Source organism: Ruditapes philippinarum, unplaced genomic scaffold (assembly GCF_026571515.1).
Source record: "Ruditapes philippinarum isolate M1 unplaced genomic scaffold, ASM2657151v2 ctg602_1_1_1_1, whole genome shotgun sequence".
Lineage (NCBI taxonomy): Eukaryota > Metazoa > Mollusca > Bivalvia > Venerida > Veneridae > Ruditapes > Ruditapes philippinarum.
This window is the reverse complement of record NW_026860197.1, coordinates 2,260-64,389: the sequence shown is the minus strand read 5'-3', so window position 1 is coordinate 64,389 and position 62,130 is coordinate 2,260. Positions and strand designations below refer to the sequence as shown.

Sequence of the window (62,130 nt, the reverse complement as noted above, 5' to 3'; positions counted from 1 at the left end):
TTGGTGCAAATGTTCACTACTATGAGACAATGTGCAGAATGCAAGAATTGGGTTGCTACCCCCAAGGTCAAAATCACACTTAAAGGTCAAGTGTTAAAAAGTCTACATTTATGTCTGCTTAATTACTTTTAAAATGCAGAATTTTTTTTTAAATAACTTGGCACAAGTGATCACCATTAAGAGACGATGTGCAGAGCGCAATAATTGGGTGGCTATATCCAAGGTCAAGGTCATACTTAAAGGTCAAGTGTAAAAAGTGTACATGTTGTGTCTGCTCCATAATATTTAAACTGCTGAAAAAAATTTGAAATAACTTGGTACAAGTGATCACCATTATGTGATGATATGCAGAGCACAATGATTGGGTTGCTACCTCGAAGGTCAAGGTCACACTTGAAGGTCAAGTGTTAAAAGTCATCACCATTATGACAAGATGTGCAGAACCCAACATCCAAGTTGCTACCCCCAAGGTCAAGGTTAAATGTTCTCCATAACATTTTGACTTTATGGAAAATTTTAAATAACTTGGCACAATAATTTCTTTCAAGGTTATGGTTTGTTAAAGGTCAAGAAGTACACATCATGTCTGCTTATTTAGCTGTCCTTCAGACTGCCTAAATGTTTTTATAAACATTGTTACCATTGAATTATAATGACAGGCAGTCATATCATTATAGACCAATAAAACTTTTTTTATTCCTTCAAAAATACAACTTCAGTTTTAATGAACCATGCCCTCACCCTGTTCAAATAGAAAAATGTCATGATCAAATGACCTTAATATATTTTTTATGCCCAATGCCATAATAGCAAGGGGGCATATAGTTACCTAGTCTGTGTTTGCTTGTGTTTGAAAACCTTGTTTGTCATGCATCAAAGGTTTTTAAAATTACTTGGCATAAATTTGAAGCATGATGAGACAGTGTGTCATGCCAAAGACCTAGTCACCTAGCTCCAAGGTTAAGGTCACACAAATGAGAGGACTAAGGTCAGCAGATAAAGTTAGGAACCCTGAAAGATGTGTACTAAATACTACACTTCCATAATTCTCGATACTAACAGCTGATCCAGATATAATGTGGAATAAGTAGTTGGCCACTTGCCAAGAATTTGGTAATAACTGACTAGTTATTCAGGGAAGCGGATAAGTTGGACTGGCCATCAAGATATGATCAAATATGTTATAATTGTCGTAAAAAGCAAGCAAACCAAGTTTAGTGAAGCTTGGGTCCATCCAAAAGTTTCTAAGAGGCTAAATATATTAAATTAGTCAAATATATTATGTGGCTCCCAAGTCCCTAAAAAAATAAGAGATAAATGAAAATAATTTCATAAGAAAAATGAAAGACAACCAAGCAGCAATGTTATAGGGAAGTTTAATGCAGTATAAGTAATAGAAAGAGCATCGAAACACGAGACTATCTGATTTGTACAAGGGGGCGTAGCCCCTGAGTATGAATCAGATTGCCGTGTGTTTTGATGTTCTTTCTCTTTTGTATCATAGTCCAACATAAAAACACCTTCCCTGATACCACAATATGAAACCCCAGAAAAAAGTAACCAATGAACAAGCATCAGAAGATGATATTTCTGTCGCTTTCCCTTTCTCTGTCGTCACAATACAAAAAAACCCAGCAAAAATGAACCAATCAATGGGCATGCTCTGGAGTGCGGGTAACTAATACCTGCACTCCAGTTAACACACTGTGCATGTATATGTACACGATTTAACTCTGACACATTTTCCACAGAAAGGTCCCCAAACTATGATACAATAATATTTTAAATTAGTTGTGCAGAAAGCACCGGCACGTCCTTAAAACTTATAACAGCCATTATTAATTAAGTCAAGATAAAAAACACAATAGTTTCTCTCAAGATTATAGTCAACTCCTTTGTGATAAAGATATTAATCAGCTTTCTTTAATGATCATAAGATTAAACTTCTTGTAGTTCATACATTTTGTTGTTATAAAGTTTTCACCTATTCAACAACTGCAGAAGTTTAACCCCCTACTGGGACTTGAACCCAGACCTCTTCATTTAACAAGAAGTGTTCTAGCATTAAACTATAGAGGGACATATTTTCTGCAGTTGATGTGTCAGATAAATAAGTTGAGAAAACAATTTGTAAAAAACAAAATGTCTGAACTACAATTGAATTACCTCCCTTGAAATATTGGGGAAAATATATATTATGTATTTGTTTGATTTTATTTAAATAACATTCTTTTAGTTATATATTCTCTTCATAACAGGGCCATGTGAATAAATGAACAAATGTTATATTCTAAAGCACTTCAATAAAGGGACAGCACTTGTGACACACAAATCAATGTTTCTTATTTCAGTTACTTCCCTTGCATTGTGACAGAAAAGAGTAATGATTTTTTTTTAGACTGCAAATGTTTACTATCTTTTCTAGTTTGGCATAAAGTGTAGAATTTTCCGGTCAACAAGTGAAAGCCCAGAATTGAATATATATTAAAATGTTATTATTACAGCCGTTGATAAAGATGTCATGATAAAAATGAAAAAAAAAATTCCTTAAATAGGGGTAAGGGTAGAACAGCAATAGATGGAAATGATTTTTTCTAGTGCATTGATGAAAAGTGAATATAAGAATGTTACAGATTTGTTGTCTTTCTGCAATTTCTAACCATCTATACATATCAAAATGCATCCCACACATTCCTTATCCAGGGGCAAAAAATTGGGAATGGAGGGGGTAAAAAAAGGTTTACCCCTCCCCCCGCTGGAGTAAAGTAGAATTCAGTCAATGAAAGATTTTAAGCATAGCTTTATAAATTGACCCTGGCAGGGTTTCCGCTGTCGCTCGCCAATGGTGCCAATGCTACAATATATTAATTCTGGCGCATAAAATCTTTATTTGGCAAATTTTACTGGTGCCAACGGAGGCTGGTTGTATTTTTGATTGTCTAACATTTGATAGGACTATATTTTTTTATTTGCTATTGTCAGCTGAGGACATTCAATAATGTATGTATATCTATTATATTAGCAATGGAGGTTGGGAGTTTGTAGGTTGCCTAACACTGGTCAAATATCTACATCTATTTGTGCTCACTGGTCAATTGTCACATACAACGGGTACACATAGTATGACAAAGACAAAATGGAACAAAAAGAATTGAAATTAATATATTATTCTTAAATCATGTCATTTTTAGCTCGACTATTCGATAAGAATAAGTAGAGCTATTGCAGTCACCCGAGCGTCGGCGTCCGCGTCGGCGTCGGCGTAACCACTTATGTTTTTGTAATAGTTCAAATATTTTCAAACTCTATCAAGCATTTTGACAGAATTATGCCCCTTTTTCGACTTAGAATTTACGTTAAAGTTTTTGTAATAGTTCAAATATTTTCAAAGTCCATTGACATATGGCTTTGAAACTTTGCACACTTGTTCACCATCATGACCCCAACCTGTCAACAGGAGGAGGTAACTCTATCAAGCATTTTAACAGAATTATGCCCCTTTTTCGACTTAGAATTTACGTTAAAGTTTTTGTAATAGTTCAAATATTTTCAAAGTCCATTGACATATGGCTTTGAAACTTTGCACACTTGTTCAACATCATAACCCCAACCTGTAAACAGGAGGAGGTAACTCTATCAAGCATTTTGACAGAATTATGCCCCTTTTTCGACTTAGAATTTACGTTAAAGTTTTTGTAATAGTTCAAATATTTTCAAAGTCCATTGACATATGGCTTTGAAACTTTGCACACTTGTTCACCATCATGACCCCAACCTGTAAACAGGAGGAGGTAACTGTATCAAGCATTTTTTTTACTATCAAGCACTAAGAATAGTCGAGCGTTGCTGTCCTACCGACAGCTCTTGTTGTACACAAAATAATGCAGGTATTACTAATTAATATGAAATGCAAACAAAATTTGTTGCAAAACATATTTCTGCCCACCCCAGAGGATAGTGCTAAGTTATCTTCATATATATATTTAAAGGGAGGGAACTGTAATATACTAAAATCATGACTGTCATAACAGTTGCCTCCCTTTTATTATAATTACTTAACTGACAGTACAGACGAAATAAGGGAGGCAACTGTAATGGGCAAGGTTGTGTGTATGGTATATTACATTCAGTTAAGTATAATATATTTGACAATTTCATCTAAAAGTATGAAAGTGGAAGTCACCATAATTAAAAATATCTACATATGTACATGTATACTGGCACAGAAAAACATTTCTGGTACAAGATTTTAACCACCCCCTATACTGATGTGCAAAAGTATGTCAAATGCTGATTGTACATGTATTCCATGCAATCTGCAAGAAGTTGCACCCACCCCAATCAATCACAAGGGCTGTAAAGGTGGCCATTTTATATAGGTTTCATTATATAAGAGGGACATAAGGTATTGAGAACTTGATGCTCACTACTTTGATGTATAGGACATATTTCATGAATAGACAAGTAACAGTCATATAATCCCTCCCCACTTGCATCACAAAAGGGGAAATTTTTCATGTTTACAAACACTATGCTTTCACTGCACAAGCAAAAAGGAAGAAATTCTTTAATGAAAATACATCTATGTACGATATAAAAAATACCGTATATCCTCGATTGTAAGGCACCCAGGCTTGTAAGTAGCCACTTCATGCTTACAAGAAATTTTTTCATTGGGTGGCAATATCTAATACATCTTTCTCTAAATTTGCTTAATTTCTTGAATGGACTTGTCCAATTTTGACCTGTCCATTAGCAATTTTGGTAAAAATTGATCAACTAACAGTATAGAGCCTGGTCAGACTGCACAGATTTGCAGATTATAGTCTGGTACTTTACCGGTGGCAAAGACTCTATACTGGTGGCAAAGGCTATATACTGGTGGCAAAGGCTATATACTGGTGGCAAAGGCTATATACTGATGGCAAAGGCTGTGTGCTGTAAGTTCAAGCACAGTAAGTGGTAAAACTGTTTTCACTAAGGGTATGCAATTAGCATAATCAACTCTTGATTTATTAAAGAATGAATTCTTACTTAATTGTTGACAAGCTGCTGAACAAAACAAATAGTATCCATGTATTAAAATTATACCTTTATTAACATTTCAGAACAAATATTTTAACTATTTAAAAACCCTTCTCATACCTCCCCCACTCCCCCCTCCAAATTATGCCTGCTTCCAAATAAACACAAATTCAACAACTATAACAACTTATAAGTTTTATTGAAATATATAACAATAATAAAATAGTGAATCATACACAAGTTACACAAGAAAATGTTATAAAACGAACAGTAAAAATATGATACATTCATAATCTATCTGATCGAAAATGTTTTAACAGAAAAAAAATTGTGCCAAATAACAAAAAAAAAAATGTATCATATTTTTGCAGAAAAGAAATGTAGGATAAGTATCCTATGATATTTTGCTGTTATCAATGCTAAGCTTATAGTAAATCAAATTTAATGTCATTAATGAAATCTGAAAAGATTTTTATCAAAGAGATAAATTTTATGGTAAATTTTTTACTTATTATTATTATTAATTATAAATAGGATTGTTAATTGAACTATTCAAAGTAACAAATTAGATCAAATATATAAGAGTATTAATATCTTTACGTATTCATTCAAGTAACATATTTTTAAATTAATAAATATTCCAACAATGTATTACAAAATGACATTTAGCATTTAGTAACAGCATAAGAATCTACGTTTCAAGACATTACTTAATATCTTTTTATTTTAGATATACACATGTACAATTTATAGCCACTTTTTGTGTCTTTTTTTGTTTTTTGTTAGATTTTCTTAGTTTTTTTTTTTTTTTTTTTTTTTTTTTTATGTGAAACCATACAATGACAAAGACAAAATGGAACAAAAAGAATAGATATTAATATATTATTCTTTAATCATGTCAGTTTTGTACACAAAATAATGCAGGTAATACTAATTTATATGAAATGCAAACATAATTTGTTGCAAAACATATTTTTGCCCACCCCAGAGGATAGTGCTAAGTTATCTTCATATATATTTTAAGGGAGGGAACTGTAATATACTAAAACCATGACTGTCCATAACAGTTGACTCCCTTTTATTATAATTACTTGACAGTACAGAGCACATAATAATTATGTTTCTAACTACTTCCTCATTAATCGTCTTCTTAAGTAATTATAATAAAAGGGAGGCAACTGTAATGGGCAAGGTCATATGTTTGGTATATTACATTCAGTAAGTTCCAAAGTACAATATAATTGTAGCACAAATTTGACAATTTCATCAAAAAGTATGAAAGTGGAAGTCACCTTATTCAAAGATATCTAGACATGTTTATGTATACTGGTACGGAAAAAAAAAACATTTCTAGTACAAGATTTTAACCACCCTCAATATTGATGTGCATAAAGGGAAATAATTATGTAAAATGCTGATTGTACATGTATTCCATGCAATCTGCAAGAAGTTTCACCCACCCCCATCAATCACAAAGGCTGTAAAGGTGGCCATTTTATACAGGTTTCATTAAATAAGAGGGACATAAGGTATTAGGAACTTGATGCTCACTACTTTGATGTATAGGACTTATATTTCATGAATAGACAAATAACAATCATATAAACCCTCCCCACTTGCATCACAAAAGGGGAAATTTGTCATGGTTTTCACTGCACAAGCAAAAAAGGGAAGAAATTCTTTAATGGAAACACTTCTATGTATGATATAAAAAATACCGTATATCCTCGATTGTAAGGCACCCAGGCTTGTAAGTAGCCATTTCATGCTTACTACAAGGAATTTTTTCATTGGATACATCTTTCTCTAAATTTGCTTAATTTTTTGAATGGACTTGTCCAATTTTGACCTGTCCATTAGCAATTTTGGAAATATCCAAGATAGAAAAATGCAAGTTGATCAACTAGTACAAGTATAGAGCCTGGTCAGACTGCACAGATGTGTAGACTATAGTCTGGTCCTATACTGGTGGCAAATGTTATTTGCTTTCAGTTCAAGCAGGGTAAGTGGTAAAACTGCTTTCATCAGGGGTAAGTATTCAGAATAATCATCACAGATTTATTAAAGAATAAATTCTTACTTAATTCTTGACAAGCTGCTGAACAAAACAAATGGTATCCATGTATTAAAACTATATTTTTATAAACATTTCAGAACAAATATTTTAACTATTTAAAACCCTTCCCATACCTTCCCACCCCCCCCCCCCCGGCCCCCCTTATCTATGCCTGCTTCGGTTCCAAATAACCCCAAATTCAACAACTACTACTACTAACAAGCTTTATTCAACTCAGTTTATTAAAATATATAACAAAAAATAATAACATAGTTAATCATACACATGAAAATGTTTTAAACAAATAGTAAAAATATGATACATTCATAATCTATCTGATCGAAAATGTTTACAGTAGAGGAAAAACTGTGCCAAATAATAAACAAAACTGTATCATATTTTTGCAGAAAAGAATTATAGAAAATGTTCGATAAGTATCCTATGATATTTTGCGGTTATCAAAGCTAAGCTTATAGTAAATCAAATTTAATGTCATTAATGAAATCTGAAAAGATTTTTATCAAAGAGATAAATTATATGGTAAATTTTTTACTTATTATTATTATTAATTATAAATAGAATTGTTAATTGAATTATTCAAAGTAACAAATTAGATCAAATTTATTAGAGTATTAATATCCTTACGTATTCATTCAAGTTACATATTTTAAAATTAATATTCCAACAATGTATTTATAAAATGATATTTAGCATTAAATAACAGCATAAGAATCTACATATCAAGACATTACTTAATATCTCTCTTTTTTTTTTTAGATATTAATTTTATAGTCATTTTTAAGTTTTTTTTAGGGTTTTTTTTGTTTTGTTTTTTTTAAGTTTTTTTTAACGTTTTTTCCCTTAAATGAATGAAATCATTTAAAGGAAAACATAATTATTAAATGCACAATTAAGTATCACAGAAGCTTTCAGACCTTGAACACGTCACTCGAGATCAAACAAGTCCATTTTCACGAAACAATATTGAGAAAATGTTTGACTAGATCGGTTTTTTTATTATTAGCATTAAAGCAGCATGCCTCCAGATTCATGCTAATTTTCATGAAATTTTGAAAATGTATTTCAAAGTAAAATATTGTGAAGTGAACAAATAAAGTAATTTACACATTGCAAACGGCACTTACAATCCACGTAAATTACCAAAAAGAGGCCAAAATATACAAAAATACCTCTTACTGCGTTAGTAACGCAGTAAAATTATAGTGATTGATACTGCAAAATCAGTCATTAATCACACATAACATGTAAATAATTAATCAGATATTGAATCTTTTAACTTTTCTTAAGATATTAATACATTTGTCTAAAGATTGAATTTCTTAAAATATTTTGGCTCATCTGGAGGCGTGCAGCTTTAACATCTGACCTTAATATTTGGCACATTTCCAAGACCAAATCTACGAAAATACAAAGTCATTGACACTTTTTTGTAATCATATAATCATGCTTACTTTGCCTTGTACTTTGCAAATGTTATTAGATTGCATATATGTAGTAATTTTCATATACTGCAATGTACTTCTCCTCCTTAGCATGAATAGTGCAAGCTTACAATATTCATGTCAAGAAGACATTGATGTAGAAATTTTCTTCAAGTTTGAACTTGGATTTCTACTACTTGCTTATGATATCTTTATAAGCCTTAACATTACAATTTGAGTCTAATTGTCATTTTAAATATTTTTTCTTTTTTTGTATTTCCACTACATAAAGGGTTGTGACTGACATAAGTCAAATTACTGTCATTTGCACTCACTTGAAGACGATACGCTATTGCTAGTCACAGCGAAAAAAGCTTTAATATGTCCATTAATAACTTTTCTGCAAATTGGGCATTTGGAAAGTGCTGGTGCACATTGGGGACAGCTCACCATATGTCCGCATGGCAGAAATATTACATCTGCCTTCTTGTCTAAACATATCTTACACATCTGGTTTTCTTTCAACTTCTGATTTTCTTCTTTCAATGTTTCAAAATCCTCTGAAAATACAAGAAAAGAAATTCATTTAAATAACCATGTTGAACTTGAGAATAAATATAGTTATTCATTTAGTATTTATGATATGCATTTTCAATTTGTGAAAATAGTTTCATATTTGATAACAATAAGTATAACTGTACAGTTTTAACAAACAAAATCAATAATTATTTTTTTTATGAAAAACAGTACATGTATACCTGTTGCTAGGTAACATACAAGCAGCTAAAGGGAAGCAAGGCACAATATCAATTGTTGTGTTGTTATATATTTTCTGGTCCTTTGGGATCATTGAACCCAGCACTTTTCAGTGTTGAAAATTGAGTACTGCTCAAGCCAGTTGCTAGGGGGCATTAGGGATGTTGCAATTTTTTATTATCCCTCATGTGCAGATTCAATCAAACTATGTTTTGCAATTTTCATGTAATTTTGTTGTGATTTATGCTTCCTAGGGATCACATTTTTTTTTCAAACTGTTTTTACCTGCTGATTGTAATTCTTCTGACTCCAGTTGTTCCTCTACTGTAGGTACATGATTTCTAGAATCTACAACATTGTGCGAGTCTGACACAGTTAATGAGAGTTGATCAACTTCGTCCTCAAGATCCATCAAAATTTCACACAAATGTACAGCTTTAAAGTCTGAATTACCTGTAAAATAAAAAATGTAACAATAGTATTAATGGGCAAGAAAAATGAAAGAAATAAACAGTTTTCAACTATTATTATCATATCATATAATCGTATTGAATTTCTAGTCACAGTTTTTTCTTGATCCTGTAACGCAAATTTATTCATGGTTTTATATCATAAATCTGATGATGAAATGGAAATTTATCAATATTGTAAGTTTCAAAATCAATTATTTGTAAAGATATTACAGAATTTAACATTTCATATAAATAATGGGAGGTAATTAGATTTTTTTTCGATAAGGTATATTAAACTTCACTTAAATTTTGTTACATTCTTATAAGTCTTAATTACCAAGTAAATAAAGAAAGCACTTACCGTGCCGATCAATATAAGTATTAATGGCTTTCTGAACCATTTCTTCAGAGTAACCATTTTCAATACAACTTAAAGCAGCAACAGAGTCAAGATGGTTTGGGGCTGCACAAGCAGAATCCGTCTGAATAAAAATAAAGCGCATGTAGATTTGAAATAATTATTTAATTCACATTCCAGTAGCCTCAGTTTATGACTAACCTCATTTGAATTCATTCATTAAGTGCACTATCTATTAAATGGCTATTTTCAAGTTTTTATTCAAGAAAAATGGTACATCGGAATTTAAGGATTTTTATTTTTACATTTTGTCCAATGATCATAACATTTTTAACTAAATCTGTAACAATTGTTGCTCAAAGCTTGCTTCCATATCATTGCTCAAAGCTTGCTTCCATATCATAATGATCAAATTTCTCCAAAATGATACAATTTCAAAGACAATTTTTCAATGTCATTCACTGGCAATGTTCCAAGTTGTAAATAAGTTTTATATACCTGTGCTGGCAATGGTTCCTCTGGTTTTTCTCCACGCTGAAGTCTCTCAATATATGCCTGACCTTTAACTAACATGACATGTGGACATTTTGGATACCATTTTCCATGTTCCTCCATTGGTACATCATCCTGTTCCCAATTCCTCAGCCCACCACCACAGAAGTAACATCTTACACTATCACCAACTCCTGTTGACAAAAATTTTTTAAGTTAAAAATTGATAAAACATTCTGACAATAATTGGTAATGTTTTTCCAACAAATGAAATGTAATTGAAACACCATAAGATTCCCTTTCTACACTCATCTACATGTATATCTGGGACATTTTTTTGTCCTGGTGTACATGTATATTAATTGTAATAATCAATTCTTTTGATTTATTAAAACTTGTTTAAACTTGTCAATAACTCAATTCTATTATATTTCTATTTATATACTGAGTTTTTTTTTAACTAATTCTTCCCAAATCTATAATTAGTAGCCTTATGTTTCCGTCATGACATGTTTCTATTTATATCACGAGAGAGTAGACTTCCAGATTCCCCTTATGATCAATTTGTTTCAGATCACTCAGTACTGTAATCATAACTCAAAAGAATGTCCTATTACAACTCAGATATACCTATCCTATTTCCATTTTATTTTATACACCACACAGAACAGTACTGTAGTACAGTACAGTCTACATGTATTTCTTTTTTAATCTGAACCCCAAGTCAAGAGAACATTTATCTTCTATGTATTGTACACCGGTATATAATTGAAAATTATCACGTATCATAAAGATGTATACATTATAAATGCCAAAAATAATTCTCTTTTAAAGTTTCAAACTAGATCTATCATTATGTATTTCTTCTAAGTAAATTCACACTTATAATTACCTAATCACTTAATAATAATTATGTGAATACATGTACTGTAGTAGTGACCTTCTTACATCACTACAGTACTGTACTGTGTCTATTCTGTAGTGTAGGCCTACTGTAATATTCTTTAAATGCATGACTAATATCTTTAAAGTACTGACAACATTAGCACTAAAAAATATATATCAGTGATATATATTAAAATTTTGCTCAATTACCATTTCATTTATTAAGTTTATTCATTCAGTCAATTACAGACTTCTTTGACCTGGTCAGCAAAATCCCCCAATTTTTGTTTCCAAAAAATATGGAATTTCCATATCAAATTAAAATTAATCATTTTTTCAACTCACCTGTGTACACAAGCCCTGCTTCGACAAGATCATCTTTCTTTACTGGGATGTATTCTGGCCAAGACTCGAAAGATTCCATTCTCTTCGAGTAGACTGCATATTGCGGAAATTTCGGCTTTTCCACGTTTATTCCAAGAGCTATTGGTGGCGGTCTTGCAGATTTCTGCTGAGAAACGACGACATCGCTGCTGCTTTCCGACATGTCGGATTGAAATGTCTAGAAATAATGGTGAAGGCGAATGAGTATGTAATTCGATAACATTTGCAACGCAAAATATCTTACAAAACCAGTGACAACGCAACGCTAGGATTACTAAAAATAGCAGCTGAAAAACCCATCCGAACCTATATTTAGTAACAGTGTATTAATAGTACGCGGAAAATCCCAGCTATTATCAGAATTGGGAAATCCTGAAGTAAATACAGTTTATTGAATCTCGGTTTTCTTTAAATAAACATTTACCTCATAATAAAAATTTATATAATTATAAATTGTAAATAATATAACAAAAATATGGGAAAAAAGTGATCCCTCGGAAGCATTAATTAGACAACAAAATTACATGAAAATTGCAGACTCGATTAGAATTTTCAAAGTAAATCTCAATAATATTTATATTTATTATATACTTATAAATGAAATATTGAGAAATATTGATGAAATAAAATGCGTATTTTCATTTTCCGTATTTTCACTGTAAAAATTTATTTTTCACTGCAGTGAAACATATTTTCCGTATTTTCACTGGTGTCTTGCCGGACTACTTTCTTTTAAATTCTGCCAGTACAGGAAAATCTTTCAAATTTTAATATCAAAAAAGAGAAAAATGTATATAATAAACAGAAAATTCAAGTTTTTTCTATAAATACATGATTTATTTTCATCTTGTGGCATGAAAATTACCATATTTCACTCGTGGCTACCGCCACTCATGAAATATTTATTTTCATACCACTCAATGAAAATAAATCATGTATTTATAGAAAAAACTTGAATATCCTCTATGTACTGTAGGTGCTGATCTAGTCAAAATATATTGACGTGCCAAAGCCTAGATTCTGAGATATTTTCGTTCTGGGTCAGAATCTCGTAGAAGCAAGGTATTATTTTCCCAGATCGCGTAGTATATGTACATAGTGCTCATGACATTGATTTGTCAGTAACAAAAACGTTCAATTAGTATTTTCTAATTTTAATATACATGTATCGACATTAGCAACCAAAACATATTTAGGTCAAATCTAAACCGTGTAAGTTTCGAAACTAGATATTTTATTACAATCAATTTAACACACAATTAAAAAGAATAAGGTCGAAGCACCCGTGGGTGGGAGCGGTAGTTTGTACATACAACCGTGGGTAGGTATAATTAAAATACTCTAGGGGCCGTATTCAATAAACTTAAGATGATCTTATCCTTAAATATGACCTTATAAATAAGAAAATCTTAAGATGTATATTGAATACGGGCCCAGGCTGATTTTCATTGACCTATTAAGTAAATTTCACCTTACCTCTACCTTTTCTCGTCGAAGCAGGACTTGAAAAAATATCTTGAATTACAGTTTTATACCAAGTTCATTTGTAATGCTTATTTCATCTGTAATGCTTATTTCATCAAACATTTAAGTATTTATATAAATGGCTTATGCCACTTTACATATATCTAAAAATAGATGGGTTTTTCCATTATGATGTTGTGCTACTTGTATTACTCATCACCACTTAATTAACTTATTAGTTTCATGTATTTAACCATTTAACCTTCATTTCATATATATTTAGCGCATACGTAATACATTTCATGTAAAAGCGCCGCCTACATAGGTAACTTACTTGCATAAACAGCGAAACAACGATAAATTATATTACATCCGTGCTTGAAATGACCAAAAATTTAACAATATTAGCCAATTTATAATGTACACCAATAAAATAACTCCACTTTAAAACAATACATAGATCAACATTCATTATTCATGAAAAAAAACAAACAAAAAAAACACGTATACGAACTAAGTCTTTGCTATTTAAACGAAAATATATAGCTATACAAAATATTATAAATTCCCATCAAACAAAATAAATTGTAATCATAATCATAAAAATAGAATATTTAAGGTTTTTTTTATTTGTGCTATTAATACGGGATTTTTCAGTGAGTGGTACAAGGAAATAACTATTTACTAATTTTCTGTTTATAAAATGATAACGTTACTTTTTCTCTCTTTTTTTTTTTTTTTTTTTTGGCTTTGCGATTAGATCTGATAATGTCCGGCTAGACAACCGGAACATCTCTGCCATTATTCATGTTTAACGGAAAGGGCCGAGAAGATGCGATTGCAGTAAATGAAAATGTGTGGGAAAAAAAAGAAAAAGAAAACACATGTATGTAATTTATTGAGTAATTCATAAGTATATATAAAGTACTAATGTACTAGTAAATGGTATCATTAGCATTAAAAAAATGTACACCGTTTGCGGTCTTTGTTCGTGAAATGAATTTGAGGAAACAAAAAAAAAGATTGCAGGAATATACACAAGTAATGAAAAAAATATTTCTGTTCGTGATATTCTGGACTCGGTTTTGTTGAGACCATTCATGGAAAAGATGATACAAAATATCATTACTTATCCACGCCCCCTAGCGCATTGTTTGCTTAAGCGGAATTGAATATCATTAAATAATCATTGATGATTATGTCAATTTAAACATATGCATTTTAGTATCCAATATAGCCTATATATCTTAATTATATACATATGTACAATTTTTTTTCTCTCCTCTACTTGTAAACTCGTTTCAGTCCTGGAAACGTTTGCAGCATGACTCACATCTGTATGTGCGATCATTTACTGACACAAAGCCTGCGGAAATATGTCCGAGCATTTGGCATCTATCACATTCTACCTGAAAAAAACATAACTGAAATACTTTCAAACGAGTTAAAATAATTGATTATATATATATATATATATATATATATATATATATATATATATATATATATATATATATATATATATATATATATATATATATATATTATATATATATATATATATAGTGTGTGTGTGTGTGTGTGTGTGCATGTAAGTAAAAAGTTTTAAATTAATCTTAAATTTCAATAAGAAAAAAGAGAGAAAAAACATTTATAGGAAGTTTGTAAAGAGAAAACCACTTTTATGAATTTATCATATCTGATATCTTCTCGATTGCCAAGTTCATATCTTTATTGCATATCATTTTAATTTTTACTTAGCCGATTTTTGCGACGGACGCGCCCTCAGGCGCGTTCAGAGCTAAGTCATCTACCCATGGGATTTCGTTGGCTACACTCGCGCAATGTGTCCTAAACCAATTAACAGCCCAAGAAATAGTTCATGAATTTGATCCTTCAAAACTCCCATACTTTGTCTGGATATCTTAATGTCTTCCATATTTAGCCTTTTCAATTTCAAATTAAGTTATCCAAGTTAAAATATGAACGTATATTATTGATAAAAACGTTGTAGTCCCGTAGTATTATTGCGCAATATGCAAATTACTGCTGAAACGATTTACCGCTGTCGAAAAAGTAGGACAGCAAATTATACTACAATAAAGGTGTAACCTCTGAGTTCCAAGACATTATTAGTAGGAAATAAATATTTCTACATTATACAAAACATTATTATTAACAAATCAAAAGTTTTCCTGACTCAAGGATAACTCGCGCATTAATAAAAGAAGAACTATTTTCGTGACTCATACCGCGGGTTTAGCTGAATATTCAGCAGTGATTAATATATTAGATACAGTACAATGGCTAGTATAAATATCTATTTTTTGAAAATGCATGTAAGACACTTTACCGCCATGTAGTCTTTCATGGTAAGGAAGTTATAATATTCTACTTCCGATTCTTGTGGTTTGTTTACATATTTTACTAGGTCATGATATGAGTTAACCTTCGCTATTCTAAAAATAGATTCTGCTTCACCGGTTCTGATTTTTGGACAGGCGATTAGGAAGTACACATTAAACATGTAATTAATAAACCAGCGGATTACATGCAATACTTTAAGAAATTCTATACAATTGTAAGAAGCAAACAAGTTGAAAATGGAATTTAGTGTGAAGTTGAAAAGGACAACTAAACACTGTAGTGCTTAAGTGACATTTAAATTAAAATAAAAACGATGTGCTCTGGCCTCTACATCTTTACCTTGTAAATAAAAAAATCTAAGAAATACACTATTAATTGCTGATGATTTTAACCATTTTTTTTTAATGAGACATATCCAAGAGAAATAAAAATACAAATGACTTATATTTTATTGTCTGTATGCCCACTATGATATAACACGAAGCAATTCTAAATAGCATTCTCAAATGTATAATGTATTATGTTTGAAGTTTATTTGCCTGGATTTATTCTAGAAATATTTCGTTGATAGTTTTTTTTTCTATTTACATATCATTTCTTAGAATAAATCGATAAGGACACTGATTTACAAGTTTGACCAGAGTTTTTAGGCATAAATTTCATTCTGTATTTAAGTGCTTGAAAGTAGAAAATCTGAATTATATCAATTTGGGACACAAAATATATTGCTCTACAAATCTCGAACTTGTATGGAACAAATTTTCTCTGTTATATATTTTGTGTTTTGTTTTTGTTTTTTTTTTCTAAAAGAAGCCTTAATGTCTCTCCGGTTGCATGTCCGTCGCATTCAGTGCTGCAGCACTTTGATTATATCACAATTATGTTCACAAAAATGACGAAACACACATACTTCACAATCAAACGCTTGAGGTATGCTACCATTGACCAGAAATAACTACTAACAAATTTAATATAATATTCAAAGAATTGTGACAAACCTGGCCGACCGATTGCCCCCGACCCCTGGCTTGGTAAGATTGACCCTGCTGGCGGCTTACTGAATATAAAACCAATAAACCAAATGGTTAAGTATAATCAAGATTTCTTGAAGAATGATATTGTAGTATGTTTATTCCGCACATATTTCGCAAATACACGGCGATATATGTAGCTCTAATTAATAGCGTACTTATCTAGTTACACTTAACATTATCTAATAAATCACATGTCTTTGTCAAAACCGATTTAAAGATTTATGTCAGAATTCAAATTCATAATAATTTCTGTATAATTGTGACTTGAATGATTAGCAATTTATTAACTTAATTAAATTACCTGGGGAAGGGAATGCGATCGTGTTTTCTGACCGACTTCTATCAGTGCCTTCTCTATCATTGATGCCACCCACTCTTAATACCTTGGTCATCTCTGCAAGTGCAACAATTAAACAATAATGTCTTTTATATTTTGAATGATTTCTTTGGTAAAAAAATCTAGCTATTTTCACAGAACAGAATAGAAAGTTTATTTAGTGCTATGCATGTTACAGCATATAGACATTTTTAAAGAAATACGATAGTTTTACGATGTTTGTGTTAAGTGACAACGGTTTGTTCAAAATCAAAATGCAATTATAGGAATATTTGATTTGTCTCGACTTGGAATATTTACGATAAATTTTATGTTCAATTATCAGTTATCAATACGGCCATTGTTTTAACTTTACCATACTATGAAACAGTTAATAAATTGTCTGTAGATGCTAAAGTTGTATTTATGAGAGGAGAATAGATGAAAATATTGTAGATATTTAGGAGGGAGAAGAATAAAAAGAAGATGAAGATAGTTCTGAAATTCACGAAACACAAAAAAAAGGGGAGAAGTCTAAGATCTATATGACAATTACCAAGAAAAATACCAAGATAATGGACATCATAAAAAAGAAACATAAAAAAGTTAAAAATTAGAAGGCAATAGAGAATTCATATCACATGATGTCAAAGTAAAATTACCTTCTCGTTCTTGTTCTGGCTCACGTGGTCTCTTCCTATTGCCTACAAGAAATGCAAAAATACTTTACAAATCAACAATGTTCTTTTGTTGTGTTTGGTCAAAAAGCATAGAATATTTAGTGTCCAATTATTATTTTAAATAATGATTCACGGTATGTAATCTTAGCCTAATATATTCATGTTAAAATCTCTCATGAAACAATCATTTCAGACTTGAAATTTAAGATTGAAATATGTTTTACGTTTCTGACATTTTTTTAAAGTTATGTTTCACCATAGCATTTAATGTGTTCTATTACAAAACATATTTACCCGCATTTTCAGCAGGCAAAAACGTTGGATTCACTTCCCTATTTCCATTTCTATCAGCAAGTTTCTGGCGATAATAAAAAAAATACAAAAGCATGGTTCTATAATTACATAAATTATGCTGGTTCGATAGCAAATTGGCTGGGATCTACATTTGACAAAGAATGCATAACAGTTGCCTCGTCGCTTAAAAAATTGATAAAACTCAAAATCAAGACAAATAATAATTATAATAAAAATATACTAATAGAAAAAACGATTTCCAACCAAAACTTAGTACATGTTTGTGTATATAATTCATAAGTATAATCACTAACGTAAATTGACGTGAATTAATATGGTTTTATCATAATATTATATACATGCCAAAAGTCGATCACATCTTAATTCCAAAATGTATCGCTTATGTGAGTTAATGCGCCAATCTTTAACAAATTATTTACAAGCATTCTTGTTTTCAAATCATGCTTTTTTGATACCTTTTCTACAAACTCCTCCCCTTTTGTAAGTATAACATGCATGCAATGAGGGGCATGCCGGGCATGCACTACCCACGGGTCATCACTTCTCTTCCAGTTCTTAAAGCCCGCTCCGCAATAATAACATCGCACACTATCACCAGCGCCTTATAAATCGAAACATTGACATAGAAAATGATAGAAAATTTATTCACATTAATAGATAAACTTAGCTCTTGCTGTAAAAGCAGTTGTTCAATTATAACAAAAATTTTCTGCAATTATAGATTCTTGCGATAGACCCAAGCGCTAAACGTAAAGGTAAAAGCTAAATTTGATGGATTGTGCCCGACCCCCTTCCTTCCCCCAACCCCGCGCAAAATAAAGCAGAGTAAGTGGATAACTATGTAATAGATGAAATTGATAGTTAGTAAGATAATGTGTATGGAGTAACATGTTAAAATGAGCATATATATACTAGTATTTAAAAGAGCAGAAATAATATTTGAACATCACACCTCCAGATAAGCAACAAAATTTTAATGGAAAATCAAATAAAATTTAACGGAACATGAAAAATATAGCAAATGAAATGAAGACATATTCCAAATCCAAGTTGAATTTAAAATATGACAGATTTTCATGTTATCAATATAATTATTTCTATCCCGTCAATCATGGAAAAATCCTTTTTACTAGTTATGTATTTTTACACACTGTTTGTGATACAGAAAGTGTCTTTGGGTATGTCTAGACATTTCATTTATTAATACATTTGATAACATGGTACTCATTGGCTTTTGTTATATCTCTTTCAAGAAATTGAAGGTGTGATGCCTTATGGAGTACAACATGCATGCATGTGAGTCGTTGATATGCTACTAAACAAGTTGCATTTCAAGTTAGTTAAATACTTCGTCTAATAAAACGTCTATTTACCTGTAAAGAAGAATCCTGCCTGTACAACATCGTCCAGGGATAGCAAAGTTTTATACAAGATGTTCATATTAGCGAAAGACGCCATTCTTTTGTGAGGGTCCATCATGTTTAAATGTTCTGGTACTGTAAATAGAACGCCTCTCTCCGTGACGTGCCTCTGTCTTGACCCAGTACTTGTAGACGAGGATTGCTCATCCTTTAACAACCGTCCGGCGATTCCAAGAACAGTGAGATCTGAAGTTTCGATCATTACATCCAGTATACTAATTAAACTTAAACTTAAATGTTGTTAAAACCGATTATTAATGTAAATCTGACTTTGGGAGGTACTTTTATAATAAAAATACTTAGTCGAAATAGGGATTGTTTTTGTCCATTTTGTTCCACTAATATCATTATCTGTTCATACCAGATGAAAACCAGGAATGTATATTACATTGTGTTTAGTTCCTTGAATTTACTGAATTCAAATAACATTTAGGATATTTAATGTAAATTTATGATGAAAACTTAAAAAATAGCTTAATGTGAAAGATATAAATAAATTACCCTTAGAACGTAGACGAGATGCATACATTCCATCATCAGGACATTTTGAGAAGAACTGGACCTTTCAAGAACGATAAATAATAAAACTCAGTTTCAAAGTCATAATTAAGAACTTTGATTTCATTACATTTAATTTTATTTTAACATTTTTTTTGCTGTTTTGTGGTCAACATTTTAAACGGTACGTATGTTAATCATAACATTAGCACAAAATAGAGGGAGAAAACACATAAAAAATCCCTAAAGAACGAGGGAAAAAAACAGCGGCAAAATTGATATATGCTGCAAGTAGTATAGGGGTCTCTTTGGGGGCACGACTGCGCATGCGCGACGCCATATTGGATTCTATTTTTAGAATGACATTATCGTTCTATTTTAAGAATGACATCGTTCTATTTTTAGAATGACATTATCGTTCTATTTTTAATCTCCCGGAAGTATACGGAGCTGACTCGTATACACGATTTAGGGCTTGAATCGCGGACATTGAGGGTCAGGTCCTCGGCCCTAGACGGAGAGATAATTACCATCATGACAGATAAAAGAAATGTTTGTAAATAGATACGTACTTAACATTTTAATTTATAAAAAATAGTTTTTTAATAGGTTCAAAATAATATTGATACAAATATAACTCGTTTACTTACCTACATTTAGTAAGGAAATGACTGTCATAGCGTAACGTTCTTGTAGACTGCGCATGATCTATTTTTAGTCGCGGTATTTCACAACCACCAGGAGCTATTTCATCAGCCCCAAGCGGGTGTCAATGAAAGAAAAAGGCATTAAGTACAGTCGCCGCTCAGTCTAGATTCACAATACCTAGCGGCACTATGTTGAACAAAAACCCTTTGTCCTTCGTTACTAAATATAACTTTTTATTAATCACAAAAGAATCTATTATCCTTTCAAACGCAGCGACCGTCAAGTACAGTCGCCACTTAGTCTAGATTTACAATACCTAGCGGAACTATGTTGAACAAAAACCCTTTATCCTTCGTTACTAAATATAGCTTTTCATTAATCACAAAAGATTAATAGAATTGACGGACCTTTTCTGTTACGGTTGATAAACCGGAGGGGATGAATTAATTGAAATATGGACCAATGAAGATGGTTTATTTTTACAACGCATCAATGATAGACCTGACAGAATGCTTCAAAATAAACCCTAGGTTCTCGATTCGATTTTTAGCCGTTCTCGAGTTATGGCCAATTAGCGATTTTTAAACCAATTTTTCAAAGTTCATAAAACCCTTAGATTTATATGTTGTTTGAAAGATCTCTGCGAGTAGATACAGAAAATGTATTATTATATGGATCTATCTCTTACTATTTCTGAGATAGGAGAGTTTGGATATGGCAGACAAAATCACTCATGCGGAAAAACGCGCATAACTTTTTCGTTTATGAACGAAACATAGTCATGTTTGGTATCAAATTGAAGGTCTTGACGAGTACATTCTGACGCTGGCGATAATAAAGTTCATACTGGAAGTCAAAATCACTCATGCGTAAAAACCAATTTTTAAAAGTCCATAAAACCGTTAGATTTATATGCCGTTTGAAAGATCTCTGCGAGTAGATACAGAAAATGTATTATTATATGGATCTATCTCTTACCGTTTTTGAGATAGGAGAGTTTGAATATGGTAAACAAAATCACTCATGCATATAAATACGTATAACTTTTTTGTTACTGGACATAACATAGGCATGTTGCATATCAAACGAAAGGTCTTGACAAATGCTACGAGCTCGTACTGTTAAACCGAGAGTGAAATCACTCATGCGTAAAAAACATTAAAATAACTAAAATAAGCTTACCCCAGTCTTTACTCCTCGCCTATCAAACTATTTATGACAATTTACGACAGGTTTAAACCGGTATTGCTATTTTTGATCAGCCAATGAAATTGAAAAACGATGACGTCTAACAATAGACAGCCTCGTTTTGAACCCACTCTTTTTCATTAACCAATGAAAAGTGGAGAAGGATAACTGGATAAATTTTGACATAAAAAACGCCTTTTTTGTCTTTTATGCAACACTTTACGATATCGATTTTCAAGATATTTGTTTCATTTGATAGACCTTACCAAATGCTTCAAAATAAACCCTAGGTTCTCGATTCGATTTTAAGCCGTTCTCGAGTTATGGCCCTTTAGCGATTTTTAAACCAATTTTTTAAAGTCCATAAAACCGTGAAATGTATATACCGTTTGAAAGATCTCTACGAGTAGATACAGAAAATGTATTATTATATGGATCTATCTCTTACCGTTTCTGAGATAGGAGAGTTTGAATATGGCAGACAAAATCACTCATGCGGAAAAACGCGCATAACTTTTTCGTTTATGAACGAAACATAGTCTTGTTTGGTATCAAATTGAAGGTCTTGACGAGTACATTTTACTTACGTGATCAAACCGGATGTTAAGTCACTCGTGCGTGAAATTCATTTATTCTCCCCAACCAACGGACCGATCTTATCAATACCTGTATCGAACGAAAGGTATTACTCACTAAATTCAGAAAATGTATATTTTTGTATCGCTGACTCGGATAGGACACGAGATATGAAGTAAAATCACTCAAGCGTAAAATGTTTATTTACGCCTTTATTAGTCAATATAACCCGGTCATGTTTGGTATCGTACGAAATGTTTTAAGGCGCTCTTTATGAATACGGACTAAAAATCACTAGTGCATAAACGCTCTATTTCTATTAAACATTCTTCATTGAAAATACTGTACTCGAAATATAAACTCAACTTACTGCGTAATGATGTTTACTCTTTGACGTCCAATCACCAAATGACTGAGGTCACCAGTGCGATACATCATACGCATGCGCTGATCTAAATTTAGAAATGACATTGTCCAATCTAACAGCAGTTGGTCTTTTCTTACGGACTGAATGTAACCAATCAGACAGAAGATTTATTTGACCAATGATTTTGGTCACGTGACTATTTATAACATAAATAGATGAATAACGTCATGCCAAAAATAGCAGCCAATCAGATTTAAATACGTGTGTATAAAAAAAGAATGTTTTTCTGCGTATATTTTATTACTGGAAACAGGATTTGTCTTCTATTTATCTCCTGCTCCTTCACCACCACAACCACCATCGCCGCCGCCGCCGCCGCCGCCGCCGCCACCGCCGCAGCCACCACCGATACCGCCATCACCACCGCCACCATCGCCACCTGGTTGTGGTGATGGTTCCTTCCATCGCCACCTGGTGGTGGCGTATATGGCGGCGGTGATGGCAGTGGCGGTGGCGGCGGCGGCGGCGGCGGCGGCGGCGGCGATGGTGGTTGTGGTGGTGAAGGAGCAGGAGATAAATAGAAGACAAATCCTGTTTCCAGTAATAAAATATACGCAGAAAAACATTCTTTTTTTATACACACGTATTAAAATCTGATTGGCTGCTATTTTTGGCATGTCGTTATTCATCTATTTATGTTATAAATAGTCACGTGACCAAAATCATTGGTCAAATAAATCTTCTGTCTGATTGGTTACATTCAGTCCGTAAGAAAAGACCAACTGCTGTTAGATTGGACAATGTCATTTCTAAATTTAGATCAGCGCATGCGTATGATGTATCGCACTGGTGACCTCAGTCATTTGGTGATTGGACGTCAAAGAGTAAACATCATTACGCAGTAAGTTGAGTTTATATTTCGAGTACAGTATTTTCAATGAAGAATGTTTAATATAAATAGAGCGTTTATGCATTAGTGATTTTTAGTCCGTATTCATAAAGAGCGCCTTAAAACATTTCGTACGATACCAAACATGACCGGGTTATATTGACTAATAAAGGCGTAAATAAACATTTTACGCTTGAGTGATTTTACTTCATATCTCGTGTCCTATCCGAGTCAGCGATACAAAAATATACATTTTCTGAATTTAGTGAGTAATACCTTTCGTTCGATACAGGTATTGATAAGATCGGTCCGTTGGTTGGGGAGAATAAATGAATTTCACGCACGAGTGACTTAACATCCGGTTTGATCACGTAAGTAAAATGTACTCGTCAAGACCTTCAATTTGATACCAAACAAGACTATGTTTCGTTCATAAACGAAAAAGTTATGCGCGTTTTTCCGCATGAGTGATTTTGTCTGCCATATTCAAACTCTCCTATTTCAGAAACGGTAAGAAATAGATCCATATAATAATACATTTTCTGTATCTACTCGTAGAGATCTTTCAAACGGTATATACATTTCACGGTTTTATGGACTTTAAAAAATTGGTTTAAAAATCGCTAAAGGGCCATAACTCGAGAACGGCTTAAAATCGAATCGAGAACCTAGGGTTTATTTTGAAGCATTTGGTTAGGTCTATCAAATGAAACAAATATCTTGAAAATCGATATCGTAAAGTGTTGCATAAAAGACAAAAAGGCGTTTATTTTATGTCAAAATTTATCCAGTCATCCTTCTCCACTTTTCATTGGTTAATGAAAAAGAGTGGGTTCAAAACGAGGCTGTCTATTTTTAGACGTCATCGTTTTTCAATTTCATTGGCTGATCAAAAATAGCAATACCGGTTTAAACCTGTCGTAACTTGTCATAAATAGTTTGATAGGCGAGGAGTAAAGACTGGGGTAAGCTTATTTTAGTTATTTTAATGTTTTTTACGCATGAGTGATTTCACTCTCGGTTTGACAGTACGAGCTCGTAGCATTTGTCAAGACCTTTCGTTTGATATGCAACATGCCTATGTTATGTCCAGTAACAAAAAAGTTATACGTATTTATATGCATGAGTGATTTTGTTTACCATATTCAAACTCTCCTATCTCAAAAACGGTAAGAGATAGATCCATATAATAATACATTTTCTGTATCTACTCGCAGAGATCTTTCAAACGGCATATAAATCTAACGGTTTTATGGACTTTTAAAAATTGGTTTTTACGCATGAGTGATTTTGACTTCCAGAATGAACTTTATTATCAACAGCGTCTGAATGTACTCGTCAAGACCTTCAATTTGATACCAAACACGACTATGTTTCGTTCATAAACGAAAAAGTTATGCGCGTTTTTCCGCATGAGTGATTTTGTCTGCCATATCCAAACTCTCCTATCTCAGAAATAGTAAGAGATAGATCCATATAATAATACATTTTCTGTATCTACTCGCAGAGATCTTTCAAACAACATATAAATCTAAGGGTTTTATGAACTTTGAAAAATTGGTTTAAAAAATCGCTAATTGGCCATAACTCGAGAACGGCTAAAAATCGAATCGAGAACCTAGGGTTTATTTTGAAGCATTCTGTCAGGTCTATCATTGATGCGTTGTAAAAATAAACCATCTTCATTGGTCCATATTTCAATTAATTCATCCCCTCCGGTTTATCAACCGTAACAGAAAAGGTCCGTCAATTCTATTAATCTTTTGTGATTAATGAAAAGCTATATTTAGTAACGAAGGATAAAGGGTTTTTGTTCAACATAGTTCCGCTAGGTATTGTAAATCTAGACTAAGTGGCGACTGTACTTGACGGTCGCTGCGTTTGAAAGGATAATAGATTCTTTTGTGATTAATAAAAAGTTATATTTAGTAACGAAGGATAAAGGGTTTTTGTTCAACATAGTGCCGCTAGGTATTGTGAATCTAGACTGAGCGGCGACTGTACTTAATGCCTTTTTCTTTCATTGACACCCGCGTGGGGCTGATGAAATAGCTCCTGGTGGTTGTGAAATACCGCGACTAAAAATAAATCATGCGCAGTCTACAAGAACGTTACGCTATGACAGTCATTTCCTTACTAAATGTAGGTAAGTAAACGAGTTATATTTGTATCAATATTATTTTGAACCTATTAAAAAACTATTTTTTATAAATTAAAATGTTAAGTACGTATCTATTTACAAACATTTCTTTTATCTGTCATGATGGTAATTATCTCTCCGTCTAGGGCCGAGGACCTGACCCTCAATGTCCGCGATTCAAGCCCTAAATCGTGTATACGAGTCAGCTCCGTATACTTCCGGGAGATTAAAAATAGAACGATAATGTCATTCTAAAAATAGAACGATGTCATTCTTAAAATAGAACGATAATGTCATTCTAAAAATAGAATCCAATATGGCGTCGCGCATGCGCAGTCGTGCCCCAAAGAGACCCCTATACTACTGCTGCAGACTGAGTCTAAATGAGCCTGTTCATGGATGGTACAAAACATGTTCGCAATATTATAAAACAATTGATTATCTAAACACATTCAAACATTATTCATATTCTTTGCTTCCAAATTTTGCGTTTTGAAACTGAAAACATTGCCAAAATCAGACGGACCTAGAATCAAAATTATGAAATAAGTGAGAACAGTAACGATTATTCTTACATCTAGATTTGCTTCCTCTTCTTGCAAGACAGACTGTACAAATTCTTTGCCTTTATAGGTCAGTATCTTCCAACACATTGGGACAAACGAGGCGTGCATTGTCAACAAATCATCACCTTCTTTCAAGTTTGCCACAATAAACTCACAAAATGCACACCTAAGTCTGTCATAAGCATCATCGTTAGCTGAAAAAGAGGAGAAATAGATAACTTGGATTAAACAGACAAAGAGATGAACGCTTTTGGCGACATGAATCTAAAACGGAAAAGTGGAGCATGTAATTCAAAGAAATAAAATAAGAATATTTCATTATTATTTAAATGACCATCATCATTATCATCTTTATCACTATTTTAATTACTTATCACTGATATTATGATGATAATAATAATAATAACAATAATAATGATGATGATGATGATGATGATGATGTTATATATGAAGGCATAACATCATAGTAACTTACGTCCAAGAAAATAAAGTCCACCCCGAGCAAGTCCAACAAGATCAAATAAGTTGCGTTTGGGCCAATTTTGGAGGGAGGCTAGTCTGCCATCAAATTTTGACATAGCCATTTTCGTACTTTACGTTTCAGTAATATTTTTTGATAAAGAGATGCTTCGGTATACACAGCTTCAGTGCATACCATTTTGCTTGTATTAACAGATATCACGCAGCGACATCATAATTCCTGAAAAAAAAGATAAAAAAGAAAATAAACAAAATCAAAATAAACGTAATTAATGCTTTACATCACAAAGCTAAATGCTGTTTGTTGATTACTATAAATTACGTTGAATTTATATTAATGTTTTCGTCCTTGAAACACTATAAATTCTAAACTATAAAGTATAACAAAATAATAATTAATACAGCACCGAATATTTTACTTGTGGATAGTTAAAGCCTTTTAAGTGTCTCTCGGCCCAATTCCTTTCCGCTTTAAATTGTAAATTAAATTAACATTAATATATACCTTGATTCCAAAGTGTCTATCGGTTAATGTGTACTTAAACTCTAGCAATTTTACATGGAAGTTTAAGAATGATCTTCAACGTCGTCAATTTGTGCAAAATAATAGACTGCCAATTTCTTCATTTTGATGAAATGCGGTCAGTGTACATATAATTTGTTATTCTTGATCAAGAAAACTCTTTGATAATTTTATTTTTGACACCGATTATGCTGAAAGTTAAAATATATTTAAACTTGTAATGGTTGTGACAACTTAGATATTGGTCTAAAGTATTGCTCAGACCACATGTTGTCACAAATTAAATTATAATAGTTGACGCAGAGCAGATCATTTTATTTTGTTTAGCTTTTGCGTTGAGGATAGCTTCAGTCAAAATAGGATCTAAGTCCATTCTATATCATTCTTCGCAAAGTATTACCTTGACTTCAATACAAAAAACTAAATGAATGTTAACCCATCAATTGTCAAAAATAAACAAAATCAAAAGATGACTCAGGCAATTGGTTAAATAGTAACTTTTTTTAAAAACTACAACAGGGCGCGAATAATAATAATACTTTTGAGAAACAATTAGCATTTCTGAGGCAATATGGGCCGTTAACGCTCACAAATATTATTATTGACCTAGTTTATTTTCGGCAAGTATTTATATTTATCAATAATATTAATATTTAAATTTGTGTTGGTTTTTGATCTACTTGTCCTATTATATCAATAGACATATGTTCTCATCTATATGTACCAGATAGTAGGGAAGAAGGACCATATAACCCATGTACATATGATAATAAACGTAGTTGCATGCTTACAATAATGATGTAACAAGCAAATAATTATTTCAAATTGTAATTGCTGTAAAATAATCTTTTTTAACTACATGGTATTTATTGTCCCTGGTAATATAATAAAGTGGCTGTCAAAATAAGCAAAGAATATCTAACCTTTATCTTAAGATTTATTTTAAGATTGTAGCAATTTAATATAATATATAATACTTATAGTTCAGTCAATTTGTAATAAAATATGCATCTGGCCAAAAGTCTGTTTCTAGTTTGATGCTTTTCCCATTTTCTGAAGTATTTTTTCTTTCACACATTGACTGGACTTTTAGTAGTCTCTTATAAGTCTTACAATGCTACTTTAGAATGGTTATGTGCAATGTATATACATGTATATTTATATATTGGTGCAATGAATTGTAAAATGGTCAGACCAAAATAAAAGATAAACGTAAAAATAATTGAAATAAACTCCTATTTTCCTGACTGTACATAACAATACATATTTGTATGATGATAATTGTACTGATACAGTTGTGTTATAATTATAATTATGATTGTGGTTTACCGCCGATGATCTCATTGTCTTTGTTATTAATTGATTACCTGAAACTATATTACCCCATTTATAGAACATGTGTCATGTTTTATTAATACAAAGCTATTTTCAATATGTTATGAAAATGACTATATCATAATGATTCTTTCATTACAGCAACCAGTATGAAATGAACAACATACCTGGTAATGGTAAATTATCCAAGTATAAAACAAGTTTTGTTGAGCTCGATTAATTTGAGCCGCGTCACGACAAACGAACATAATGGGTTTGCGACCAGCAAAAAAAGACCCGCGCAGTCTGATCAGGATCCATGCTGTTTGCTATCAGTTTCTCTACTTGTTAAAGGGTTTGTAAGCGAACGGCATGGATCCTGATCAGACTGCGCGGATGCGCAGGCTGGTCTGGATCCATGCTGGTCGCAAACGCACTATGCTGGTTTTGTCGTGACACGGCTCATTTGTATTCATAGTAATGATCAATGTGTCATAAAAATTATGCTGCACTGCATACAAGTTAAGTTGACATTAATTAAAATATACAAAAAGACCCTTAAAATCCTTTATAAGGCAATGATGTCTGAAACATAATTTATTCCTATCAAATAATACATACTGAATCCATGAAAATATTTTCCGAATTTATTTCCGAAGTATTCACTGTTGAATACATATATTTAATGAAAACATGATATAAGTATACATGCTTTACCAAAATGTACGACCCTTCCTATCACAAAAATCCTATGGATTTTCCAATTGTTTTTTTTGCGTATGTTTGTATGTAAAAATCCGAGTTTGAATTTTTTTACTTCTTTTAGAATAAATTTGCGCTCTATTATATTTTAGATAATTGTCTTAAGGCCCAGTTCAAACTATTAGCATGAAGAATGAATGTATTGTGTCAATGCCGTGGGTAAATAAAAAGGGACGTTTTCTTTCCCGAATTGGAAAGTAAAAGGGGAATGCCCTGCCTCCCGTTGGTAAAGTTACCTGTCATGGTTAAATAAAAAAAGTGTTTGTTTCGTTATATATGTACATTTTAAGCAAATCATTAGATATGCAGATGCATAATAAGATATAATGAATAAAGAATAAATAAATGACATATTTAAGTATATAATTATATAAATATATAATGAAAAATTCAAAACTGAGTTATTTAGGTTAGTACAAACAATATTTATTTCATCAAATAACATACAGTCATATTTCAACACATGTATACAAACATACATAATAAATTATACAAATTAAATTTCATTAAATGATATTAAGTCATTAAATAAAAACTTTAAAAGAAAATTTATGAGGTATGTATTTTATTTATTTGACTATAATATTACTTTTTAAAAAGGGACATGTTCTTAACAAACATTAAACAGTGATATGGGTTGATATAGTTCCAAGCTCTTCACTATTTAGAAATAGACTGCATGTCTGATCACCAGAAATAAAGAATGTATTGCATAGCAACTATTCGCTCTTAAGTCGAATTATAGAAATATTAAAGGACACTTGAAGATTTTGTTCTTATACGTACATCAAGATCAGTTTGTTTTTAGATATAATTGTAATTTTGTAATCTATGAAATTTAACCTGTAACTATTCTAGGAGGGCGGATGGGGGATTCACTCATATTTTTGGGAATTCCCCCCTTTTTTTCAGAGGCAGGGGAAATTTTTTTACATAGAGAAAGAAGGAAAGATATCAATAAAATTGATATTTTCTTCTTTCTCTATGTAAAAATTTTAAATGTAATAAATTCTCATTTTTCGATAAAATTAAAAACCCCCCTGTTCTTTTTTCAAATCCTAGAATAGACACTGTTTAAAGGGTATAAATCTATATCTTATTAAATATTTTTATAAAATTTATTAACAGTAAAATTATATTGGTTCCATTACTATACAATGTATGGTTGATTTCCGAACACATTGTTATAACATATAATGTCCCTGTTATTTAATACACATGAATATTGTACGTAAACAGAATAAAATGTTCCGGAACAAAATATTATTTGCTATTTTAAGTAGGATTTTATCCAATAATCATGATTTTGTGCATGCGTCATTCTTTTTTAAGGCAATTATCTACCATGTTTATTTCATACAAGCATTTTGGAAGTATTCTTTTGTAAAATTCAAACAATAATTTTTGAAGCAGATAATAAGATATATAGCTTTATACACTTTAACCAATGCACTTTGTATGCTGCCTTTTTGTAATTATTGTATTTTTTTTTTATATTTCTTGGTTACGATGATAAGCTGTAATGATTACGTCTAAAATTATTTACTTTTTCAGAATATTACAGAACAGAATATAGAAGTTATTTTAGATTTCAGTAATACAGCTTATCACCGTTACCATGACAATGAAAAAGTTGTAGTGTACAAAGTTCATCAGCTGAATATATATTATATATATAACACAATTTCCTAAAAAGTATCAATTATAGATTTGATCAAAATCTTTCTTGACTAATGCCACCAGAGAGTTATTGAGTCCCTTTTAAATAATTCCATGAACTTTTAAAAGTAAAAGGCCATTGTGTATCACAAACTATTTCAAGCATGTCTGTCTTTTTCATTCGTTTCATGTAAAACATAAAACATCTTTAATATCACTTCTACCTGCATTGCAATTAATCCATATATATCAGAAAAAAACTACAATATGAATAATAAATGGCCAGGGACAGCGTTTTATATTGATACAGTACAATTATTTTCTACGCATATGGGGTGGTGTTTTGCGCATGCGCACTGAAAAGTAGTTGGCAGATACAGGTATTCCATGGCAGTTTCTTATTGCTGATGTTAAGATAATTATCAATTATTAGGAAATTTCATTATTTCATAGTTTTATCAATACAAATTTTTATATAACATTTAAAACACTTTTGGACATGTTGGACGTACGCATACACGAACACACGCACATATATCTTAAGGAGCCAGATTGTTAATCTAAAACAATTAGAAAACTGACTGTACATGTTTAGAACATACAAAAGATACTTAAATTACGAGATTAATATCTTACGAAAGATTTAATTTATTATATGAATATTCATTAAGTATAATATTACCGTAATAATGTTTCTAATTAAATAAGACAAAATCATTAAATTAAATTGCATGTAACAATTGAAATAAGCGATATTCGAACAATAAGTTTCATTTTCAAAACATTTATTGTAGTTATAACTTTAGAACGGTGAAAGCAATGATTAAACATTTATTTGTAAAACGATCATTGGCAAATAAGCATTTTATGAGCGCATCATTTCCAGCATTATTATCAATTTTTCGTTGATTTAACTTTAATCCCTCAATATCGAGATTAACCTAACGCGGTAATGACAGCAAAGATAATAATGTAATTCAAATGAACGCGAAATTGAACAATTATTAAAAAAGTGATTAATGTTTTATTTGCTTAGTTACATTTCTTTCCTTATTTATTTCTATTTCCCAAGTACATCCTTTCGGTACAACGAGAAAATGAATAATGAACAATAGAGCTTGCCAAGAAAATTCACCGACCTGTTTCAATGATATCCGCAATTATATTAAGAATACTACAGTAATGGTTTCCCTGCGCTAAAAATAGAAAAACAGATCATTTGGGAAATACCCTTTTAATTCATAGCGTACTGAAACTAGTCGATGTATGATATCTTAAGTGGGAAACCAATAGATATTATATAACAATATGACTAATTTTGAAGAGGTCAATGTTAATTTCGTTCAACGTTTATGATCTGTTACCAACAACTAAATAAGGTTAAATTTTCTGATGATAAATGGTGAATGGGTGTCGCTAATCTGTTATGCAGTTGTTGTATATTGTACATGTTTTATATCGTAATACTGAAATAAAATATTGTAGAAATGAACATGTTGCTTTGTCATAAATCGCATGTACCCTTTGAATTATGCCCCTACAGCCAATGTGTGCTTTCCAAATGATTAATCACAAAACACGGGCTTAACGAAAAGGTATGAGACGTAGTCAAAATATATTGACGTGCCAAAGCTTTAATTATTCTGAGATATTTTCGTTCTGGGGCAGAATCTCGCTTTAGAGGCGAGATATTGCCCAGCACAATATCACGTCGCGCAGTACAATTAGTTGGACTAGTATGAGACGCAAGTCCTAGGATACAGTGGGATATGGAGAGTCCGGAGGTCATCAGTTTTCACAATTCATTGGATATAAATAAGGCCATTTTCGTAATTTTTTTAGATCATTTGAGAATAAATATTTAGACTTTATTACAGATCGATGTGTTTATTGTACCGTACCACCCTTGATTGATTTATATTTCTGCAATATTTATAATAAAATAAATAGCACGCATTATTTGATGACCATATCGTTAACCTAAAGAAGATAATGAGTAAGAGCTTTGACTTACGTGTACTTTTACCACAGCTTTATTAAAGCCATGTACTTGTATTAATTATACTAATTTGGGATCCTGGCGTAGAGGCAAGCATGTCATCATAACTAAACAGTTATTCATTTTAAGTAATGACTGTGGTACTTAGAATCGGTATACCAATTCGTTTTACATCGGACACGATTCCAGAAGTACGAACACAGCAATTATGTTGCACATGTCGTTACCTTGGAGCAGTAACGGGTTTATTCCTATTAAATTATATAAAGAGTTAACCCGTTACTGCATTAAGGTGACGATCTAACCGTCCAGTACTATAGTCAAAATTCATTGCGATTGCAAGTGCGATTAGATCAACATTTTTTTCCAGTATTTTACCGTCACAGCATTTTACAGTAAACGGCTCATTTTTATTATAAAATCAACAACATTTAAAAAACACGACTCCCGCGGTTATTGAAATTAGGTAAAAGAAAATCAGCTTAAGTAATATTTAAGTCTGCAATAAAAAATCACCAGTAACATAAATGTCAAAAAGTGTACTGCTTATGTTGCAACTTTCCTGTAGTTAATTTATTATAATAATAGCCAGTGTGAGATCGATTACAAAGGGTTTCAATATTATACAGCTTTCTGAAGAGGGTCATTTTTCTTCAGAGGGACTCCTCATTGTTTTTCATAGAAAATAGGTCACTAGAATAATGGCCGGGAGTCGTGGGGCTCATTTTCATATGGCCCGGGATCGTTGCAGTTCGTTACTTGCAAATGTGTAGGTTTAAATGTAAGGTCTTCTTTCAATTATTTCAGCAAGCCTTTTTATCACGAAGATTTAATTTGACATTGTATTTTGTAACAAAAATAATTGTGATATCAACAAGATTAGATATATACAAGCATGTCTAACATTTTTATTTACTTAATGAATGGCATTAACTTAATTGTACCTGTAATTCAATAAATCCATACATAAGCAAAACAATATAAATCACAAATGATTAGGGGCAGCTGCAGTTATATAGCTTAAATACAGGTACATTCTACGTTGCATCTTTAAGGACACGTGGCGTGATTTTAGCACACACCTACTGGAAATTCCAAGTTTTTAACGTATATAAGATTTATCTCTACGGCCTGCAGTTTAAAAGTATTTCTCTTTTTTGAATTTTGAAAAATAACAACTAAAAAATGTCAGTATGAAAGAAATATGCTGAAATATTTCCATTTGAGCGGATGGTGCATGCACACAACCATTGCTAAACGGTTAAAACACCAAGTTTGTTCCGAATATAGAACAGTTTCCACGTGTTTAGAAAGATTCTATGTTACATCTGAACTGATCATACGATTATTGGAATAACAATTTTAATTTTCATAAAAATATTTTGTTATATATAGCTTTATACTCAAGGTTGATACCACATTTAAGTAAAATTTCATATATGTATATAATTATGCTTCTAAAACAATTTTCAAACATCAAAGAATATGTAAAATATGTACTGCAAATATTTATCTACAATATATGTAATCATTAAAATATACTCATTCATTTTTTACCGAAAAATTTGACTTAGACTTTATAGAAAATAAATTTCTAATTATTTCCCTTTATTAACCTGAAAACGTAAATTCGGAGACTGTGCAGCAAATACAAATAATGCTTTTTGGAACTTACATTTTTGATAAATCTTCATTTGAGCATTATATCTATGATATAAAACCATAAAAAAATTGTGTTACAGGAACTTTAAAATATGTAAGTGCAGGTACAAATGTAACTTCTGAACGATTATGTTTACATATGGTTTATGTTTTCTACAGATTATAGTAGTAAATAAATACTCCATCCCATTTTTGATGATCACATTATTTATCGATATAAGAAAGCATATTTAAAGATATTCTATGCTCAATCATGAGTAAAATATCCTAATCACAGAAATTTATTGAAATCTGAGTATATTTTTTTTATGAATATGTCTAATTTGAATAAACGAATAAATAAACTATGTACGGGAAGCTGCGTTCCCTGTTACATGTCAATTAGAATTGGTCTTTTCTTAAAAGACTGCCAGTTTTTTAAATGACACTACATATTCATATTGTGACCACACATATAATGTGTAGAAATTTAAACATAACATCTTTTTTTGCGATTTACAAAGAGACTGTGCAGCAATTATCAATATTTTCTTCTATAAAACTTGAGCTCAGTATATCTTAAAGCAACAAATTATTTTTTTGTTTGTTTGACATAAACATCATTTAATACAGTTTAGATAGCAAATTTATTTATCAATTAATTCAAGTTTTGGTTACGGAAAAACAGACAACTAAAATATTACCCAAGTTCAGTGTGGGCGTAAACTTTTTCCGTGTATTAAAAATAGAAACAAACCATTTAGCGGAAATAACGTGCATATAGATCCATATATAGATGTACTTGGGTATATTTCAAGTGGGAAACCAAAATGAATTTTAGTAGGCGTCTAAAATATGAATCATTTATGAAACTGTCTCAAATCAGTACTTCAAACTTAAAAAATGGAATTTTAACTAATGATTCAATTATAACATATCATACCATTGTTTTTTTTTAGCTCAACCTTCATGACCTGTCATTATATTAAGACATATTTAATTTCATTAGTGGTGACGTTTATGGTACATGAACATCTTCAAACTGAATTATTTAACCGTTTAGTTGATTATGTATTATTATGTTTAGAATGTTTAAACTAAACTTTTAAGACTATAAAGATTATGCTTTACAACGTAATTCTATTTGTTGCCCATTTTACAGTCAATATTGTCTTACTTATTGAACCAGCTTGGTACAGCCTAGAGAAGCTAAACTTAATTATCGTCGTTTCTAGCCTAGAAACAGGGGTTTCAAAAAAGTACTGGACTTATAAAAAGGCAGCATCTCCGAGTAGAATCTTCCAACCGGGACTTTTGTTTTTTATTCTTATATGATAATTAGACCACGTATATTCTATGATCATATCATTGACTATTTGTTGGGCTAATCATTGACATGCGTATTGTAGAAAATGTGATATCAGCCGTATTGTAACCAAAATTAAGTATGCTTTTCGGTGCAAATTGAGTCAGCAACAATATATTGGGATCCTTTATAATTATTAAAACATCATGTACAGGCGAACAGCTCATCGTTACTAAACATGTAATTGGGAAACCAATAGTTTTTCTTATTTTTATTACTGGTTGTTTTTATTGTTTATTGAATGTGACGTCTAGTTTACTTAGTTTATTTTTTCTCTTCAGTAACATTGTTTTTTGCATGTTTATAAAATGATAATTATTATTATTGAATAACGCACATTTCTTCACTTAACAATGCTAGGATATCGACTTGACAATATGTACACTATCTGTTATTAACAACAGTAACAACCACCACCATCATCAACTTAAACGAACAAATTTGTACATAATGTAGATACGGTAGAAAAAGAATATAAAGAAATGAACGCTATAGCCAATGTTGCTCTTGAAAAATTACATTTTAATCTTAAATGCTTTTGATTTACAAGTATCTGTAGCCTTTATGTTAAGGTAAACCTAAGTACGCACACATTTATTGCATTCCCGCAAAGAAATAATAGGTCAAATATTTTAAATAGCAGTTTATTACAAAAATGTTATAACTATCAGATCGTCATATAATACATACGTTCAATTAAAAAAAATGTAGTTTTGGTCTTGATTTTTTTCAATTATTAGTAATAGTAACTTATCTTATCCAAAGTTTGATGGAAAGGGCGAGATGATTTGATTTTTTCCTCTTAAATATGTTCATCCTCACTTAACTGAGGCACGTATATGACATAAGTTTTGTTCGATAACACTCGTTATTTTCTTATATTTTTGAATTGATTAATTACACTGAAATGTACTTATTACTTGAAAATTATGTTGTATAACTATGATCCAGCACTATGGACAAATAAAAAATAAAATGTTCTGTTCTGTTCAGTTCTATTAAAACATATGAATATAATAAACATTAATAAACATATTATGAAACGCTTTCAACTTAGAGGGTACAAAATGTCAGTACAGTTATGTTCTCTATGGTATGTTTGTTTTGATTAGCTAAAATGTACTTTTAAACAAGCATAGATGAAATTTTAAATCGGTTTGCGTTTTTGTGCGCTTAAATTTTCTTGTTGTCTTTAGGAATAACATTTTATGACAGGCCATTGAAATCAGCGTTAAATCGGACGGACGAAAAAATATTATAATTCGTTATCTGTACCGCAACGAGGATATTTATAAATGAAGTTAACCACTCACCGACATGAATTACTCCTTCACGCCTTGTCTTCGTGATTGTCAAAAAAGGAAAACCACGATGTTTTACATTTGAATGGTTTTCCGATTCGAAACTTAATTATTATCATAATCTAATTATAAAGGTAGTGATTGGGAATCCATTATCAGTTTATTATTGATGAATCAATGCGCATTTTGTTGCGAAGGTATAAACAAGGCACGTATCCATTGACGGGTAAGGTTGGGTCATTTTAAAATACAATCATACCAGATATAGTTTGCCAAATTTATCTTAACTATATATGGAAGTCTTCAAAAATTACAGAAACCGTTAGATATATAAAAACAGCAGTAACTAACAGATTAAAAACACTGTGGACACCAACAATGAAGATATATATAGAAGAAGCATGTTTTTTTTATACGCCCGTTTGAAAGACGGGACGTATTATGGGAACGCCCCTGGCGGGCGGGCGGGCGGGCGGCGTCCAATTTTGTCCGGAGCATATCTCCTACATGTATGGAGGGATTTTAATGAAACTTCATAGAAATGTTCACCACTATGAGGAGCAGTGTCGCGCACATGAACCAGGTCTCTAGGTCAAAAGTCAAGGTCACACTTAGAGGTCATAGAAAAAGGCTTGTCTGGAGCAAAACTTTTACATGCATGGAGGGATTTCATTATAACTTGGCACAAATGTTCACCATTGTGAGGCGGAGTGTCGCGCGCAAGATTCAGGTCCTTGCGGCCAAGGTCAAGGTCACACATAGAGGTCAAAGTTCAGATAAAAATATGAAGATGTGTATATGGACCATTTAGTCATCATTTATTGAGGGATTGTAACACAAATGGTCATTATCAAGACTATGGCTGTGATACATATAATTTAGGTCAATATATACAATGTCAAGGTCACTACAGATGATGAAATATCAAGATTTGTCCGGAGCATATCTCCTACACGCATTGAGGGATTCAAATGAAACTTCATACAAATGTTTACCACGATGAGAAGCAGTGTCATGCGCATGAACTAGGTCTCTAGATCAAAGGTCAAGGTCACACTTAGATGTCAGTGAAAAACACTCGTCCGAAGCAAAACTTCCACATGCATAGAGGGATTTCAATATAACTTGGCACAAATGTTCATCATTGTGAGGCGGAGTGTCGCGCACAAAATTCAGGTCCCTGCAGCCAAGGTCAAGGTCACACATAGAGGTCAAACTTTAGATAAAAATATGAAGATGTGTATAGGGACGATTTAATCATCATTTTTGAGGGATTGTAACACAAATGGTCATTATCATGACTACGGCTGTGACACATGTACTTTAGGTAAATATATGCAAGGTCAAGGTCACTAAAGATGGTGAAATATCCAGATTTTGTCTGGAGCATATCTCCTACATGTATAGAAGAATTTTTATAATACTTTATGGAAATGTTCACCACCATGATATGTATTGCTCCATGCATGATCCAGGTCTCCAGGTCAAAGGTCAAGGTCACACTTAGAGCTCATTGAAAAACGCTTGTCCGGAGCAAAACTTCTACATTCATAGGGGGATTTCAATATAACTTGGCACAAATGTTCACCATTGTGAGGCTGAGTGTCGCACGCAAAATTCAGATCCCTGCGACCAAAGTCAAGGTAACACATAGAGGTCAAAGTTCAGATAAAAATTTGAAGATGTGTATAGGGACCATTTAGTCATCTTTTATTGATGGATTTGTAGCACAAATGGTAACTATCATGACTACAGGTGTGACACATTTAATTTAGGTTAATATTTGCAAGGTCAAGGTCACTGGAGATGATTAAATATCCAGATGTTGTCCGGAGCATAGAGGAATTTTAATGTTACTTTATAGAATTGTTCACCACCATGAGACGTAGTGCCCTGCACATGAAACAAGTCTCTAGGTCAAAGGTGAAGGTCACAGTTAGAGCTCATAGAAAAACGCTTGTCTGGAGCAAAACTTCTACATGCATAGAGGGATTTCAATATAATTTGGCACAAATGTTCATCATTGTGAGGCTGAGTGCCGTGCATAAAATTCAGGTCCCTGCGACCAAGGTCAAGGCCACACATCCTGTGCATATCTTCCCTACTGATTTGTTTTAAGGTTCATTTAACAACACAGTACCAAGAATAAAAATTTGCCTGCTAGATAACACTTATCCATAATGCCCCCATCTCCATCTAAAGCTTTCGTAAACGGGCGTATTTTGTGACTATGGCACCCTTGTTTTTTTTTTTTGTTTTTTTTTTTTGGGGGGGGGGGGGGGTTATAACGTTTTATTACAAATATTTTAAAATAAAGATAACGTGATATTAAATCAAATCCTGTCAAAATCCTGTCAAAATCCTGTCAAAATCCTGTCAAAAAAGTAACTTAGTGCAATGTTTCATGCAGAAAAAATGAAAATAAAGAACAAAAAAACATGTGAACTAAAGCCAGTAGGTCAAAGGCCCGTGTGAACATACACATATATTTATAACCTATCTCGGTAGGTCACATGAGACGTTTAGAAATTGGTGAAAAAAACCAAGAACCAATAAGTTCTTTCTTAAATAAATTACTGACAATATGTAGATAAAATATTGTCCCTTACTTTATTGTGTGGGTCAAATGCCAAAAACAAACCTTATTAAGCTTTGCAATCATTTTGTTAAGACCGTGATAAAAACACAGCAAGCTCATTTTGTACAGATATGAAGTTAAAGAAGAGACTGCTTGAATAAAAGGACACTTTCATGCAATATATTTTGTCTTTCTATGTTTATAACAATCCAATGATGCAACATCAGTGAATTGTTGAACTGGATATAATTTAGATACCGAACGACTTCCTTATATATGTATATAAACTAATCATTCAAGCAAATTAATATGGTTATATTGAATTGCTATTATGATGAATTTGTATTATTCAATATAATGCCAAATTTGAGTCTATGATTGTAACGTATGATGATCTATCAATTAGACAAATGAGCCGTGTCACGACAAAACCAACATAGTGCGTTTGCGACCAGCATGGATCCAGACCAGCCTGCGCATCCGCGCAGTCTGATCAGGATCCATGCTGTTCGCTGTCGGTTTCTCTACTTGTTATAGAGTTTGTAAGCGAACAGCATGGATCCTGATCAGACTGCACGGATGTTAGTTTTGTCATGACACGGCTCAAATTATGTTTTAAGATAAATTCCTTTCTCTTTGTATAATTTTATGTCTCTTATGTCAGACTCGTTATGAGAATCTCTGTGTTTCAGTTATATAGTCTTATAGTTATCTTTATATCAGACTACCTTTTAAAATCCTAGTAATACAATGCGTTTGTACTTTGTTACTACTGTTTTTGGGAGACAGCACTGACAATAATTGTAATTTATCAGTTTATTTGTTTTTCATCATTGTGCTTAGTAATGGCATCATGATCATATTGTGACTATAAATAATAGTAGTAGACTGGTCATTTTCTTATATTTTCTCATTTGTATTGGAATAAACAATATTTTTTTTATGAAATATGAACGGAAAGTTTTAAGTATCAATACGATTAAAGGGACACCACTGAGGTTTAAAAGCCTATAAACATAACATTTGAATTTCTTACATACATGAATTGGGGTAATTTAAACAGAAATATATGCAAAGATAGTTAAGACATATACTTTGAAGTAAATTGAAAATCGTATTTTTATGCTTTTCTTAGCCAGTTTTGAGTGAAACGAGTTTAAACGTCTTTCATTTTGTGTCTTTTTTTACAATTTGAATAATTATTCCGGAGAAACGAAGTGCGCGAATGATCGGAAATTTTGCACAAATATTAGTGGTCTAAACCTACTTCAAATGTTCCATTTAACTGGAAAAAATATTTTCAGTCCCATCATGTCAAAAAACCTCAGTGGAGTCCCTTTAATCCGTGTAAAGAATGAAAGCAAAAAAAAGATGAAGCAAAGTCTCATATACTCATCTGCATTGTAGACACTATTACCTATATTAATTGAATTTAGAATTAAATATACATACATTCAATAAATATATAGTTCCAGGCAAAAATTGGATTGACGTTATTATTATGACAAATGTGATTTTTATGTTTCTGACCAGATGTATGTTTTGAACAAGATACTAATCAAAAGTAGATTAGATTATAAAGTTTGTTAAATAATTTAATGATTTCACTGTTAGTTTAGACATGTTCTTTAAGCGAAACAAGTTTTTGCAACTAATGTTAATCCCTTTAGACTCCGCGCTTCATGGAACTAAGCAGTGTTGGTGTCATATGAGGAAACATGGGCGCGACCTCAGTAGGCTTCAAACCTATGACCCCTGGATTGAGAGGCACTAGACCACCGCTCTCCTTACACTCCCATTTCTCTGTTTTCGTTTACTTAACAAAGAGCCAGGGTAGGATCTAAGCCCTTGAGAAATTATTGCATTGAAAAATTGATAATATGTAATTCTATGTTTTTTGCTTTTCACGAATAAACCATGCTTGCTGTTACATTGTTTCTCCATTTAAAATGTTGACTCTTTGTCAATCATTTTGCCCCAGGAAACTCATTTCATACAAACCTATGTAGCTGCACAACCCATACTTTTAAAATCCAAATGTGTCTAGTTTAATTTATCAAATGGATCGACGTTACAGTCAAGCACAATACCGGTATATTATTACTTTCGTTCGTTCGTTTGTTCAGGACTGCGCTCGCTCATCTATTTGTTAATATGTTCGTAAGTTCTAGTTTTAAAAGTAATGTTCTTGTTGTTATCGTTATTATAATTTATTTCTAACAAAATTATTTGCAAATTTGTTTAATATAATCTTAATAACTTCTTACCAGAATAATTCAACATTACGTCCCTTGAAAAACGTCCCTTGAAAATCCTTTATACCTAAAGTTTACATAAACTTAAAAGTTTGATTGAATACCAGACTGATATCAGACGTAAAGCCTATAATGTTGACCTCTTTCCATATTAAATATACGTATTGACGAACATAAACTGTTCAAGTGATTAAAGACCTTACACAATGTGACATAAAAACACAGAATATATACTAAAAGATAAATAATCATCACAGTCAAACACATCTTTATTAAGCTCCATCCAAATAAAATATACCATGCAAACTCTTAAGTGTCCATGTTTCAAGTTTGGATACATTAAAGGTATCATAGCCTTCTTTGAAAAATCATCATTATTAGTGCCAGGCTTGGAACAAAATTAAGTTAAAATTTTGAATGAAGCCTTAAAAACTGCAAAAGCAGCCCACTGTTTTTGTTTCCTTTCATCAAGCATAACTGATATGATATGCATAATTCACTTCAGGTTGATATTGTTCTGCTGTATTGTATTTGAATTTTGCAATTCAACGTCTCTAAGACATTGTACCAATGTTTAAACAAAGATTTCGACACTGACCCAAATATTGTAACAGTAGGTCTAAATTTGCTCTTTGAGCATGGATCATTAAACCATAGAATGTTAACACTTTTTTTATACAAATTCTTGATCATTGTTTACAATTTAAAGATCGAAGCTTGTGCTCTTGTTTTTACATCTCTGGAATCAAAGTGATCATTGGCCATCTAAGCGTTATCATCAGAGGAAGGTCCCGACGTTTGGCTGCTAGAACTGTGGGCTTTTTCACCATCAAAAAACTACTTTGACAGTTGAGGTGATAGTTTGTCTGCAGACTGGACAAACGGACAGAACGTATGCACAAAGAAAACATGAATTCATGTGCCCACAAGGTAAAAATACGACGTCCTGGTTTGTATCCATACATATTCTGCACAAGGCTAGTTGCCTGAGTTGATTATTTTCCTCTATAAGTCGTTTTGTATTGTCAGTCAAATCTATAATGTTATAAAATTTCATTATTTTGTTTTTAGAAAGAATTAAAAATTTTTAAAAACATTGTTACATTTAACAATTGTAAAATTTCACGTTTGTGAAACTACATTTGGTTAAAACATTCACAAAGATAGTGTTCGACATACACAATTAATACCCAATTATGATAACTGTTTAATATATCAAATGAAATGTTAAAAAGATATTGTAATTGTACTGTATTGTAATCGTCACTGTTACCTAAAACAATGAATGCTTTATCAAACGATAATATATACTGTTAGAAATATCAAATCATTATGTAATTTTAGTGTCATAAATCACCGAAAAAATATATATATGTTTCTTCACAACATTGTGTTAGCCGACATGAGATGAAAATGCTATTGTATGCTTCAAACAGCATTTAAAGAAACAAAGCGATTTAATATAATTTTACAATTAAATTCAATTGCATGTAAAAGAGAAACCGATCATTTAAATTCAGTTTAATGTAAAAACCGAAATAGAGCAATTAACTTTAGTACATTATAAATCTGATTGTTACATAAGACTTTTGAAAGGAATGGCTTTGATTACTCATACAATGGTATCTATGATTTCTTAGAAGTAATCAGAGGCTAAGACATTGCAGTGGACATTTTGTGTTTAATTTATAATTCTGAGCAATACCGTGTTCTTCCTTATAAACTGCAACCGCTCTTTCTATATCTTTTCCAGAAAAGCCCATTTCCAAACAAGCATCTGTAGCTACAATGTCAGTTCCTCCACATGCACCAGCTGCTTCCTGCATTATTTTGACCAAGAAGATATCAATGAGCGAAACTATATTCATATTAGTTAAAAGCACAGTTTCAACAAAGCAGATGTATAGACCACTTCACTAAATTTTACAGCAGCGTGCCTCCAGATTTCTGTCAATCTTTAAGAAAATTTAGAAAATGTATTTAAAAGTAAAATATTGTGCAGTGAACATAGAAAGTAATTTTTACAATGCAACTGGCACTAACAATCCACGTAAATTACCCAAACAGGACTCAGAATATGCAAAAATAGTACTTATTTAGTTAGTCATGAAGTAGAATTATGGTGATAAAAAGTCCTACATCAAAATCAGTCATTAAACGTGTATAACATGCAAATTATTTTTGGAATCTTGAATCTATTTACTTTTCTTAAAATCTTGGTATATTTTTTAAGTTTTATTTTTTTGAAAGTTTTTGACTCATCTAACTACATGCAGCTTTAAGGTAATAACGTCTAACGATTTAATAACTGCATTTGATTAACATTAACTAAAATGAAATAAAATGAAAAGAACTGTCCTTATTGGCAAATTAACATCACTCACTCACTCACTCACTCACTCACTCACTCACTCACTCACTCACTCACTCACTCACTCACTCACTCACTCACTCACTCACTCACTCACTCACTCACTCACTCACTCACTCACTCACTCACTCACTCACTCACTCACTCACTCACTCACTCACTCACTCACTCACTCACTCACTCACTCACTCACTCACTCACTCACTCACTCACTCACTCACTCACTCACTCACTCACTCACTCACTCACTCACTCACTCACTCACTCACTCACGCACGAACGTACTCACTCACTCACTCACTCACTCACTCACGCACGCACGCACTCACTCACTCGATCACTCACTCACTCACTCACTCACTCGATCACTCACTCACTCACTCACTCACACATCCACCCACCACCCACCAAAATACACACCCACCCGCAAAAACACTAAAAACACACTCACCCAAACACACTCACCCATAAATACCTCGCCATTGCTGACGTCTCCGTTTTCATCACTCATTATTATTTTATCAATGTACTTTTGTCCTTTAGCTAGAAAGACGTGATAACATTTTGGAGACCATCTGACATGTTCTGCCATTGGAACGTCACCGGGCTCCCAGTTGTTCAAACAAACACCGCAAAAATAACATCTCACTGTATCACCATCTTCTGTAAAAAAATCATTTTTTTGTTTATTCGTTATAAAGATTGTTGACAGGTTATATGGCCGTATATAAACGGCGGTTTGCAATATAACCCTCGACTAGCGGCTCGGGTTATATTTACAAATAGCCATTTATATAGGGCCATATAACCTGTCAACAATCTTTATAACTAATAATATACACGGCTACCGTAAACGTATGACAATTTTTTTTCTCTATAAAAGGAAGTTTGCTGTATTATATATTCGTTATAAAGATTCTTCACGGGCTATATGACCGTAAATAAACGGTTGTTTGCTCGGGATACATATACAAACAACCGTTTATATAGGGCCATGTAAAAACAGGTCAACTTAAATTATATTTTTACTTTACTCTCAAGCTTAGACTGGTGTGCATTTATTTGTCATTAATCTGTGACCACTATCTATTTATTTTATTTGTTTTACAAAAAGTCAGTTTTTAGTAAGCCGAAATAGTATATACATGTATATGAACATGAACTGCTTTGCACTAAGACTTCAACTGATCTCTGTTTTACATAATTCATGATTAAAAATTCGTTTCTTTTGTACTTACTCGTATAGAAAAATCCTGCTTCGACAAGATCATTTTTGTTAATTAAGATACTGTCTGACCAGTTCGCAAATGTTTCTAAACGCCTCGATTCAGCAACATAAATTTGGAACATTGGTTTTTCAACACTACTTCCAAAAGCAGCTGATTCTATATCGACCATCCTCGACTACTATAACGAAGCTGCGAGCCCATGTTGAAGAAATTACAACACGTTTGTGTAACCCTGTAAGAATTAAAAATTTTGCATGCCATAAGGAAATTACACAATGTAAATTGATTTCTAGAATTTTCAAACTTCATTGTCCAGTGTAACTTTATGCAATATACGATGTTGGTAATATCAATACATTTTTCATTGCATTACAGCTTTGAATTTTAGAACCAGTCTACTGTTGTGTTATATTGTACATGTTTTATAAATACGCGGACTCTAAATACAATTTTCTAGACGCATGTGCTAAAGCAATACGGTAAAGTCAACTGTTTTGTTTTTACAAACACTTGCGCATACTAAATTCTGACTAATAAATACTCTGAGAACAACACATTAAATGATTTTAACACATTGTAATAATCACTGTTCTTAACACCATACTTCTTGAAATTTAAGAATATGAGTTACGAAATAGTTGTTACATAAATACATGTATACATTTTAAGGCAAAAGCATAAAAAAGACAACATACAATAAAATAATCAGTAGATGACCACATGTAGCTTTGAAAGGTTTACGGACACTGAATCCTCTGTTACTATGCAGCCTGGCGTATTCATGAACAATGTGACTATTATTTTTTCATTCTGGAATAAAGAACCTTTTGATAATCATAAAACAATGATATGGGTGAATATAGGTTTAAGCCCTTCATTATTTAGACATACATTAAATAATAAATTGCATATTAACAAATGTCTGTTCGTCATCAAATAACAATTGTCAACGTTGACGGAAAATTAAAGGTTTTGTATTTATACAAATAGAGAAAACTCAACTACACAAAGGGCACGATTCTCTCAAATAATAACATGCGAATCGTGTGATAATTATCTAACACTACCATTTGAATTCAGAAAAATAGAGAAAACGACAAAATTGAAATGTTGCGGGCTCGGTTTGATTAAGCATGTAATGAACGGTAAATAGCAAGTTACCTTCCACGCCCCCTAGCACTGCCTGAAGAAAAATTCAACATTTAAACACGAAAATGGTGACATTTTGAATTTGAAACATACGCAGATGTGTTCATATACGGCGGTCATCATGGAACCTTCAATGCGACACCTTCGTGCCATGTCATGAAAAGCGACATATCGTCCTCAGTTAAAAGAAAATTGCAAATTCATCAGCTTTAGATGAAAGAAAACAACTTTCAACTCTAATTTGCTTGACCGTGAATTTATTGATATGCGTTTGATATTGCATGATTTTTGTTATTGAATAAAACTATTGGGTTTTATTGAAACAATTTCAAGAACTTGTGTTTATAATCTGACACCAGCAAATAATAAATTTTTCCTTTTTTATGCATATAGGGGGAGCATAAAGTCGCCGGGTTGTCCGTTCGTCCGTCCGTCCGTCAGTCCATCCGTAGGTACGTCTCGAATTCGTGTCCGGCCCATAACTTTGTTATTTGAAGTCGGATTTTACAACTATTTCACAGAAATGATCACTATATTGAGACGACGTGTCGCGCGCAAAATTTGGGTCGCTACATTGAAGGTCAATGTCACAGCATGACCCTGCAGCAAAATCGTGTCTGGCCTATAACTTTGTTATTTGAAGTCGGATTTTACAACTATTTCACAGAAATGATAACCATATTGAGACGACGTGTCGCGCGCAACATTTGGGTAACTACCTTGTAGGTCAAGGTCACACCATGACCGTGCAGCAAAATCGTACTCGGCACATAACTTCGTTATTTGAAGTCGGATTTAACAACTATTTCACAAAAAAGATCACCATATTGAGACGACGTGTCGCGCGCAAAATTTGGGTCGCTACCCTGAAGGTCAAGGTCACAGCATGACCTTGCAGCAATTTTGTGCCCGGTCCATAACTTTGTTATTTGAAGTCACATTTTACAACTATTTCACAGAAATGATAACCATATTGAGACGAAATGTAGCGCGCAACATTTGGGTCGCTACCTTGTAGATCAAGGTCACAGCATGACCTTGTTTTTAAAGAATGAACATAACTACATGTACTAATATCTACCATGTTGAAACCACCTTTTTGTATATTTTCAATAATTACAGATTGTTTTATTTTCGCCTTACCTTTCCAAATAAAATCATAAAATAAGTCATCAAGTGTTTTAAAAAGCAGTATTAGGAGTAGGTAGGCTTGTAAAACAATCAGTAAATAAAGGAAGCATTATTGACTTAACAACAGCGATTTTTTCTAGTTAAGTTTATACCCCTTTTTCTAATGACTTATACTATTTTTTACATTTCTGCAGCTTTGAACTTTGTACGGGACAATAATCTGAAATCATGCTTACCGCGAAAAGCGCTAACTTAAAACGCGCGAAATCTTTTCTAGGAATACAGTATTATTAATTTTATTATTTGACACATAACGTGTCCCTTTCCTTCTTTCGCCGCCCTTATTTCTACACCCAGTTTTGTTTTGGCGCCTTCTGGGTGCCCGGCTAAGGTAGCTTGGATGTGTTGGGGGCTGCATCCTGTGAACTTTGCCCTTGCCTTGTTTATCTGTTTTCTCTCTTTTTTACTATTAGATATCAATAAATTCCGCAGTGCAATGTCACTTTTCCGTACATCTCCGTATAATTTGGAAAATGAACATGGTCGATAGAGTGGAGTGGAGAAGCATTTAAGAATATCTATATTATGTCGAATTGATCAGGTGGACCACGAGTACCTTTTCTTATTGAAATGTCATAGACTTTCAAACATTCGACCTTGAAGGTTTTATGACAAACAATGTAATCAGTCACATTCAAACCATACACTTATTTAAAAATGTTGCTATGTATATCTGTTATGTTCAGTTGGAAACAAAACGTATACTCGACCTACTTTAGATATAATATCTCTAAATGAATGTACTCGTATTGATGTCATTATATATGCTCTTGTATCACAGATAGCATTGTATATGACAATTATATATACATTTATGTATTAATGTCATATGTTGTTCTCGGGCGACTGGCTATATATCAAATAAACATTTTGTCATAGATATTCAAAAACACATTCATTTGATAGTACTGAATATAATCGAAAATATTGAATGTAAATAAAAATACCTCTTACCTCTTATTTAATCCTACGCAATTTGTTAATGTCGGGTATTTTCAGTGTATAAAAATAAACACATGTAATGGGAGCCCATGTTCTGATTAATGTTCGAAGGGAACCCAAGCGACACGCAATATACATCTGCACAGAAATTTCGACACTGTTCCATTTTTAACATATGACATAATACAGAATAGTTGTTAAAATAGACATGATATTTTATATATTAACTTATTGCGTGTTTTCATGCAATGTACAACTTTACTATTAATATCATATTGCTTTTAGTTTTTATAAGCCTTTCGTAAATCACTAATTTTTGAAGTCTTCTAATGCGTAAGAGCCGCACATTTGACCATTTGAGTTTTGTAGTTGTACATTTTCTGAAATATGAAAAGGTATAAAAGCTTTTTCTACAACAAAGCACAAGTAAGTAAGATAAATCCGTAACTTGGCTACAAACTGATTGGTCCATACAACAGTTTTGGGGTTAGATACCTGCCTATTATTAAGAAACTAATAATTATTTAAATGATTGGTGGTATTATATAATCAAGTTTAGTTAAACACACAACCTGTTACAAACCTAGAATTTTTATACTATCAATATAAGCTATGATCCTGTATGAGGCTGTGACGTCGGTATCAATATGGAGATGTGCCTTGACTCACAACAACCTATACAGATAATACAACTTCTACAACCCTGACTTCTATCTTGTGGTACTCGCTTCCTTTTTTTCAGAACTATCGGCTCCCGCGAGATATTATGGAGCGGGGACAGCTGTATACTCGTAAGTGTCCTTAATACCTATTAGTATAATTGGTTAAGTGTGGTCTCTTGGACATTCTAGACAAATCTTACTTTCAAATCAGCGTTGTCTTCTTTTTATAGGCACACTATCTGGACATTCCGAGCTGATTTGTCATAAGGGTGTGAAGCAAATTTTTCAATTTTGTCTTGTTGGACTTTCTTTAGGGATTCTGTACTTCTCTCTTAGTCCAAAACGACAAAACGATAATGTTGCAGACTGGGTTTAATTGAGCCTATTAAAGAACGATACTGGAAAGTGCAAATTACCTCTACACCTTCCTAGCATACTTACAGTAAGCAGTACTTACATTGTACATGTAATGGTAGGATTTGGAATTCTGATGTGATCATACGGCGGTTATCATGGAACCTTCAACGTGGCACGTTAGTGCCATTCGATAAAAAGCGGCATATGGTCTCAAATTAAAATAATGTGTATGCAATAAACGATAAAACAATGGGCGGAAATAGATAAAATCGAATATTATAAAAGAATCAGAAACCTGCATATCATTGATTACCTTTTATGAACCAGGCTAAATATTCTAAGAGTGATTAAACACTATTTAACAGTGGTCATGTTGAAAGATCTTCAAGTATTGGAAATATAACATCTGTGAGTGTATGTACGGTGCAACTTTCGGGTCATGAACAAGCTAATGAAATAAACAAGCATGTTCGTTGTTGCCTTGTGTATTTTGTTATAAATGTTCGATATACATAAGAGGTAAAGATTTCAATGTAATTTAAAAGTAAAATAAAATATCTCTTGCAGTCATGCGCCACATTTGAAGGTACTATGACTTTAGAAAATCAGGAAAGCAAACTCTCCAAATTCATGTTTCCGGAAAAAGGTTGACATAATGTCATCATCATTTTACGTTAAAATAGGAATGGATGGCTTTCCCTAAAACTACGACCCAGTCTGTTATTTAGAGTAATAAATGAGGCATTGAATATTGTATAAAACCTAAAGCCTGTTTAAATTGATGTAGGGCTCCAGAAATAAAAGAGTACTGTCTTCTTAGAAATAAAATCGAAGTCCATTTTATGTTATGAAAAAAGAAGATTATCTTTGTTTTTAATTTGTGCTAATTTATGTTTATCTTATTTATTACATGGATTGTGCAATATGTTAATATGAAAGTCTATATGAACTAATCAATACAGTTCGAAACAAAGTATACAATCGATCTTTAACATTTACCTCTGGTATGGTTAATTCTCATGGAATTTAGGGTTTATATAGTAATACATATGTAGCCGAATAAAACATTTTAAAGTAAAAGACATGCGCTGGTTGTAATTGTGACATTTTTCTTGTTTAATGTCGGAAATGACTGTATTAGTTGATAAATAATCTGATAATTTGATATTTCTTTACAATGCACTTCACGTTGTGTGGAATGAATATATCTTAATGCAGGTTTGGTATTATATGCTGATGCCACAACTGTTGAATTGAGGTTGTTTTTGCCATTTCTATGTAGTAATAATGGTTTCTGTGACATTATCATACCAAGCCTATTCTTGACAATTGATATCGGGTCATACACAAATTTTCATCTATCTACTATCATAAGTAGCCAAGTCAGAGAATGGCTTCGAAAATAATAAAGAGGGGGGATTAGATATCTGATTTATAAAATCATACAGTATGTGCTATGGTTGGGAATTAACACAAAATACTATTTTTGTCATACAACAACACTTTATTAACGTAACATCTAAAGATTACATTTGTATTCAGTTGAGCATATAATATGAGTAAAAAAAAGTCAATGAACACATCTTGGCATTGTTTAATGCTATTTCACCCTAGTAGACCTACCCTGTTCACCAATGTTCAACACTCTGATTTATTTTGTTTAGTGAGTTCCAAACAAAATTGATTAAAGTACTGAATAAGAATATCTTTAATGTGCTTCTCTACGGTACTGGTCATTTGGTTAAAACGCTGTTTTCCTTTAATGTTTCTTTTTAGAGAATAATTTTGTGATTAATTGAGTATTCGGTGCATTCATACTTGTCTACTAGGGTAACCGTTATCATTTTTTTATTTTTGTATTAATGACAGACATGAATGCCTTAAGTTGACCATTAATTGTTCGTCTACAAACAGGACATTTTGTAAGCGCCGGTGCACACTGTGGACAACTTACCATGTGACCACATGGTAAAAATATTACATCCACTCTTCTGTCTAGACATATTTTACACGTGTATTGCTCTTTTAATCTTTCGTTTTCATCAAGGAGTGTTTCAATCGTTTCTGAAATAATAAAGGTGTTTTGATTAGAAAATAAAAGAGTTCAATTATATGCAGTTTCTCTTATTATCTGTTTTCATTTGAGTATTATGTATATTTGTATTAGGTAAGGGAACTGCTAAATCGATGTACAAGGAAAAGTATTTAAAAATGTACTTAGTTTTCACTGTGTTTAATTGCGCTTTCATTAAAAATTTTCAATAATGATATTCTCAGAGGTTTTCCGTTGATTTGTAAAACTGCTTTCTTAAAAAATATCAAGCTATGAAAACTAACCAATACCTAATGGTTCATTGTCTTCATTTAACTGTGTTGTTTCTTCAGCTTCTGTATTAGTAGTGGCATCGGGGGAATACTTTTCGGGGTTTTCCTCTATATCAAATATTATTTCACAAATATCCCTCCCTTTGAAGTGATTGTTACCTATTTAAGAGAAAATGCAAACATTAACTACCTACTAGAAATAAAACCACATTGAAATGACAATGAATGTGGCAAGTTCCATAAACTATACATGCAACATAGAAAGTTGATCAAAATTATATTGAACAATTTAGGAGGCGGGGAGGTTTGGACGGTAGCTTGCACGTTCCAGAACCGTCCATGAACAGGCCTTACCATAACCGAGCCTATTACATTTTCAATTTTGCCGTGTGTGGAAGTTTTTAGCGAATCTGTTTTTTTTTGTTTAAATAGAAACTTTATTTGTTACTGCTTCTCTTAATACATTAGGGAGTGAGAACTTACCGTGTCTGTTAATGAAAATGTCTATCGCCCTTTTAACTATCTCCTTGGAGTACCCCATGTCTATGCAGCTCTGTGCCGCCACTGAATCTGTAAGATCACTCGAATCAACGGAGTTCTGTTATAAAATGGATACTTAAACATCAATGTGATATCGAGAAGTATTTGCTCAAAGGTACAAGTAACAAATGAATTCTTTTTGAATTTTAATAGAAACATCATGTGCAACCTTAACAGATTATTAACTTACAAATGACAAACTATTTCTCTAATTCAAAACATATTACAAAAAAGAATAAAAAAGTTACAAGCTTCCTCACAAGCTGTATTGTTAAAGACAATTATTATAATTATATATATTTTATATATGGTGTGGACTTGTAAGATAGTTTATAATTCTCCCTTCCTTATCTAAGATTGCAAATGCCTCTTTTGGAATGGATTATGGAAAATAAGTGTACACCCCTTGTCGCAGATCTGATTTTGTATTGTCATGAAAAGGGGTGATATTCATCCATTAACTAGATAATTAACCAGTTTTAATATTACTCTCGTTACTTAGATAAAGTGAAGTAGTTTATATTATCACTGCTGATAAACATACTCTACGAAAGTGAATTTCACAATTACAAGATATTACTGCGTGAACAAAACATGCGTCACTCATGCTTTTGTTTTGCTTATTTACCTTTAAAGCTGCATGCCTCCAGATGACCCAAAATATTTCAAGAAAATTAAACTTGGAAAAAACATACTAAAACTTTACGAAAAGTAAACAAATTAAAGAATTAAGTGATAATTTATATCTTATGTGCAATTAATGAATGTATTTTGCAGTATTTATCACCATATTTCTTCTGCGTTACTAACGCAGTATGGGCTATTTATGCATATTTTGACCTCTTTTGGGTAATTTACGTGGATTTTATGTGCCGATTGTAATGTGTCAAGTACTTTCTTTGTTCATTTCACAATATTTTACCTTTAAAAACATTTTCAAAATTTTCATGAAAATTACGATGAATCTGGAGGCGTGCTGCTTTAAACAATTTACAAATATCAAAAAATGCCAAAATCTAATGTGCCACATAAATAAACTGTAACGATTAAGACTTCGTTTGTTGTATGGTGTATTTATTCCAACGCAAAATCAATGGCATTTCTGGCTTCAACAGAGTATGATGATTGCTGCCATATAACCAAATATTGTATTAGTTGGCTATAAGTTACTTAAGTGATCAAATGGTATTTATCCAAATGAGCTCATTTCATTATAAAAATATAATTTCACTATTATATCGTTTGTGGATTAATTTCTTGCTATCATCAACAATACTATGCATGTTGTAACAACTAAGACCCAATCTTATTGCGGAAACTTGTTGTTTTTGTATTGTAACAATAAAACAATAAAATGTGATTAAACATAAGATGTAAGGCAAAAGGGATGGTCTTGATTGTTTTAAAGTTATTTTGCAAAACACTGACGAATATATACCTATAAAATTTATAGTTTTAAAAGGTTTATTAGGCCCCAAACATGAAATTACTTTTATTTCTCAGTAAAAACTCAATACTTTAGTATCCTTTACAGATTCCAAAATCGTACTTATTGACCATACAGCTGGATCATCTTTTGCTTCTTTTGCATTTTTGGAATTCAACAAAGTCATTGTGATTTAATATTTTAAATGGATGTCGATACACTACTATGTTTTCGTTATGCTACTTTTATGACAACTTATTTCTCGTCCATCACTACTTTCTTTATATGACAAGCATTTAACATGCTTTATTCCATATATAAAACCTTGTTAAACGCATGTTAATCTTTTCCTAATTTCTGAGGGACAATGTGCCCTCAATAATATTTGTTAGGGTATGTTGCCATGTTGAAAATTGCATTGAACGATATACTCATATTCTTGTTACCAACACACTCCGTAAGCAAGGCTATCGCTATCAAAAAAAAAAAAATGTTTTTCAAAGGGGTACTCAGGCATTTTTCAAAGGGGTACTCAGGCAAATTGATGATAAAAATACTAAAATGATATTAAGTACTCAAATCACGCTAAAATGACATTTTTTTTAAAGTACAAGCATGAATATCTGCATAAATTCTATATATTTTGGGTTGGAAGTGTAAATATATCACAATATCTTGAACAAAATTTAAATGCCGACAGAATCACCAAGCAGTTTTGAAACAAGTCATGTGTCTTGAACAAACCTTGAAAGTTACAATAACAGATATTGTGGATTTTGTATGATTGTCATTCATTTGACATATTCTTTAACGTTTCCAGAGTAGACTGTGACAACTATTGTGAAATCTCAAGCTTTAACCTGACCAGCGTGGGTCAAGTTAGGAAACCACCAATTTATTCTTTATAAGCAGAAAAGTTTTTTTCCTGAGACTGGCTAGTGTATTCATTTTGAGAACATTTACAGAATAATAAATGAAAGCTTCAAAACTAAGAAATGAAAATTTTGCAGGTGTTTGGCTTTAAACGTTTTACATTCATAATTTATAATTAATCGCAAAATTTAAGAGCGTGTCAAAATTTCTAGTGATAGGCTATGCTAAGCATCTATTTTGACGGTGTGGTTTACAAACTACGGACGATTGTGGTCATGATAGTTTTCTCTTATTTTAAGTTGAAGAGTTTAAAAAACATTTCTAAAACTACTAAGTGTCTCGCCACGCTCTTTTTTTTATCTATTTGATAAGCAAATCCGAAAACCTATCAGAATCGTTCTGACTGCGTCTGTTAACATCGGGTCTACCTGGGCTATTTTCTTATTGCCCAGACTAGTAAAAAAACACAGATTAAGCTATATTACTTGAGCATTTTGCGTCGCAATTACAAAGCATTTCTTAACTTGATAATTATCAGACTTTCGCATGACTTGAAACATTTTATTTATTCTGTCTTGTTTTTGGAACTTAACAGAACTGACAATGAAGTTTGGAGCACCTTCAACGTGTGTCAAATGCCAAGTATTGTTTATTCTTTTTACTGATTCATTGAAGTGCAACTCCGTGTTTCTACCGTTTCCGTTACGTACCATTTCGATCATTTCCCTTAAAGTAAATTAACTTACTCTTTGAAATACCTTTCAAGGCTTTGTATGGTTGTAATGAAAGTAGTACTGTAATAATACACCCTGGTTTCTATCGTTCACCCCGTTTATTTTTGGAACCCTATGTGTGCATACTAGGAAAGGATTTTATGAATAATAAAAGCTGGGGTTGCTTTCCGCGAACGTTGCGCTACCTTGTTGAGCTTTACTCTCTTATTGCAGTATTGTAAAATTGCTTTTTATTAAAGTGATAAGTACGCAGACAAAAACTTGTTATTTCGCTTAAACCATCTCTATAATCCATAACATTCGTACCGATAGGCTGCTGATTCCGTCTGCACAATCTGTTTCCGGCTTTTCTCCTCGAGCAATTTTCTCAACGTATGCTTTTCCTTTCACAAGCAAAATATGGGGACATTTTGGGTAATATTTTGCATGTTCTTCCATTGGAACATCGCCCTTTTCCCAGTTACGTAACCCTCCGCCACAAAAATAACACCTAACGCTGTCACCAACGCCTTAAATAAAATTAAAAAAAAGAACAATGCGAAGTAATAAGGCTACTAGGAATATTGATCTCGTAGTGAAATATAAACGAACGTATTTAATTTCTGTTTAAGTAAACATTTGTCCTTTTTCAGTTATTTAGATACAATGGAAGTTATGAATTTGTAGGTAATAACTGCAGAAATTAAGATCTTACCAGTGTACACTAAACCTGATTCGACCATATCTTCCATTTTCACAGGCAGGTATTCTGGCCATGACTCGAAAGACTCCTTTCGTTTTGAAATGACAGCATATTGTGGAAATTTAGGCTTTTCCACATTTATACCTAAAACACTTGGGGGAGGTTTGGATGCATTCTGTTTGGATATGCGTACATCAGAAGTAACTTCAGACATCTTTACCTTAAATTTATGATAACAATACTGTATTTGCTTTTGTTAGTAAAATACGCGATGGATGATATTTTAACGATAATGCATTTATTTAAAGCTGCATGTCTTTAAATGAGCCAAATATTTCAAGAAAATCGAACTTGAAGAAAATTTACTATGAGGGTACGAAAAGTAAATCGATTCAAGTAATGATTTTCATGTTACGTGCGATTTTTACATCAAGAAATACAAAGAGTATTTATCAATCAATATGCAATTGAAGTTGAGATTTTCCTACAATGTATTGATTCAGAATATGACTTACTCTTTGGGTAAAAAAGTTGAAATTTATCTTACCTTGAAATATATGGTCCAAGCAGGTTTAATTTTGTATGATTGCGATACTGCGTGTTACAAACTCTTATATAGGTATACTTTGGTATTCCATATTTACCATATGTTAATACTCGTATATGTTACATCACTGGTTTACCATTTATGACGTCGGATTGTTTATCGTCGTTTACAAAACAAATAAACAGTAAAAATGAAAATAAAGCAAATGCAAGATTAATTTTGTTATCTTTATTACACATTTTAAATCAAGATGAAAAGTAAATATGTTGTAGATAACTGTAAATCTAAATACATTGCGTAGGTATTGAAAGTATATTTCACAATCAAACTCTTACTTATCACTTACAGGAGATGCAGCTTCTTGTTATAATTTCTGAACTATTTTGCCATATTTAAAGGATAGAAATAATGGATACATGATAAGGTTTTGTCAAAGTTTAATATATTAGGAAATTGTGTTCTGTCGATATTTTCAATAAGTGAATCTGTTCTTTTTTTTTAAAGATTCGTTATTTTTACCAACGATCTTTGTCATGCACAGACATTCAGTAAATATATATCAAATATTCATATACGTACATTTATTTTCTGTTATGACTGATCAATATCTATTTTTATATAAACTTGACCTATTATTTTATAGTGCAGGTGAAATACGCAAAATAAACTACTTAAGTATTTCACAAAGGAAACATTTTTATCTCCTTTTATCTTTATTCTTTCATAAGTGTAAACAATTATTGGTAATATCGTTACAAAAACACCGATTTAGTTTAACATATTTTAAAGTCATTGTAAATTATATCTTAATGGTTTTCCATAAACCTTGAACTACTAACCTATTTAGAAAAGAAAAAAAACGACACAAACAATAAGAATCAAAATAAAATAACAATAATAATAAAATGGGTACAAGAATTGGTCTTATGCTAAATTCTGGTTTAAGTAATGTCAATTAAAGTTTTCTCTATTATTTCGAATGACGTTTATGTCTATTAAATCATTGAATATACTTGGTCTAAATGGCAATTTATCTCTCACAATTGCGTGGCACTGTAAAAAGGCCGTATAAACTAATTAATGTTCATTATATTTATATTTTAAGGTAATAAATTATATCGATTGCTGAGATAACTATCAAATACTGAAAGATTTGCATCATAGGGTAGCATAAGAAACAAAACATATTAACAATCTGAGCCAAATTCACGGGGGGGGGGGTGTCATGTGACTTTGTTTAGTAATACAAACTGGGAATGGCGACTGCTGAGTCTCGGTATGTACATTATTTCTGACCTAAATCCAAACTAGACTTGGCGGGGATTCATTTTATTTACACTGTCTTGTTTATAGGAACATGGTGGGGCTAAGAGCGAGGTTTGGTGCACCATTAACCGGTTTAAACTCCCCAGTAGTCATTATTATGCTGCTGACCGTTCCAAGGCGGCGCCCCTCTGTGTTCCTCAGATGTATGTCTATGTTGTTTTATACTGTTTTGGTGACACTTTTACTTGTGTCCCTTGTTGTTATCTCGTCTACGGTAAGTATCTTCCCCTTTGCCCCGGATTATTGTTTCTTTGATTACCCCCCCCCCCTTTTCTCCGGTCTCCTGTCCCCTTCCCCTGTGTCCTTTGACTTTGTGGGCCTATTATTCAATCTTTTATTTGTTTTCTTTGAATTCCTTATCAGTTACAGATTATTTATCTCTTATTGATTGACCTGTCCGTTCTCTGTCTTGTGCCTTGTCCTGTTTTTGTTTGGGGTCCTCCTGGGCTCCTTGCCGCTGACTCTTGTTGCTGGGTCGGGTGGGGGCTGTGTTCATTGAACGCCGCCTTTCCTTGGTGATCTTGTTTATCATATTTTGGCCTATCATTTACACGGTAACTTTCTTCAAATATCAATACCAAGTGCGTTCACCTGCGTTTTGTGGTTTTTGAGAACATTGTTTGAATTTGTGAAAATTGCACATTCAGTTTTAGTAAAACACTCGATACGTAATAATTTGGTTCCAAAATGAATGAAATTAAGCTTTCCTCTTTCATTAAAAGCTCAAATCAAACATAATATTGACATCTTTTCTTGTATTATGTTCATACAAAATCTTTTGAAAGATCTGTAGCTAATGCTTTAAATGTTGTTTGCAGATGCGAGCAATTTCTGGATAGAAAGCCACACGAAAACAAAACAGTAAGTTTCACGCCCAGTTTCTAATAGCTTCCATATACATTAAAATGATATTGTATCATAGTTTGGTGACCTTTCTGTTGAAAATGTGTCAGGGTTAAATCGTATACATAAACATGCACAGTGCGTTAACTGGAGTGCGGGTATTAGTTACCCGCACTCCAGAGCATGCCCATTGATTGGCTCATTTTTGCTGGGGTTTACATATTGTGACGGCAGAGAAAGGGAAAGCGACAGAAATGTTATATTCAGATGTTCGTTCATTGGTTCAATTTTGCCGGGGTTTCATATTGTGACAACAGGGAGCGTGCTTTTATGTTTGACTATGATACAAAAGAGAAAGAACACCAAAACACTCGGCAATCTGATTAATACCCGGGGGGCTACGCCCCATCGTACAAATCAGATAGCCTCGTGTTTCGGTGCTCTTTCTATTACTAAAAGAGTATATGTAAAGAGACAAAAACATTGTTCCAAGTCAAGATAAAATATTTTAGTTTTGGTTTCTATATATAGATTCTTTTATTCCTCCAAATTTGAAGAGTACAACATATATACATGCAGAATATACAAGTATAAAGACCCTGACATAATATACAACGTACATAAATCACGTTCAAGTTTCCTAATAATGGTAAAAAATATATGCATATGTAATATTATGAGCATAAGTCATCAGGTGTTTGAATTACATAAAGCTTCTCTCCACAAAAGGATGCTTGTATCATAGTTTGGAGACCTTTCTGTTGAAAATGTGTCAGGGTTAAATCGTATACATATATATGCACAGTGCGTTAACTGGAGTGCGGGTATTAGTTACCCGCACTCCAGAGCATGCCCATTGATTGGCTCATTTTTGCTGGTGTTTACATATTGTGACGGCAGAGAAAGGGAAAGCGACAGAAATGTCATATTCAGATGTTCGTTCATTGGTTCATTTTTGCCGGGGTTTCATATTGTGACAACAGGGAACGTGCTTTATTGTTTGACTATGATACAAAAGAGAAAGAACACCAAAACACTCGGCAATCTGATTAATACTCGGGGGCTATGCCCCCTCGTACAAATCAGATAACCTCGTGTTTCGGTGCTCTTTCTATTACATGTAACTCGTTGCATAGAATAATAAAATATGTTCAACAAATGTATTTAAAAATAAATTTTAAATGGTTTATTGAGCTTTGGGTTAGATATTTAGCAGTCATTTACTGTCAAATACAATGTATATCCAATTATCGGTACATGTAACGATGCCTTCCTAATATTATTAATCTGTTTTGTTTCTGCGTAAAATTTACGCTACAAACAATTTGTCTTATCATAAGTAACAGTCAATGAAAACATGTATTTTATTTCTTTGTTTTTTTTTAAAAAATAATGTAGATTGTAATTACGTTTTACATCTCTGAAATATAGTTTACATCTTTAATATAGTTTTCAGGATGGACAAATATAACATATGCAAAACGTATGGAAAAGAGTATACATGTTTGCGAGAGAAGCAACACTGATTATGCATCCAACAAGTGGTGCGGGAAACATTTTTATAAGAAAACCAACAAAACCAAAAAAAAAAAAGAAAAATTCAAAATTATTTAATTTTTGTTATATAAGACATATAATAAAGAATCAGTGAAGTATAGCTTATGATTTGTTTGCATTCATTGCCCTCAATATAAAAGAAAAAAAATGTTTTGTCTTTGAGTAATAGCAGTCAAATACAGTTGATTATTAAACATTTAATGATTCTAAAACAAGTTTCAAAGCTCTATATAGAGATTTGTATCCATTTTTGCAGATGTTATAAACACACGGAAGAAATGCAGTTTGTCTGCAATCGTGGAAGCAGATTCGCTTGTGAGGCCGACTTGCGGGTTCACCAGAAAGTACTTGGGTCGGCATTATACTCATGTGACACCTTCAACATGAACCTTTACCGAAAGAAGCAATTTGAAGACCACATGGCTATGCAGAGAGGGAGAAGAACTACACCTGCCCTTGTACATGTGGGAAGGGGTTCACTCAAATTCTTTACCTGAACCAACATGCTTGTACTTTATTGTCGTTATCTGGTTAATTCAGTGACAAATCATTAGTTAATGTGTAGTAAATTTTTAAAAATTGCAGGTGTATTCTTGGAACTGTAAAGACATATATTGTTTATCGAACATAGCCGAAGCGTCTACGTCAAGACCGACCGATCGTAGTTCTGAGAAGTCAGTTGAATAATTTCAGGACAGTTTACTTAGATGACATACTACATACATATCAGTGAAGTAGAAGATAAAATATATTTGTAACCGCTTATTGGTATTGACAAAGATCAATAATGTTTTACAGATTTTTAAATACGTCTGTCGCAGAAAAAAGAGCAAAATATTTCCAAAATTATATACGAGTATGTAAGCACGACTTTTCTTGTAAGTTAAGACAATATGTTATGCCTAATTATAAAACAAAATTATTCAGCTCATTTTGTCACCTTTAAAGTGTTTTATCTGGAGCCAAATCAATGCAATTTATAGACACACTATAAATCATGATCGATTTCTCTGAAGTAAAATTAATGTTTGCATCAAGACATGTTAGGAAGACAAACAAACCTCGCCAATATCTAGGCTGAGAAGTAACAAGCATTAGCTGGAAAAGCTATACCACTTTTTCTTTCTACATCAAAGAGTGCACAATATATTCCAATAAAACAATATGCAAGTTCTTATG

At 32.3% G+C, this 62,130-nt stretch overlaps 4 protein-coding genes across 12 annotated transcripts; all 4 read right to left on the bottom strand.

Moving 5' to 3' along the window:
* Positions 1 to 5,207: 5,207 nt before the first annotated feature.
* Positions 5,208 to 12,100, bottom strand: LOC132759205 (baculoviral IAP repeat-containing protein 2-like). Its single transcript, XM_060750936.1, has 5 exons — positions 11,812 to 12,100; positions 10,588 to 10,775; positions 10,093 to 10,213; positions 9,565 to 9,732; positions 5,208 to 9,083 (listed from the first exon to the last, which is right to left on the bottom strand). Exons 1-5 carry the CDS (start codon positions 12,011 to 12,013, stop codon positions 8,845 to 8,847), a joined length of 918 nt encoding a protein of 305 aa, XP_060606919.1. The 5' UTR covers positions 12,014 to 12,100; the 3' UTR covers positions 5,208 to 8,844.
* On the bottom strand, positions 11,892 to 37,454 carry LOC132759204 (baculoviral IAP repeat-containing protein 7-B-like). 6 transcript variants are annotated; one of them, XM_060750929.1, is made up of 12 exons: positions 37,377 to 37,454; positions 26,795 to 27,019; positions 26,329 to 26,513; positions 19,949 to 20,009; positions 19,400 to 19,633; positions 18,482 to 18,627; positions 18,006 to 18,069; positions 17,694 to 17,735; positions 17,017 to 17,109; positions 16,680 to 16,738; positions 14,582 to 14,723; positions 11,892 to 12,028 (listed from the first exon to the last, which is right to left on the bottom strand). In XM_060750929.1, the coding sequence occupies exons 2-11, from the start codon at positions 26,901 to 26,903 to the stop codon at positions 14,616 to 14,618; spliced, it is 1,101 nt and encodes a 366-aa protein (XP_060606912.1). In that variant the 5' UTR covers positions 26,904 to 27,019; positions 37,377 to 37,454; the 3' UTR covers positions 11,892 to 12,028; positions 14,582 to 14,615. The 6 variants fall into 6 exon arrangements, with proteins under 6 accessions (XP_060606912.1, XP_060606917.1, XP_060606915.1 ...); XM_060750934.1 differs by lacking the exon at positions 37,377 to 37,454 and adding an exon at positions 34,001 to 34,062; XM_060750932.1 differs by lacking the exon at positions 37,377 to 37,454 and adding an exon at positions 32,098 to 32,184.
* Positions 37,455 to 42,448: 4,994 nt separating this feature from the next.
* On the bottom strand, positions 42,449 to 49,130 carry LOC132759202 (E3 ubiquitin-protein ligase XIAP-like). 4 transcript variants are annotated; one of them, XM_060750926.1, is made up of 6 exons: positions 49,092 to 49,130; positions 46,493 to 46,607; positions 45,807 to 46,029; positions 45,020 to 45,231; positions 43,903 to 44,017; positions 42,449 to 43,232 (listed from the first exon to the last, which is right to left on the bottom strand). In XM_060750926.1, exons 3-6 carry the CDS (start codon positions 45,964 to 45,966, stop codon positions 43,027 to 43,029), a joined length of 693 nt encoding a protein of 230 aa, XP_060606909.1. In that variant the 5' UTR covers positions 45,967 to 46,029; positions 46,493 to 46,607; positions 49,092 to 49,130; the 3' UTR covers positions 42,449 to 43,026. The 4 variants fall into 4 exon arrangements, with proteins under 4 accessions (XP_060606909.1, XP_060606908.1, XP_060606910.1 ...); XM_060750925.1 differs by lacking the exon at positions 49,092 to 49,130 and adding an exon at positions 46,959 to 49,052; XM_060750927.1 differs by lacking the exon at positions 49,092 to 49,130 and having other exon boundaries at positions 45,020 to 45,228; positions 46,493 to 49,064.
* A 2,451-nt stretch (positions 49,131 to 51,581) lies between these two features.
* LOC132759201 (baculoviral IAP repeat-containing protein 7-A-like) lies at positions 51,582 to 57,351 on the bottom strand. Its single transcript, XM_060750924.1, has 6 exons — positions 57,226 to 57,351; positions 56,691 to 56,898; positions 56,303 to 56,505; positions 52,907 to 53,021; positions 52,442 to 52,582; positions 51,582 to 52,162 (listed from the first exon to the last, which is right to left on the bottom strand). The coding sequence occupies exons 2-6, from the start codon at positions 56,890 to 56,892 to the stop codon at positions 51,939 to 51,941; spliced, it is 885 nt and encodes a 294-aa protein (XP_060606907.1). The 5' UTR covers positions 56,893 to 56,898; positions 57,226 to 57,351; the 3' UTR covers positions 51,582 to 51,938.
* Positions 57,352 to 62,130: the final 4,779 nt, after the last annotated feature.

What these genes read in the sequence shown, in the direction of transcription:
- LOC132759205 (XM_060750936.1), bottom strand. Translation starts at nt 12,013, where the DNA reads ATGTCGGAAAGCAGCAGCGATGTCGTCGTTTCTCAGCAGAAATCTGCA. An exon ending in AGGAACCATTGCCAGCACAG is followed by an intron (nt 10,214 to 10,587) that starts GTATATAAAACT and finishes ATTTTTATTCAG; the next exon opens with ACGGATTCTGCTTGTGCAGC. An exon ending in TACTTATATTGATCGGCACG is followed by an intron (nt 9,733 to 10,092) that starts GTAAGTGCTTTC and finishes TTTATTTTACAG; the next exon opens with GTAATTCAGACTTTAAAGCT.
- LOC132759204 (XM_060750929.1), bottom strand. Translation starts at nt 26,903, where the DNA reads ATGGCTATGTCAAAATTTGATGGCAGACTAGCCTCCCTCCAAAATTGG. An exon ending in TGGACTTTATTTTCTTGGAC is followed by an intron (nt 26,514 to 26,794) that starts GTAAGTTACTAT and finishes CCTCTTTTTCAG; the next exon opens with CTAACGATGATGCTTATGAC. An exon ending in TTTGCCTGCTGAAAATGCGG is followed by an intron (nt 17,736 to 18,005) that starts GTAAATATGTTT and finishes CATTTCTTGTAG; the next exon opens with GCAATAGGAAGAGACCACGT.
- LOC132759202 (XM_060750926.1), bottom strand. Translation starts at nt 45,966, where the DNA reads ATGGTCGATATAGAATCAGCTGCTTTTGGAAGTAGTGTTGAAAAACCA. An exon ending in AGCAGGATTTTTCTATACGA is followed by an intron (nt 45,232 to 45,806) that starts GTAAGTACAAAA and finishes ATTTTTTTACAG; the next exon opens with AAGATGGTGATACAGTGAGA. An exon ending in AGTTTATAAGGAAGAACACG is followed by an intron (nt 43,233 to 43,902) that starts GTATTGCTCAGA and finishes ATAACATTATAG; the next exon opens with ATTTGACTGACAATACAAAA.
- LOC132759201 (XM_060750924.1), bottom strand. Translation starts at nt 56,892, where the DNA reads ATGTCTGAAGTTACTTCTGATGTACGCATATCCAAACAGAATGCATCC. An exon ending in ATCAGGTTTAGTGTACACTG is followed by an intron (nt 56,506 to 56,690) that starts GTAAGATCTTAA and finishes ATTTTATTTAAG; the next exon opens with GCGTTGGTGACAGCGTTAGG. An exon ending in CATTTTCATTAACAGACACG is followed by an intron (nt 52,583 to 52,906) that starts GTAAGTTCTCAC and finishes TCTCTTAAATAG; the next exon opens with GTAACAATCACTTCAAAGGG.